The sequence below is a fragment of the Schistocerca piceifrons genome, chromosome 9 (genome assembly GCF_021461385.2).
Source record: "Schistocerca piceifrons isolate TAMUIC-IGC-003096 chromosome 9, iqSchPice1.1, whole genome shotgun sequence".
NCBI classification, from domain to species: domain Eukaryota; kingdom Metazoa; phylum Arthropoda; class Insecta; order Orthoptera; family Acrididae; genus Schistocerca; species Schistocerca piceifrons.
Window position 1 is genome coordinate 82,949,663 of NC_060146.1, and position 72,089 is coordinate 83,021,751.

A 72,089-nucleotide genomic window follows, 5' to 3' on the forward strand; every position below is an offset into this window, starting at 1 on the left:
TTTTACACAATAAAATTGGTGAATCAACAGATCAGGATGTGCATCTTAATAGAGAAATCACCGTTTGAAGTGCTCGTCAGAAACCACTCATCAGATAAGCTGCAGCTTGTTGCCCATCAGTGTGGACAGTAGTTATATGAGCTGCCTGCTGGGGGCACCTGCAGAGATGTGTGGGACACCATGTCAGGTGGACAGTTTGGAGGCTGGCTGGCGGTGCACTGTCCCCTACATCATTCTAGCTGCTCTGCAGCAGAAAGCAGAAGCACCTCCTGATAATGAGCAGGAATAACCTCAGCTCCATCCGTGCTGGAATCCTCCAGAGGCATGAAGGAAGCCCTGATTGTCCAGTGTGTATGGTACTGAGCTGGCGTTGTGGTGCAGATCATCACAGCCCCAGTGTGGCAGGAAGTGGGAGAGGTTCAGGATGGCGTCCATGAAGACCTTGAGTTCCAGTAGTGTGGAGTGGTGTGGTACGCAGTTGGCTCCTATAGAGGTATGCAAAAGACTCCACCTGCGTGGATGGTGTACATTCGGTCCGTGCATAGGCACATACATACAGGAGGCCCTGATCAGCTGGATAGTGTGCTGTCTGATAGAGAGTACATTGTCTACCAGGTCTATTCCAGCAGCTGCACAGCAGGAAGTGGATGCACCTTAGGCCATTGGCCAGGAAGGCCTTGACCACCATCAGTGTTTCTTATTGTGGCCCACTGCAGAAGCATTAAGCATCTCTAAACTAATGAACTGGATGTTGTGTACTCCAGTGGAGAATGCACTGTGTGCCAGGCCTTGCCATAAGACCTGTAGTAGGAAGGGGAAACACTTCAAAATTTTGGCTGGAAAAGATTTCAACTACAGCAGTATGATTATATTAGGCTTTTCGAAGGCACAAACGAGACGTTCATCAGATAGGTGATCTATAGGGTGATGAAGAACGTATTATCCTGCAGGTCCTTCCAGTGAGCATGTAGTAGAAAACAAAACCTCCACTGGGCACTGGTTATGGAGACTGAGGGATTTAGAAATTTGGAGGGTGATTTATGCGATGAGACCCTACTTAGGCACACAAGTGACCCTGATTGAGTACATTAAAGACTGATCAGGCAGAACATTATGATCACCGACTTACTATCGATATAAAACCGGCGAGGCGATACCATCGTCTACTGGCGAGGAATGACTGTTAGGCAGACACTCGTATGGTGCATGTAGCATCAGTGAGTGTGCTGTCTGTGTATAGAATGGGGAAGGCAAGCAATGTATCTGTTTGATTGAGGGCAGATTGTGATGGCCTGGAGGCTCGGCACGAGCGTTTCGGAAACTGCACGACTTGTTTGGTGTTCGAGGAATGCTGCAGTGAGTGTTTCAACAGGTGGCGAAATCAAGGTGAAACCACGTCCAAACTTCGTGGAGATGGGCGACCACCCCTCATCACATATGTCAGATATTGTAGGCTGGGCAGACTGGAGAAATAGGACAGGTGGAACTAAGATCTGGCTTTAATACTGGGCAGAGTACAAGTGCCTCTGAACACACAGTGCACCAAACATTCCTAACGATGGGCCTCCGCAGCCAACGACCCATGCATGTGCCAATGTTAACCCCAAAACATTGGCAACTATTGGTACTTGACGTGTGGCGGACCATTATATGGTCTGATATATCGTGAAACCTGTACTGTGGGAGAGACAAGCTGGCGGCGTCTCCATTTCGCTCTGGGGAACATTCACATGGGCATCCATGGGTTCAAAGGAGCTCGTGCAAGGCACCATGACTGACAAGGAGTATCATACACTGGTTGCATTCCATGTACACGTCTTCATGATGATCATGTTTTCCAATGGCAGTGGCACTTTTAAACATGATAATGCACCATGTCAGAAGGCCAAGAGCGTGAAGGAGTGGTTCGAGGAACACAGTTGTGAGTTTCAATTGATGTGTGGGCTCAACAAATCACCCAAACAGATCTCGGGTCACTGATCGTAGCGTCAGAGCACAGAATTTGTGGGAATTAGGTGACTGGTGTGCACAGATATGGTGTCAACTACTTCCAGTGACCTACCAAGGCCTCATTGCTTCCATGCCACAATGCGTTGCCGTTGTTATCCACACCAATGGTAGACATACCAGCTATCAGGCAGGTGTCCATAAAGTTCTAGCTGATTAGTGTATATAGTCTGAAGGAGAGTGCATTGTCCTCCACTTCCTGTAAGCTGCTGTGTAGCGGGAACTGACAGTGCCTCACACCAGGCAGACTTGTTTTTGAATTTACTGAGCCTCTGCAGAGACACACTGGTGACCCTAATCACGTAGACAGTATATAGGCTGAGAAGAATGGGATGTACTTCAGGCCCTCCCAATAACTGTGTGGCAGGAAACTGAAGTGCTTCAGGATGATAAACAGGAAAGAAGAACTCCAGCAATGTGGAGTGCAGTGCTATATGGTTGGTAGAATGCAGAAGATCCTGCATGGATGGATGGTGTACAGTCTCAAAGACAATGCAGTCCTCCAGGTGGTCCAAATGGTTATGTAGCACCTGAGTTTTCGATAGGAAGGCCTTTAGGTTTAGGAATGTCATGAGAGCGAACCTCTGCAGAAACACACAGGAGTACCTGATCAGATGTAGTGAAGGCTGGGTGGATGGCGCACATTCTCAAGGAGAACGCATTATCCTCCATGGGCTAGCCTTCAGGTTGTCCCTGATCAGAGGCTGTGAAAGTTGTGTTTAGTAGGAAGCAGATGACTTCCTGGATATGTACCAGGATGTGCAGCAGTGTGTTAGGTAGTGATACAGGCTGCGCTCTTCTATGGGCATGCAGGAGGCCATGATTACACTATATGGATGGGTGGAGAGAGAGAGGAATTAGGTCTTCCCAATAGCTGTGCAATAGGAAACTGGTGCCTCATGACGATGGCGTCAAAGAGAATGAGTTCCAGCAGTGTAAAGTATATTATTATGTGGTCGGTGCCATGCAGTAAAATCTGCTCAGATGGACTGTGTACAATATTAAGGAGAATGCGTTGTCTTTCAGACCTTCCCAGTGGATGTGTAACAGGAAGCTGAATCTCCTGTGAGAATTCGCTAGAAAGACAATGTCACAAGAGCAATCTGATGTGATGGGTCCAGCAGGAGCATACAGGTGTCCAAGTCCTACAAGTGGCTGTTTAGCAGGAGACAGAAGTGGCTCTCACTGCTCATCGTGAACATACTGAGACCGAGGAGCACATTGTGCTCCTACACAATGGACACCTGCAGACACACACAGAAAACAGTGATCAGCTGGACAGTGTGCTGGCTGAAAGAGAGTGTGTTGTGCCCCAGGTCCTCTCAGTGACTGTGCATCTCCTGTTAACACTGAATAGGGAACAGTGAGCTTTAATAGTGTCATGAGAGCGATCCTATGTGCTGGATCCTAGCAGGAGCGAACAGGACTCCCTGATTGTAAGGTGTGAAGGATGATGGAAGTATGTAGCGTTTCAATTCCTCCCAGTGGCAGTGACCAGAGAGCAGAAGGATCTTTGGGCGTTAGCCAGGAACACATTGAGTCCGAGGGTGTGCCGGGTGGTGGCGCTACAGGCCAGACTCTTGCAGAGGCACACAGTAGACCTCGATCGGCTTGACGGTGTGTAGGGTGATGGTGAGCGCGGTGTGTTCGAGGTCCTCCCAGCGGCTGTGCGGCAGGAACCGGAAGCGTCTCAGGACGGTCGCCAGGAAGACTTTGATCTCGAGGCGCGCGTACTGGGAGCCCACGCAGCTGCGTGCGCCCAATCCGAACGGCAGGTAGCTGCAGGGGTGGCCCTCGCCGCCTCGACCCTCGAGGAAGCGCGAAGGGTCGAACTTCAGCGGGTCTGGGAAGAACTGCGGCAGGCGGTGCGTGAGGAAGGGCACCATGGCCAGCATCGCGCCCTTCGGTACTAGTACCCGCCCTCTGGATAAGCAGATGTCCTCCGTGACCATCCGGGGGATCAGCGGAACCACCGGAAACAGCCGCAGCGTCTCCTGTAGTATCATCCCAGGCAATGACATACAGATTGAGTATACAGGCTTCTGCTTTCCTTAGGTACCAAAAACCCCCTACTCCAGGTTCTTTAAGGAATCGAAGACCCATGTATAAAACAGCATCAGACGTCTGTTCCTTTACTAATTGGCTGACTTGTTAAATATATGATGTTAAGCAGGTAAAACCTTTATGCTTGAATACACAAAACAGTAATTATGTTGGTTTCATTAGTTTCGGGTTATTCACCCATACATTAGTGAAAAAGACGATACCATTTTTTTAAATTCGGTTGGTAAGTATCGACCACATACTTTCTTTAGTAGTTTACTTATTTAACCTGATCTGATTAGAGCCAACAGGCCCTGTCTTACGTCAGACCGGGATGCTCACATACAGTACCTTTTTTATATCATAATTACCTAAGAAATAAATGACTGTGTGTCAATGTCAGTAAGTAACACTGACTATGAACTGCGATACTTCTACTACTGCTGCTGCTGCGACTGGCAATAATAATAATAATAATGACAATAGTACCAATAATGATAGTGGAACATACAAAAAGAATTTATACAGATGTTTTCTGATACAGTGAGTTCTGAGGAAAGAATATTTGAGAAGACTGTATCAGATAAGTGTACAGAGAAATGAGGAAGATGTGTTTGGAAACAAGGATGTACAGGAATAACGAGTGCGTACAGGGAGAGTGGCTGTCATTATAGTTGTTCCAGGAGATATGCCATTAACTGTATTCTGAAGCTACATATGTTATTCTGTTCTCTAATATAACGCTTGAAGTTATTCGGTAGAGTCATATGAGAATTACCTTCCAACAGACACTTTCTAATTCCGTAACGATACTGACACCTATTTATATTTCTTTGGAAACTTAGTTCTCTCCTAAACTACGCGTCGTACAGTTATAAAATATTGTAGGTATCATCAGTGGTATATGTAGGTACTGCCTGGAAACTGGATACCGCTTTGAGTTAGTAATAAAGAAATAATAAACTGAAATATCATGCTTAATGCATTTTTAAATATTGTATGTAAGTAATTCTATTTAACTGTGCTGTTACAAAGTATATAAATACACAGCGACATAATTAAACAGAATTACTCACATACAATAATAAAAAAGAAAAAGAAGATTGTAGGCCAAAGACAAACTAGCGACAAGGTTGTGTTGGCATCACTACGAAACGCAAACCACTACATATACTTAGAAGTGTAAAAACAAACAGAAAAAAGTGGTGTGCGAAAAAGTGTGGTGTGAAAAACAAAAGAAATGCATAGTGCTGAGAAACAATTAAAAACTAGAGCACAACCATCACTGTCTACTGAAGAATAAGATCAAGCATGTGCTAGCAGACGGCATTTCCCGATGTTTAGCGAGAAATCAAGCGAAAATCACCGTAAGTACAAACCAACATCCTGTTAACAAACTGTTTTTCGATCTGAATGAAAATCAAAATGTAAATAACTTAATTACATATTACTGATGATGCTTTACCTCAATAAAGCGAAACGTGTCTGGTGAAAAAGAAGCGGGTTTTTGTAGTAACGACAGAACACAAATACCCTGGAACTTAATGGAATGGCTTGATAATTAATAACAGAAATTAGGTCTTAATACTTAAGCATTGGTTTAGCACATGGAACTAAACCTCCTGGGCCATTGAAATAACTCTTGGAAGCATCTGTCACATCTTGAGAGGCACTTGTTGATCAAGTGAACAACCTATGACCTATCGAAAAATGGTTTTCCTTACTGCGTTCGTTGAAAGACGTCTGCATTCCTAATGTTGATAAGCTTCCTTCTCGGTCACTGCATATGTGAACAGATGCATTTCACAATCTTGTCAGCTTCTACAGCAATGGTTTCTATGGCTTTTGTCAATGTTTTCCATTTAGATGTCATAACACGAAATGCTGAAACCTCATTGGACTTCGTTTCACGTGGAGCCGAAGCCAATCTGTCTCGAATACAGTAAAGTACGATAACGAGGATGAATTTTATGCTGTGCGTTACACGTACAATGACTCAGCGATAATAGAGGAGAATAGCTTTACCGACGCATTCAACTTGGAAAGCACTGGCCAGCTACTTGGTCCAACTAACCTGCAGTGATGTGAAGTATCTGTGTTAGCAGAATAAAGGCGCAGTGCTGGGATTTCACCCCCTAATTAAATATTGAAGCCACTGAACGTCGCCTGGTAATCTCTGAACTTCTTCCATATCGGACTCAGAGGAAAGCCGTGCATTTCAGTACTGCTACGCTGATAACGAGGCGATCAACAACAGAATCTCAAGCCTCCATAAAGTCCACATTTCCTCCTGTTCTGCATTTCCCCATCGTTCGGCAGTGACCTGTCACAAAGTTTCGTGCATTATTTCCAGGAAGTTTGGCAGCTTAAATGTATTGTTACTTCTCGGGGCAACTACCTTAACTTGGCTCCAGATCAGTTATGTTTGGTTCAGACATCAGTAGTACGGTGAGAACTGTAAAAATGCAGCATTTGTACCGTGTGCTCGACGCCGTGAAAATTACTGTTTTCCATTATTCAGCGACGGTTTTCACTCTGGCTCGTGTGAGACCATATCTACCCTATGAAACAGTGGACACATAGTATTTGATTTTTCATTTTCAAACAAAAAATTTAATTGTGTAATGTTTTCTTAACTTCAAAATCCGTAACAATCTTTTACAATGCATTGATGACTAAAAATGTGTATTTGCAATAAAAACCAGAAGTCTGCGTGTGATATGTAATTAGAAAGAGCATGACATGCGTCTTTCTTTAAAACATGATGGTTAAGTAAATGTTAATTACCAAATATTGATAAATTTCATATTTAAATTAGTTAGCTATTCAAACGGAACAAAAAAAATCGTTGATCATAACCGCCCACCCGCTCTATTTTCAAACAGTGACGCTACCGATTACTGCAATATAATAATTAAAATTGCTGTTCTTATGTTTAGAACATCATGTTTCTCAACGAAAGTTAAAGTTCATTTTTCTCTGTAATGTTGTGAAAAACGTTAACTACAACTTCTTTCGAGCCTTCTGATCGCGTGGTTCAGTACGAAGCAGGAAGCTGTGTCATCCATTTTCGCGGTATGTATGAACTGCCACACAATCAGAGCACAAGTTGCTCTTACAGAGACTGTGACTGTTCGCGATTGTTTAAATAAAAATTACATAGCTAAAGTATGATTAAGGAAAACGTTGATGGCTGCTAATACATCAGAATGTCTTAGTGTTTCGCTTACAGCTGAACCTACTTCCGAGACCGGAACAACACCACTGTACGATAGCTACGGCTGCTGATCAGTCATCGCGTTTGTGTTTGTTTGCATCTTACCACGAACGGACTATACCGTCTTTGAATAAAGGTGCCATTTCCATTCGCCTCATTGCGTATTTCTTCCAGTTGCCTCCTGCATTATACTGTAGCACTTCTTTGCATGTATGGCCCAAGTTCCATAGCACTGTTAGCTGGCAGACACACATCCTGCTGAAGCCACTGCCATCGTTAAGTTTTGCACAGCAGGGTATTATACCCTCGTGCAGTATATGGGCAAATGTAGTACACACATCAAAAGAAATTTTGCATCACCTCGGTTACGAGAATTCCGCAACCTGTACAGAAAATTGGAATGGAGATCAAAATAAACATTATTTCCGCCATTTTTATTTGCTTTATGTTTGGGGAGGGCGTTAAACCTGCGGAAATTATTCGTCGAATGCAAGCGCAGTACGGTAACACCTGTTTATAAAAAATGGTTCAAATGGCTCTGAGCACTATGGGACTTAACATCTGAGGTCATCAGTACCCTAGAACTTAGAACTACTTAAACCTAATTAACCTAAGGACATCACAAACAGCCATGCCCGAGGCTGCATTCGAACCTGCGACCGTAGCGGCCGCGCGGCTCCAGACTGTAGCGCCTAGAACTGCTCGGCGACTCCGGCCGGCGAAGAAAGCGCTCACTGGAAGAAGATGCAGAAGTCATCGACGTGGTGCAAAGCTGGTTACAGGTGCAAACAAAATCCTTTTTCTTTTCCACGAATTAAAAAAAAAACTTGTATAATGTGCGTTGAAGCGCAGGGAGGTTATAAAGCAAAGTAATGTATACTTCAGTTTTCTATCATTAGAATAAATATTCCATTTCTCAAAAGCGCCTTTAATTTTCGACTTATCCTCGTTGTTAGATGATAAATATTTGCGACATTCTTTGTTTTCTAGAGCGGCATCATTTTTAATCAGCATAAAAAGTTTATACTTTACTCATACTTCGTTTGATGTTCACATGCACAATGTGTAAGTAATCTTACGTCGCCCTCCCGGCTAGCTACGCGGTCTAACGCACTGCTTCCCGAGCAGCAATGTGTGCCGGACCCCGGCGCGCATCCGCCTGTCGGGTAGGTGTCGAGGTCCGGTGTGCCGGCCAGCCTGTGGACGGTTTTTAAGGGGGGTAGGACGTCAAACGGGCCGACTTGGAGCAGGAGAGGCACCACTGGACAATTGATATTCTACTGTCTATACTTTTACAAATAAATTCATAAGACTTTGTCAGCATGACCAGGAAGGATTCAGGATTCACACTGATAGCAGAGGAAGTTCAAAAACATAAGAAAACAATTTTTTTTACAGGTGAAATTTCATCATATTTTCGCTTGGTATTGGCTGCATTTGTTGTTGTAGGTACACTTTTCTTCATAAGTAAGAGAGATTCTTTGATGAATTTTGCACAGCATACAAACCACACTTACAGGTGTATGAAACTCTTGAATTTTCCAAATCTATTAGAAACTGTGGTAAAAATTGAGATAATTAACAACAAAAACGTAACAGCTCATTCAGTTTTTCATAAATTAAATAGATTCTAGAGTTTCAGACACATGTAAGTATAGTTTGTATGCTGTGTAAAATTCATCGAACAGTCTCTCTTACTTATGAAGAAATGTGTACCTATAGCAACAAATGAAGCAAATAGTAAGTGAAAAAATGATAAAATTTCACATATAAAATTTTTTTTTATGTTTTTGAACTTTCGCTGCTACGAGTGTGAATCCTGAATCCTTACTGGTCATGCTGACTAAGTTTTATGAATTTATTTGTAAAAGCATAGACAGTAGAAAATAAAATGTCCTGTGGTGCCTCTCCTTCTCCAAGTCGGCCCGTTTGACGTCCTACCACCCCACCCCCCCACCCCCCCTCTTAAGGCGGTTTTCCATCTGATTCGGCGAATGCGGGCTGGTTCCCCTTATTCCGCCTCAGTTACACTATGTCGGCGACTGCTGCACAAACACGGTCTCCACGTACTTGCACACCGTAATTACTCTACCACGCAAACACTCGTTTGGTATAAGACGTTCCTGGGGGCAGACCCGCACAATAACCCTGGGTTTGGTATGGGGCGGTGGTGGTGTGAGTGGACTGCTGTGGCCTGTTGTGGGGTTGTGAAGCACTGAGCGCTACGGAGGTACGAAGTTTCTAGGTCACTGGTTCAATACACAATACACAGAATCTTATGTCTCTACTTTAGTGTACACAAAGTGTAATTACGTTAAACGCGCTGCTGCTACGGTCGCCGGTTCGAATCCTGTCTCGGGCATGGCTGTGTATGATGTCCTTAGGTTAGTTAGGTTTACGCAGGTCTAGCTTAGGGGACTGATGACCCCATACGTCTAGTCCCATAGTGCTTAGAGCCATTTGAACCATTTCCTTAATTAAGTTATCGGCGTAGCTCTGCGTACGTTGTTTGTTTATCCTCTATACCAGATTCCCCTGATGATGGGCTGCATGCCTAAATACCAGTCTGGCTAATAAACGCTTCTGAAGTCAGCAACCACGAAAAGTGGTTGAAGGATAGTGAAACCGTTGGCAGGAGACAAGTTGTTGGATGTCAATGCCTAAAAACAGAACGTAAAGGTAACTGTGTAAAGCAGGCGTGACGACAGAGTAAAAAAATGGTTCAAATGGCTCTGAGCACTATGGGACTCAACTGCTGTGGTCATTAGTCCCCTAGAACTTAGAACTACTTAAACCTAACTAACCTAAGGACATCACACACATCCATGCCCGAGGCACGATTCGAACCTGCGACCGTAGCAGTCGCACGGATCCGGACTGCGTGCCTAGAACCGCGAGACCACCGCGGCCGGCACGACAGAGTACAACGCTCGCGCAAGTGCACGTTTTCCGGTGCACACCGTTCAGCGTGCATTGTAGAACACGTGGCTCAGCGGAAGGCGACGCCTGTGTGTTCCCATGGTGACTCACCGACGTTGTCAACTGCGACTGCTGTGGATGTGGAATAATCGAGACCGATCTGTACCTGATGGATCTCTCTAATGGCACCACCTATGCACACATCAGCTACAGCACCGTAATTCATACATTCTAAAGGTAGACAAACACACATGGTCATAATTTTTGGGCTTATCAGTGTATTTAGGTATTGCAGATTCTTCTAGGGTGCATGGTTTGTTAATTCAGTTGCAACACATGGCAGCTAAAGGGTAATAGTTCAACTTGGTGGAGCTCCCCAATAGCATCACCATAACCAACAATAAATCCAATATAAATTTAAAAAATATTCACAACCTTCGATGCATGCTCTCATTGTATGTTTTGTGACAGCAGTCCCAAAACGTGGAAGCCAGTGGGTACTCTTCATCCCAGGGGTGCTTCCGAAAACTACCACACCCAACAACATAAAAAAAGTATAGAATGAAGTCCAAAAGCAATATGGAAACTTAAGGGCCAGGGGAAGGGGGCGTAGCATTCTCTTTGCAGACCTTGCGCCTTGAGTTTGGAATACCGTAGCTCGTGTCTAACAGCTCAGCTTGCTGGTGTCCTCTGACAGCACCACAGCCGAATATGAGGTCCCAGAATAGTGGTCCACATGTGGAACTTAGCAGCTGACTTTCCTCACAATTGCAAGCATAGGCCGTGTTACATCTACATCTACATCAATACTCCGCAAGCCACGTGACGGTGTGTGGCGGAGGGTACCCTGAGTACCTCTATCGGTTCTCTCTTCTATTCCAGTCTCGTATTGTTCGTGGAAAGAAAGATTGTCGGTATGCCTCTGTGTGGGCTCTAATCTCCCTGATTTTATCCTCATGGTCTCTTCGCGAGATATACGTAGGATGGAGCAATATACTGCTTGACTCCTCGGTGAAAGTATGTTCTCGAAACTTCAACAAAAGCCCGTACCGAGCTATTGAGCGTCTCTCCTGCAAAGTCTTCCACTGGAGTTTATCTATCATCTCCGTAACGCTTTCGCGATCTCTAAATGATCGTGTAACGAAGCGCGCTGATCTCCGTTGGATCGTCTCTATCTCTTCTATCAACCCTATCTGGTACGGATCCTACACTGCTGAGCAGTATTCAAGCAGTGGGCGAACAAGTGTACTGTAACCTACTTCCTTTGTTTTCGGATTGAATTTCCTTAGGTTCAAAATGGTTCAAATGGCTCTGAGCACTATGGGACTCAACTGCTGAGGTCATTAGTCCCCTAGAACTTAGAACTAGTTAAACCTAACTAACCTAAGGACATCACAAACATCCATGCCCGAGGTAGGATTCGAACCTGCGACCGTAGCGGTCTTGCGGTTCCAGACTGCAGCGCCTTTAACCGCACGGCCACTTCGGCCGGCGAATTTCCTTAGGATTCTTCCAATGAATCTCAGTCTGGCATCCGCTTTACCGACGATCAACTTTATAAGATCATTCCATTTTAAATCACTCCTAATGCCTACTCCCAGATAATTTATGGAATTAACTGCTTCCAGTTGCTGACCTGCTAGAAGAGGATGGGACCTATGTCTGTATGGGGAACTAGAGGTGACATAAGCTTGAAATTTGTCGTAGACCACTTTGTATACTATTTCTGTTCTAGTTATTGTCGTAGCGGCCTCTTATCACTTAGAGGGCCTGCACAGCACACAAGCAAGGTGGGCTGCCGGCCTTCCTTCAAGAGCTCATATCAAAACATCGCCAGTGAATGTAAACATCAACAGACTTTCCTCATAAACACGGCACTACTTAGTGAAAAGCCGTTTGACAAAGATCCAAAAATTGGAACTAATGTGGTTAAGTGTAGCACTCCGCAGAATCGGTGTTATAAGCATGCCAGAAGAGTCAGACCGTCAGTGTGTACCTACAGCTAGGATAGCTCTGGCCAATACCTACACAAGCTCTAGCCCAGTAGACAGTCGCCAAAGTCTTTTGTAGAAATTTGTATCTTGATGGGAAACGCCACTTTGGAACAATGTAGCGTAGTATTTTGGTTGTTACACTCCTGGAAATGGAAAAAAGAACACATTGACACCGGTGTGTCAGACCCACCATACTTACTCCGGACACTGCGAGAGGGCTGTACAAGCAATGATCACACGCACGGCACAGCGGACACACCAGGAACCGCGGTGTTGGCCGTCGAATGGCGCTAGCTGCGCAGCATTTGTGCACCGCCGCCGTCAGTGTCAGCCAGTTTGCCGTGGCATACGGAGCTCCATCGCAGTCTTTAACACTGGTAGCATGCCGCGACAGCGTGGACGAGAACCGTATGTGCAGTTGACGGACTTTGAGCGAGGGCGTATAGTGGGCATGCGGGAGGCCGGGTGGACGTACCGCCGAATTGCTCAACACGTGGGGCGTGAGGTCTCCACAGTACATCGATGTTGTCGCCAGTGGTCGGTGGAAGGTGCACGTGCCCATCGACCTGGGACCGGACCGCAGCGACGCACGGATGCACGCCAAGACCGTAGGATCCTACGCAGTGCCGTAGGGGACCGCACCGCCACTTCCCAGCAAATTAGGGACACTGTTGCTCCTGGGGTATCGGCGAGGATCATTCGCAACCGTCTCCATGAAGCTGGGCTACGGTCCCGCACACCGTTAGGCCATCTTCCGCTCACGCCCCAACATCGTGCAGCCCGCCTGCAGTGGTGTCGCGACAGGCGTGAATGGAGGGACGAATGGAGACGTGTCGTCTTCAGCGATGAGAGTCGCTTCTGCCTTGGTACCAATGATGGTCGTATGCGTGTTTGGCGCCGTGCAGGTGAGCGCCACAATCAGGACTGCATACGACCGAGGCACACAGGGCCAACACCCGGCATCATGGTGTGGGGAGCGATCTCCTGCACTGGCCGTACACCACTGGTGATCGTCGAGGGGACACTGAATAGTGCACGGTACATCCAAACCGTCATCGAACCCATCGTTCTGCCATTCCTAGACCGGCAAGGGAACTTGCTGTTCCAACAGGACAATGCACGTCCGCATGTATCCCGTGCCACCCAACGTGCTCTAGAAGGTGTAAGTCAACTACCCTGGCCAGCAAGATCTCCGGATCTGTCCCCCATTGAGCATGTTTGGGACTGGATGAAGCGTCGTCTCACGCGGTCTGCACGTCCAGCACGAACGCTGGTCCAACTGAGGCGCCAGGTGGAAATGGCATGGCAAGCCGTTCCACAGGACTACATCCAGCATCTCTACGATCGTCTCCATGGGAGAATAGCAGCCTGCATTGCTGCGAAAGGTGGATATACACTGTACTAGTGCCGACATTGTGCATGCTCTGTTGCCTGTGTCTATGTGCCTGTGGTTCTGTCAGTGTGATCATGTGATGTATCTGACCCCAGGAATGTGTCAATAAAGTTTCCCCTTCCTGGGACAATGAATTCACGGTGTTCTTATTTCAATTTCCAGGAGTGTATTATTTCTTTTCATTGCCTTGTAACTTTTATCCAGCTTTCGCCACCACAAGAATTATTGTCTTTCCTGTTGTTCTTGAGTTTGGAAATTAGTGCACGCCAACAAGGAGTTTTAGTTAAATAAAGTGTGTTCAAACTTCACTGTTAGTTCTTTCCTGCCGGCCGCGGGACACTAGAGTTATGGATCAGTGCCTTGGTAAAACTACTTTAAGGAGTAATTCCTAATCCGGTATTGCATGCTGTTGACATTTTGCAACAAACCGTAAAATTACGTGTAATATTAAGGATACCACTTGTATCTCCGTAATGTGGTCATATGGCAACATACAGTCCCGCACCATCGAGCTACACTCCGTTGGGTGGCATAATGTTGGCAGAAGCAGTTCAAAATCGATAATCTTTGACAAAGGTCGAGTGTAGTTAAACACACGTGACAGCAGCTGAAAGAGTGAACCATTTCTGCCTCTTAGATTACACCTAGTTAGGTTTTTAAGGTGTGTAAAATTATGCGTAATGGTAGAAAAGGTTTTGTTTCCCTGTCTCTGCAATCGTCAGCAAATCTGAAGTACTGAATAAATCAAAAGTTCAGTATTCAAGCTATCACACAGTATTTTGTCTGTCTGACCCTACCCTCAGTAAAATTGGTTTCCTAAAGAAAAGCCGTGCAGTGGTGGGTTAAATGGTTAACCTAACTGAAATACTTGCTTTTAAAGCTTCTAGATGTCGCTCTCCAGTACAGATATCACTAGCAACAACAAATTCAGTCTGAAGTCTCAAAAACAGTAGTCCACATATCGAATCCTGGGGACATTCTCTGATGGGGCAAGGTCTGACTGCATTTGTGAGACATAGCAATTACTGGCTAACTGTTTACCTCGGTAGTCCTCTCCAGCACTACTACCACCATCAACAGCGAATCAAACCCGAAGTCTCAAAATAGAAGAGGTACACACGTACAAACTTATGCGCATACTCCCATAGCATGATTACAGACTACAGCTGTGAGAAATGGAAATGTGGGTGACTGCCCACCTTGATGGTGCTCTCCAGGGCTATTTCGACCACCAACAAAAAATCCAGTCTGAAGTCCCAGAACGGTGGTCCACACATGAAACTTAGTGGGCTCCTCTAGATGCACGACTTGTGACCTAACGCACCGATTAGTGAGTAGCGGCTCACCTTGATGATGCTCTCCAAAACCCTGAGGCTGGCCAGCTCTGCGATGCTGGCAGCACGCAGGTAGTCGCCGTCCTCGCCGAAGACGTCCTTCAGCTCCCGGTGGGCCGCGTCCTGCCACTCTGGGTGGAGCGCGAGCACCGCCAGCACGTAGCTGATGCACACAGCCGTCGTGTCGGTGGCGGTCAGTGCCATAGTCACCAGCTGCAAAAGTGTCATAGTTACTTTAGCTTCGAGGCACGGTTCACTGCGCACAATGACCACAATTAATCCTGATGGACATTGAAAATACAGACTCCAACACCATCCCAAAGCTACTCACGAATGAGGACAGGCAAATTGTTAAAACTACTGTACAAGGAATGATAGCACATCAAAAAATTTTGCTTATTAGGCGTTTGTAGAATAGTGCATTTGAATACAAGATTAAAGTTGCAAGTGAGTTGTGGACATAACGGTGCGACATGCAGCGCGCAGAACTGCCAACTCTGGCGACAACAGTAGTCCTGAATGATATTTTCACTCTGCAGCGGAATGTGTGCCGATGTGGAACTTCCTGGCACATGAAAACTGTGTGCCGGACGGAGACTCGAACTCGGGACCTTTGCCTTTCGTGGGCAAGTGCTCTACCAACTGAGCTACCAAAGCACGACTCACGACGCGTCCTCAGGACGGTAGGAGACGAGACAGTGGCGGAAGTAAAGCTATGAGGACGGGTCGTGAGTCGTGTTTGGGTAGCTCAGTCGGTAGAGCACTTGCCCGCGAAAGGCAAAGGTCCCGAGTTCGAGTCTGGGTCCAGCACACAGTTTTAATCTGCCAGAAAATTTTCACAACAATGGCCCTAACTGGGCTTGTGATCGAGTCGCGTGGGTCCGCCACTTGCTGTCGCCTGCCTTCCCATTGTCCTCACAGCAAAGGGGATAGTGTGGTGGCGTAAACCCCTGATCACCAGTCTCTGCACTGACATCCTGGCTTAAGTTCCAAACCTCTCCACAGAGTCTTATGAACTGAGAACTTCAGACACTGGTGATGTGAACTGTCAATCGAATGAGGGCATTAAGTTCACGAGGGAACTGTACGAACTTTCCCTTACCGATTTGATTCATACCGACAGGATGTGTAGCGCACAACTATGACGTTACTATATGCAAACAGGAAGACGCAACTCTCAACCGTTTTGATGAGATTCGGATTTGAAAATTTTATGCGTCCATATACAGGGAGTTTCACAATTTATGTTGCTCACTTCCAAACGTTGTAGAGGGCCTTAGTAAATCAAGTTTTCCATAGGAACCAATGTCCAGAAACGGTTCGTTTCTATGTCACATGGAAAGTAATATGTACAGATTTCACTCCTATTTACTGTGATGTTATAACAGCTGTTCGACATGACAACCACCAAGTTCGATGCACACGGTGTGAGTCGTGCTCACTCCGAACTATGCGTTTCCTTGAACTTGGCTGTGTATCTGTGTTTGCTTTCCCGTCGTTGTTGCGCTTATGCTGTGGTTCTTCCTCCTTTACGTGTGGCAGCAGCGATGTGTATCGATATTTGCACCGTGTACCATCTTTCGTCTTGTTCATATAGTTTTCGGTCAGGGGGTGTGCGGGCAGTCGGTCGGTTGGTGAGGACCAGGGAGGATATCTCCGTGTGCTGCAGTCGGCTGGGTCTGCTGGCGGTCCCTGCGCAGTGTCGGAGCGTGTGTGGAGCTGTCCGGTCGCTACGACCTTCGTGGCCCACCGACCCAGAAAGTCAAAGTTGAGTGGTCTGTTAAGTACCCAAGCCTCGTCCGTTCATGTTGTGTCGTTCGTTTCGGTGGCTCGCTGTTGGGGAGTTTTTCCTGTGAGCAACGCCGAGTGTTTGTAGTGGTGAAATCGAACCGCCTTGCGATGGAATTAACTATATTGGTTCACTACAATTCGAATGCACTAGCGAAATTTTCTGCATTGTGGCCATTAGTGTTCTGCTTACCTGCCCTGGCCACTGACGTAAATTCAGGCAGTGTTCCTTTTTGGTGAAGTTAACTATATTACCTTATTTAAAATTCATGTGTACCAGCGGAATTTTCTACCTTGTGGACATTATTTTTTACGTACCGATTCGTGGCTAGCAAGTCGTTTGGTCGGTCGGTCCGTGACTGTCTCTTGGTTGGGTTACCGACGGATCAAGTGTAGTTGGGCCAACTACCTGTCTCACCTAAGCAAACGTTAATGTCTCCAGGGCAGGCCCACCTCCCCCCCCCCCCCCCTCCCCTGGAGGCGTCTGAGTGGCGTTGTCCACACTGTCCTTTTCATGGGTGTTTAATGGTCTGTTGGATAATGTATTAAAGCCAATGCTATAAAAGAAAAAAAAATTATTCAGTTCTATGTAAATCAATTTATGTAAATCAATTGTGGGCCTTCAGCCACTTAAAACCTTATTCTTCAATTTAGTTATTGTCGTTGCGTTGCTTTTCCATTTAGTGTGCGTTCAGCCATTGAAAACTTAAAGTCTAAGGTATTTTTTGAATTTTTGGAAGATCAACTGTGGGCCTTCAGCCGCTTAAAGCCTTATTCTCAGAATTTCCCCTTAAGCGAAAACATTGTTACCTTCTGCCTTAAAAGATTATGGTAATATATTTCAAAATTTTGAAATTTAATTGTGGCTTTCACCCGTTTGTATTGCACCTCGTATATGTTTGTTCTATCCACTTTTGCCTTGAGGCTTTCCGCCTAGCTGTGATATATATATTTTTATTATTTTATTTGCAATTTTAACTGCATGTCTTAAGTCACTTGACATTTACTTTGTTGCTTTTTAAGATTTATTGTTTGGAGGCCTTCAGCCGTGAAAGAATTGGGTTTTGAAACTCGTAGTTTTAAAGGTTCGGCTATGTGCCGTTTTGGTTTAAACGTGTTATTAAATTACAATAAATTACAATTTTAAAAGTGAAACTGACTGACAACTGATTTGGCCCTTTCCACAATCCTAATCACCTGTTCTGCCCAGCGGCTTTAGCGGGCATTTCACAGTGTATTTGCCCAGTAAGTTGGCATAAACTCTGTCCAACATGCGTGGTGTAAGGTTCATCACTTCATCCGCAGCCGCGATCTGTGGAACCAGATCTTCCTTCAACTGGACAGTGATCTCCTAGACAAGACTCTCCCTGTGGCTCCACAAGAAAAACTCCGAAGGGGCTAAATCTGGGGACCGCGGTTGTCGATCACTTGATCCACCTCGACTGATCCATCTGTCCCCGTAAACTGCGTTCACGTGATTTCAGATGCGGACTACAAAATGAATTGCCACGTCATCGGGCTGGAACCACAATTACTGCCGAATGTCCAGCGGCGCATCTTTCAAAAACTCCGCCATCACTTGTTGCAGGCATATCGAGTAACTGACACAGTTAGGTTGGGAGCAAGGATGAACGGCCCAGCCACACGACCATCGCGGATACGATCAGCTGCCCGAACACTGGTGCCGAAGGTATGCGGAAATCTTCGTGTGCAAATGGCTTTGGAGTTGTCTTCAGCCCGCATGTGGTTGTTTTGAGCGTTCAAAACAGTTTCCATGTTTAAATACGCTTCATCGGTGAACAAGATTCGCGTTGGAAACTGAGGAAAATCCGCGCAATGCTGTAGAAACCAAGTACAGAAATTGACAAAAGGCACAAAATCCGCCGCGAGCATAGCTTGTGCCTTCTGAGGCTGTATGGGTGGTGTTGCTTTTCGTGCAGAACACTCCAGACAGACGAGTGAGAGACATCCAAGTCACGTGCAGTGGCTCGAGTCCTCGTCGATGGGTTCTCTTCAACTTCACGAAGCACCTCCTCTTCCAGTACGACATTGTGGTGCCATCTTGGAACACCCCAGTATGCTCTATTGCTTGTGAATTTCCCACTTTCGCGCTGCCGTTGTTCTACTCTGGCAAACATGCGATGTGATGGAATCACACGATTTGGAAAGTAGGCGTGGCACAGACGTTGAGATTCTCTTCCAGTACTACAAGTTTCACCATAAATTAACGACATATCGGTAAGCCAGGGACCTAGAAACGACAGAGAGACTTCGTCCCGCCGTAGCCCTCAGTGGTTCACAACCCCACAAGAGGCTACAGCAGTCCACCTGCCCCACCGAACCCGGGGTTATTGTGCGGTTCGGCCCCCAGTGGACCCCCCAGCCCCAGGAACGTCTCATGCAGGAGTCTAACCCCAAATAGTAGAGTAATTATGGTGTATGCATACGTGGAGACTGTCTACGCAACAATCACCGACATAATGTCACTGAGATGGAATAAGGGGAAAAAGCCCGCATTCGCCAAGGCAGATGGGAAACCGCCTCAAAAACCATCCACAGGCTAGCCGGCACACCGCACCTCAACACTAATCCACCGGGCAGATTCGTGCCAGGGACAGGCACGCCTTCCTGCTTGGAAAGCAGTGCTTTAGGCTCGTGGCTAAACGGGCGGGCACAGATCGTTGTACTCTGCAAACGTGTACTCAGGCATCCTGTCACTACAGTACTACTGTAGTCACTGGGATGTGAACTGACGGATCACCAGGAACATGAACACAAGGCACGTGGAAATAGAGGAGATTATGTGACATCGCATGATCGTACCATTTGTGAATGTGGGTAGTCTAACATAACAGGCGAACTGCCTAATAAGGGAACCTCCCCATCGTACCCCCCTCAGTGGATAGGCCTTGAGCCCGCATCTCGTGGTCGTGCGGTAGCGTTCTCGCTTCCCACGCCCGGGTTCCCGGGTTCGATTCCCGGCGGGGTCAGGGATTTTCTCTGCCTCGTGATGGCTGGGTGTTGTGTGCTGTCCTTAGGTTAGTTAGGTTTAAGTAGTTCTAAGTTCTAGGGGACTTATGACCACAGCAGTTGAGTCCCATAGTGCTCAGAGCCATTTGAACCATTTGATAGGCCTTGAATAACTGAACACAGATCAATCGCGACAACAGGAAGAAGATGTGTGGAACTATGAAAAAATAAGCAAAATATACAAACTGAGTAGTCCATGTGTAACATACACAACATCAAGGGTAATGTAAAAACAGGAGCGTCATGGTCCTGTGGTTAGCGTGAGCAGCTGTGGAACGAGAGTTCTTTGGTTCAAGTCTTCCCTCGAGCGAAAACTTTAATTTTTTATTTTCAGTTTATGTGACAAACTCTTATGTTTTCATCACTTTTTTGGGAGTGATAATCACATCCACAAGAAAACCTAAATCGGGGAAGGTAGAAGAATCTTTTTACCCATTCGCCAAGTGTACAAGTTAGGTGGGTCGATAAGATATTCCTGTCATGTGACGCACATGCCGTCACCAGTGTCGTATACAATATGTCAGACGTGTTTTCCTGTGGAGGAATCGGTTGACCTATGACCTTGCGATCAAATGTTTTCGTTTCCCATTGAAGAGGCACGTCCTTTCGTCTACTAATCGCACGGTTTTGCGGTGCGGTCGCAAAACACACACACTAAACTTATTACAGTGAACAGAGACGTCAATGAACGAACGGACAGATCATAACTTTGCGAAAATAAAGAAAGTAAAATCTTCATTCGCTGTGAGATTTGAACGAGGGACCTCTCCTCCGCAGCTACTTACGTAACCACGGGACCACGGCGCTCCTAATAGCATACTATCCTTGATGTTGCATATCTTGCACATGAACTACTCAGTTTGTATATTTTGCTTATTTTTTCATAGTTCCACATAACTTCTTCCTGTTTTCTCGATTGATCTGTGTTCAGTTTTTCAAGGTCTATCCACTGTGCCAACTTATAACTAGATCTGAGGGGGATGCGATGGGGAGGTTCCCTTGTAAGAAACATCTAGCGCGCGACTGGGTAGCTCTTTTTCTCCTTGTAATATAGAGACGAAACATTTCCGGACATGGGTTCCTGTGTATAACGTGATCTACTAAGTCCCCTCTATAACCTCTACAAGTCGGAAATATTAACTGCGAAACGCCCTGTGTCAATTGTATGGTCCGTAGCCCCCCATCAGTTCGCAGCCGAGCGAGATAAACGTTAGCTCTTTAGTTGCCTTTCACAACTGTTATAAGTTGGCCTTCTGTGTAAATAGAAGGTGGAAGGAGGAGAATGAAAAGGAAAGGGAAGGGGTTACCAGTATCAGCAGCATCGGGACATTACGTGGACTGCTCACTAGGTGGGTGTGTAACCACTGTGTCATTAGGGACGCAGCACTCAACAAATCTGCCTGGAAATGTCGGCACGTCTCACTGCCGACCCATACTCCCACCGAGTGCCACATACCCGCAAAACCTGTCCATATCTTCCATGTTCGCTACTCTAAGGTTCTCGTGAGAGGTCGGACATACTTGTGCATCGACACCGAAGGAGGTGGGCCCATTGCCCATCCGGGTGAACGAGTTACCTGAATACGTGGTGTGTCGGTGTAGTTAACAGGGTGGATTTCTCCAAATTTTTGGGTGTTCACATTGACGACAACTTTAACTGGAAGAAGCATATTACTGAGCTTCTCAAACTATTAAGTTCAGCTTCTTTAGCTTTTCATATAATCAAATGGCTCTGAGCACATCTGTGGTCATCAGTCCCCTAGAACTTAGAACTACTTAAACCTAACTAACCTAAGGACATCACACACATCCATGCCCGAGGCAGGATTCGAACCTGCGACCGCAGCGGTCGCGCGGCTCCAGACTAAAAGGCCTAGAACCGCTCGGCCACACCGGCCGGCTTTTAATATAATCGCTAGCCTTGGTAATAAACAGATCAGCCTCCTAACGTACTTCGCATGTTTCCACTCAATGATGTCTTATGGAATAGTTTACTGGGGTAACTCACCACTTAGACATAAAGTATTGAATGCAAAAAAGAGAGCAGTGAGAATAATTAGTGGTGTTCACCCAAGGACGTCATGTAGGCACCTATTCAAGGAGTTAGGTATTTTAACTGCACCACCAGAGTACATATATTCGCTAGTGAAATTCGTTATAAATAATCCATCTCAATTCGCGAAGAACAATGATGTTCATACGTACGCCACTAGAGGGAAGAATGACCTTTCCTATCCGTTATTGAAGCTGTCAGTTGCTCAAAAAGGAGTACGTTATTCAGCAACAAAAAACTTTGATCATTTGCCCAACAACATAAAGTGTCTGGCTGGTAGCAGATCAAGTTTTAAATGTAACTTAAGATCATTTCTTTTGGACAACTCCTTCTATTCCATGGACTGAGTTTCTGTTTCAGAACTGGGTGTGTGTATATATCTTGTAATCTGACTTGTTCTACATCATATCGATAAAATAATCGTAAAAATGATCTACAGAGCTTGAGATAACTAAACTAAACTAAGCCAGAAGTCTTCAGGTCCCCTATGACCGATCCAGCGCTGAGGAAGGAAGTCATCCAAAACGCCTCAAACACCACAGTGCCAATGGGGCGCAGCTCCTTCCTGCTGGAAAATGAAGTCCTGGGAATCTTCCATAGCTTGGAGAAGAGCCATTGTTTCAACATGTCCAGGTGTGTGATCCCCGATACAGTTCTTTCCACAAGGAAAAATGGTCCATAAACGTTTGTACGGGATACGCCACAGAACACCTTGGTCTTCGTTAAGTCTCTCTGGTGTTGCAATGGTAAATGTGGATTTTTCCAAACCCCATATGCAAACATTGTGTCTGTTGGCTTTTCCACCAAGGTGGAACGTCGCTTCATCGCTAAAAATTACACATTGTAGAAATGCGTCATTCTCGAACTTTGCTAGCACGTAACCACAAAATGCGAGACGCTTCTCTATATTATTGTGGTTGAGAGCCTGCACAAATTGTAAACGGTAGGGCTTGTACAGAAAACGCAGTACCAGAACTTTCCATACAGTTTGTGACGTTCACCTGCTTTATTTCCTCGTTGATTGTCCTCGGTGTCGACATACTGCGTTGCTATGCTGGCTGAAAAATGGGGGGGGGGGGGGGGGGGGAGGTGGAAGTTCAACACTACATTAAAAGATGTAGCCGACAGGTGAAAAACTGCGTTTCACAGTTCTTCAGTTTCACTGTTCGCAACCCTCCCCCCCAAAACACGCAGTTATATGGCCAGTTAACTACTGGCAAATTTTGATAAGGTTCATTAATAGTTTGCAGGCATACGTCAGCATACTGCTACAATATTTACTGTTGAATATCTATGAGCAGTAAAAACTTAATCACACAGTTCACAATTCTTGCAGAATAATATGATACGTATTGAAGAGACAATGTCATTGATTCAACATACAGCCTATTTATCTTACATTTATATCACAGTTAAGTTGATGCATTGTTGTTGACCTAACCAGCACGGGTCACTGGTCTGGAAATCTGTCGTGGACTGACTGTCTCGAGCGGAAAAGTTCTGGCCTTTATATATCATCACAATAGTAGGTACTGAACTATACATTGTTCGATGTTTAAGTTACAGAAATTACAAATGAAACATACTTCACTCAATTAACTGAGTATGTAGAAAAATTCCATCTTTTTAACAGTTTTTTCTACTACAGAATTTATATTTGTTTATGCGTCAACAATAGCATCTAAGTTAGGAAATAATTACTGTTTTCATCATATAACAAAAGATACTAACTAGGAATGGTCAAAATAAATAAGAAAATCAATTACATACATAAAAGTAAGCACAAAATGAGATCTGGTGTTATATTATTTAAGAGAGTCAACCTTTCTGTTTTATGAAAATGCCGATTTTACTCGCGTATATTAATGGTAATTAGTAAAAAATGATTTTTATGGAGGTAGATGGCAAAACAAGAGAGGAAGTAAAAAGGTCCCAGCTTGCTTCGCCAAAAGCTGGTTGGGGTATTTCAAGTTCTCAAGTGGTTCTGTTGATAGACTTATTGGGACTGCACACAACACTTCCTTGAATCCGTCGGACATCATTCTCTGACACACGCGGTCGGCTGTGCTTTTTCCTTTACATACACTCCCAGTCTGTGTAAATTTCTTAAACCAATTTTGCTAGTTGGTGGTTGAATACCGAACTTGGTGCGAAATACCTTCTGTACAGCAATTTGCAACACACTTTTCGCGAACTGAAGAACGCAGAAAACCTTGTGCTCCACAGTCGCCGTATCACTCACAACTGACAGTGAAATGGAATGACGGCCCTATTGCCGCGCGAGCTCTTCCAGCCGATTCTGGATCCATCACCATCAGACCGCCAAGAACTTTGGAACTTCCTCTTTCGATTGGTATAAAGGTTGTTCATTTCGGATTTGTACTTAAATGCATACAAATTTTTGAAAATGGATCCATTATTTAGAATAACCCTGCAATAATAAGAATAAAGAAGTGGGGAAGAAAAGCAGAGAAAAACAATCAGGATGGAGAAGAAGAGGAGGAAGAAGTAGACGTTCACAAAATAGAAGAAGAGAAATGGGAGAATAAAGCAGAATTAAATGGGAAGGAAGAGGACAAGAGAGAGGTTGAAATGAAGAAGGAGGAGGATAAGCATTGTGAGGTGTGATTAGAGAGTAATTAGAAGAGCAGCGCGGCACCAGCCCAGCCGCCTACGCCTTACCTCGTCCCGGACCTCGGAGACTGGGAGGGCGGTCTGCCCACCGGGCTTCACCAAAGTCTCGAGCAGACGCCGCCGCGTCTTGGCTGGTCCCTCCTCTTTGGCCGCCGACCTCATGGCGATGACTTCCTCTACCCTCTCCCGCAGCTGCGCATAGTACTTGAAGATGGCGCGGCCCTGTGAAGTCAGACGGAGCAGCAACTTGCTCCGCAACCACGGCCGCACCATCATCTTCTGTAAACACCACCGCCATTAGTCAAACAGTCTCCATTTGGGATGGGGAATGAGGTACTCTTTGGGATCCCTTGCAAGACTGGACCCCACTAATCAGACAAGTCACAATAGTATTTCATGATGAATCGAACCATTCCAACTGTTTTCGACAAATCCTTTCATCTTCAAGCGCCACAAAAAAGTCAAACTGAAAGGTATGTTATTTAGAATTCATTAACAGTAAAATGGTCCATAAAAATGAGAATATTATGTAATGCCTTGATTGCGTACGAGAAAATCGTACAAGTCACGTAAAAAATTCATCAAAATTTATCAAGTAACGTGCGAGATCCCGTGCGGATGAAGCATGAAAATGTTCTTTGATAGAAGCAGTACTGCATTAGCTGAACGGGACCTAAGTGGAAAAACGATGAACATAACAGCAAATAAACACTCATTGCCAGCCTAATGTAACGTACGAACTGACTGTAAACGACAGGACATGTGGCACGGCCTAAGAAAGTAAGATCAAGGCATGAATGTCGTTGAACGCCATTTTCTGCACCTCAGAAGTACCTTACCGTACAAGTGCCGGTCTCGCACCACGTTATGGACGCCCAGCAACACCCGTCAACACACAGCCGTGCTAACAGCTATCACGTGGCTCAGGTCGCATATACGTGACAGAGTGGCAGCCGCCAGAACGAGCATTGAGGACGCGAGGGGCAACCGAAGAAATCGTAGCTCAAAACACGGCCGCATCCTCACGTTTTCTCCCAAATGCCATCCGTTACTAACTGCGCTAACACCACATTACTTTATGACTGATGTTAACTGAGGTAAAGCTGATACAGAACAAATACTAAAAGGAAAGCATGCAATGTGTATTGAAGGTGTCAAGAAGTAAAAATAATAAAAATGTTTAAGAAAATTCTCGAGCAACAAAATAATAAACATTTGTAATGGCATTGCCAAGAAGTAAAAATAATAAGACCATAGTATGACATAAGAAGGAAGACAAACCGACACACCGCAAATGAAACGTAATAGTGGAACATAAATCAATATACAGAGTTTGAAAGATTGAAAATACAAGGCTATGGATGTGGACAATGCAACACAGCGTAAAAGGTAACCTACAGAATTATGGTGCATGGAATCTTCAGTAACGGAGAAGTGAATGTGAGTGATGAACACCTAGAAATGCTGAATATATACACTCCTGGAAATGGAAAAAAGAACACATTGACACCGGTGTGTCAGACCCACCATACTTGCTCCGGACACTGCGAGAGGGCTGTACAAGCAATGATCACACGCACGCCACAGCGGACACACCAGGAACCGCGGTGTTGGCCGTCGAATGGCGCTAGCTGCGCAGCATTTGTGCACCGCCGCCGTCAGTGTCAGCCAGTTTGCCGTGGCATACGGAGCTCCATCGCAGTCTTTAACACTTGTAGCTTGCCGCGACAGCGTGGACGTGAACCGTATGTGCAGTTGACGGACTTTGACCGAGGGCGTATAGTGGGCATGCGGGAGGCCGGGTGGACATACCGCCGAATTGCTCAACACGTGGGGCGTGAGGTCTTCACAGTACATCGATGTTGTCGCCAGTGGTCGGCGGAAGGTGCACGTGCCCGTCGACCTGGGACCGGACCGCAGCGACGCACGGATGCACGCCAAGACCGTAGGATCCTACGCAGTGCCGTAGGGGACCGCACCGCCACTTCCCAGCAAATTAGGGACACTGTTGCTCCTGGGGTATCGGCGAGGACCATTCGCAACCGTCTCCATGAAGCTGGGCTACGGTCCCGCACACCGTTAGGCCGTCTTCCGCTCACGCCCCAACATCGTGCAGCCCGCCTCCAGTGGTGTCGCGACAGGCGTGAATGGAGGAACGAAGGGAGACGTGTCGTCGTCAGCGATGAGAGTCGCTTCTGCCTTGGTGCCAATGATGGTCGTATGCGTGTTTGGCGCCGTGCAGGTGAGCGCCACAATCAGGACTGCATACGACCGAGGCACACGGGGCCAACACCCGGCACCATGGTGTGGGGAGCGATCTCCTACACTGGCCGTACACCACTGGTGATCGTCGAGGGGACACTGAATAGTGCACGGTACATCCAAACCGTCATCGAACCCATCGTTCTACCATTCCTAGACCGGCAAGGGAACTTGCTGTTCCAACAGGACAATGCACGTCCGCATGTATCCCGTGCCACCCAACGTGCTCTAGAAGGTGTAAGTCAACTACCCTGGCCAGCAAGATCTCCGGATCTGTCCCCCATTGAGCATGTTTGGGACTGGATGAAGCGTCGTCTCACGCGGTCTGCACGTCCAACACGAACGCTGGTCCAACTGAGGCGCCAGGTGGAAATGGCATGGCAAGCCGTTCCACAGGACTACATCCAGCATCTCTACGATCGTCTCCATGGGAGAATAGCAGCCTGCATTGCTGCGAAAGGTGGATATACACTGTACTAGTGCCGACATTGTGCATGCTCTGTTGCCTGTGTCTATGTGCCTGTGGTTCTGTCAGTGTGATCATTTGATGTATCTGACCCCAGGAATGTGTCAATAAAGTTTCCCCTTCCTGGGACAATGAATTCACGGTGTTCTTATTTCAATTTCCAGGAGTGTACATAGCAGCAGAGTTGCTCATTAAGTACTAAGCTGAGGAACGATGTACACTGGTGTCCGAAATTGAAGCAGCAAACCATAGTTTGCCCTTCCTGTGTCTAACTCAAGATATAATCGTACAAACTGTCAACCAGATCTCCGTACGACCGTGTCCTGCGCGGAAGGTGGCATTCTGGTCAACGGACAACGATGCGAACGATGACGTCAGGGCACCCATCAAACGGGACGGTGGTTTTCAGATAGTCGCGCATCCACAGTCGCTGTGTACACGGTCACAGACGGCGCAGTACGGCTCGGAGAAGCCGCCTACCAGGCTCTCTGCTGTGGCCTCAGCAGAGTTGTCTTTACTGTCCGGGACCTGCTGTATGTGTGCCTCTGACGCGTCTTCACAGTAGGGAACGTCTAGTATGGAGTCGTCAACATGCACCGTGGACGGTGGAAGAGTGGAACAATGTTCTTTTCACAGGAGAGTCGCGATTTGGTCCGGACAGTGATTCTTGGCGGATTCGCATCTGGAGGGAACGTGGAACACGATTTCGAGACCCAAAAATCGTGGAAAGGCACAGATATGGAGGAGAATCCCCAACGGCGTGGGCAGGAATTATGTTTACCACTCGAAGCCCGCTTCATGAAATTGTGCTGGTGAATCTGCAAGGCTTAACTGCTGTCAGCTATCGCGATGGGATCTTGGAACATCATCTGCATTGTTGCGAGGTGCTGTGGGCCTAGACGTCGTATTGGTGGACGATAATGCTCGACCTGATAGAGCACGTGTAGCTGATGTTTTCTTGGAAGCAGAAGATATTGCACGCATGTCAAGGTCTCCTCGCTCTCTTGATATGAATCCCACAAAGCACGTCTGCGGTGCACTAGGGGCAGTATCCAGGAACCACTCTCCAAGACTTGTGAGCAGCGCTGCAGGAAGATTGGGAGTTATTGCCTCGACATGAGACGGATGACGTATTCACAGCAAGCCCCGTCGTGTGTCACGCCTGTATTGCTGCCAGAGGTGGCTACACCCACACTGAGCACATTAACCAGTTGTCTCGATGTGTGTCCAAATGCGTTAAGTTGGGAAAAACGAAGGTCAATTTTCGTCTACCGTTATGTATAGTGCAGTTGTTTACATTCTGTATTCTTTGTATTGTTTCTATTTTACTATCACCTGATTATCCTGTTTAGTGGCACAATAAACGCAACCTTGCAAGATTTCCTGTTGTTGGACACCAGTGTATTATGTACAACCCCAGAAAAGAAAAACTGAATCTAGTTCTGAAAACGTTGTGTGACACCTCTCAGTTGACATGACACGCAGCCTCCAACATTAGGGTACGACATGTTAAAGACACAAGTTAGGTGAAGATGCCATTGACGGCCTAGAACCTCAACTTGCCATAATTCTTAAGATGGCACTTAATTAGCATTATTTTTTTTTCACGGTCATATACGTTAAAAATAGAGGGGAGGTTATTACATGCTTAAAAGCGGTTCAGATACCTGCGGAGGCCAATACATCATCCTCAGATGCGAGAAAAAACATGTACTCCATCACCCTTCTACAATAACATTCCTTCATTTTGCTTCCGTAGCGTCGATACATGCCCTGTTGTTTGCCGTTGGTTCGTAGATTACATTAGGCTTGAAATGTGTGCTAATTTGCTGTTACGTTCACGGTTTTTCGGTTAAGCCCCCTTTAACCAGTGTGGTACTGGTTCACTCAAGGAAACTTTTCATGCCTCACCAGTACGGAATCACGCGCGCTACTTGGTAAATTTGCTGGATTTCTTTGCATGACTCACACGAGTTTCTCATGCGAAATAAAGGTACGACACGGTATTTACCTTTGTATGGACCCTTTTAATGTTAAATTTTATATAGCATCCCTCTTAGATTCCCTTGTCCATTGTAGTGCCTGAAGATGGGATTTACATCCTGAAAGATTTACGTTGTGAACGTCGGGTTGTGTGTACGATTTTATCCAAATAAAGGAATTAATATAGCACAAATGGAGCAGATGTATCCATTATGAAAAATTGTAGCAATAGTTATAGATGTCCCCGAGAGAGTATACTATATTGACAAAAAAGACGGATGTTGAGAGTGTTGACTCTGGAAAATCAGGCATAGAAGTATAAGAGCTAACGCACCGTTCGTGGTCAAAAACCTGCTTTGACCAAGCTGGTTGATGTTTTGAGGGAGAATGTGAGAAAGGAGAAGGAAGAGGAGGCATTATTTTATTATTATTATTATTATTAAAGAGTTTTGGTCCTAAGACAACGTCTGAACTTGAATGTTACGTGATTAGTCATTTTCTTCATGTTCCCTTCTTTTCCTCTTCGGAAAATCAGTTCATCCTTTAATTGTTTTCCTGTTTCCGTTGTCCTCGATTCTTGTTTTCTTTTACTTGTTTCTGAAAATTTACTTCTGAATTGATTCCTGGTTACTTTAGGTCTTCTATTTCTCGAAGCCAATTGATGTTTTTTTTTTGACTAACCTGCTTACTAAATCGAAACTCTTTGTGACTCTTGTTCAGTCTACGCATGCCGCCACATAATGTAAGTCAGTCTGCGAGTCAGAGACATGGCAGTTATTGCTCATTACTCTGCACATGCTCACTGCAGTATCTTCATAAATTAAAATATTGAATGAGAAACACAATCAGGTGGAATCGTATGTAGAAGTACGTAGAATTTCGTTAGAGTAAGTTTGGCGAAAGCTGCATCACGGTCACGGTCACCAGATACTTCAGTTTTATTGAGCATAACTATCTGAATGACCGCCATTGTTGTGGAGTAGGGCCACGGTGTCTACGCAAAGGCAAGTCAGCGTATCTGGCACTCAGGTTACGGCGTCCAGAAGTTTCGAAGCTTGGATGAGGCTTACCAACCGGGATCTGACTAAAATGACAGCTTAGCTCTTGCGGGCAGACGAGCCATTGATGGGACCTGGTGGAAGAGACCAAGGTAGGGGAGAAGTGAAGTCGGAAAACAGTGCGTGATGAAGTTACGCTTGTCACGGTTAATAGGTAGGAGAAGTACTGTCAGTCGTGAGAGCGTCTTCAGTGGAGAAGATGTTCTAGACTACCATAATACGGGGGGCTCTAGGCTAGAGGTGTACCCAGACAAATGCTTATAATGAAAGAACTACGTATTTTAGGTTGTTGGGTAAATTCGTACTCGATAGCGACATTCTCCAACATGTGGCAGTCACGATTTCGTGAGCCGGCCGAAGTGGCCGTGCGGTTAAAGGCGCTGCAGTCTGGAACCGCAAGACCGCTACGGTCGCAGGTTCGAATCCTACCTCGGGTATGGATGTTTGTGATGTCCTTAGGTTAGTTAGGTTTAACTAGTTCTAAGTTCTAGGAGACTAATGACCTCAGCAGTTGAGTCCCATAGTGCTCAGAGCCATTTGAACCATTTGAACGATTTCGTGAACACTACTGAGTTGTACGGCGTAGGCACATGCGCACAAATGTTTACTGTGCGGCAGGCAAACGTAGTCCTGACAGTTAACAGCACAACGGATGGTGCAGTGTGTGATATGGTTATCGGAGTTACAGTCTGTAAAACGTGTTCAGTGGCGTGCAAGAAGAGAATGGAACTTGGATCCTATCACGCATAAATCCATTTGTCAGTCTGACAGAACTCTTTGAGAAACGGTAAGTTTGGTTTCAAAAACTGGAAAACAACATAAAACACAAGCGAATGAAGAGAACGTATGCGCGAAGTATGAGCTAGAAGCCCTCATAAAAATCCACTAGACAAGCTAGTAGGGTACTATCCCGTTCGATATTTTGTACAAACGTCTCCGGTTACATGCTTACAAACTCCACATTTTGCATCACGTTAAAAGTAAGGATCATGGCAGACTACGTGATACTGCTGCTGAAACTTTGCATCGTGTAGAGTGTAGAAGAAAACAACGACTACTGCGGTACAGTGCTGTTCAGTGGTGAATATGCCTCCCACGTCTACAGCGAAGTTACCGGACATAACTGTCGAAAATGCGAAAGTGAGACTACGGGAGAAGTGATTCAGTAAGAAAGGGGCACACCAAAAGTTAATATGTTGGTGGAATCAGTACATAAACGTGGTGCGATAGGTCCATTTCTTTTAATGGAGTCTTCAGTGACAGGGCACACCTATCCCGACATGTCGGCGAACTGTGCAGCTCCACAGGTGCCTACCGACGTCGTTTTCCAATGGGACAGTGCCCCACCGCACTATCGAGGGTTTGTTACCACATTTCTCCGTGAGACGTCCCCTGAGCGCTGAATTGGTATGAAGGTCCCATTGCCCCCTCGGTCTCCCGATCTGGCTCCACTGGATTTCAGTGTGACGGCGTTTATCAGGACATTGTTTACAGAAAAAAAGCTTCGAGATCTGCTAGATCTGAGACAATGGATCTACACTGCAGTCAGGGGCCATAATTAGCGACAGCTAAAAATAGTCTTCTTCTATGAAATAATTTGTTGTTATCTTTGAAAAATTTGGTTTTTTGTGAAATTCGGTGTTTTTACCAAATTTGGTGTTTTTTTCAAAATTAGGTGTGTTATTTACCAAATTCTGTCTTGGTTTTTTGCGAAATTCGTTGTTGTGTTTTGCCAAACTCGATGTTCTTTTAAACCAAGTTCATGTGTTTTACCGAATTCCATATTTTTTCCCAAATTCTTTGGTGTTTTTCGCAAAATATGGTAGTGTTCGTTTGCTAGATTTGATGGTACTTACGTAGTAAAATCAGAGTTCGTTATACAGGAAATGAACTGCAATTTTAAGATCATACACGAACCTCAGTCTTGAGGAGATTGGAAGCCAAAACGCAGTTTTAACTTTCAGTAACAATCAGTTCTAATATTCGTACTTTGCCGTCCTTGTTTTTATAACAGTTTTACACGTTGCAAAATTGCAAATTTCGCAATATGTCGCAAAAAGCGCTAATTTCGTGTTATTTTTCGCGTTATTGTTTTCGGGAAATTTTCCTGCACCTCGCTATGACACATATCATGCTTACGAACATGTGACGAGAAGTAGAGTACCATTTCACTATTTGTCGAGCTATAAACGGTGCCCATATTGTATTGCATCAAGACGCATAAAAATTAGTTCCTAGGTTCAATGTTGAACAAAAAAAGTTGTAAACCGATATAGGTACTGAAATATGAACACATGTTTTTGCATACCTCTAGCTGGGACCCACTGTACTAAAATCATTAATGATTCTTCAGTGTGACCTCACTTACACCCAGGTCGGACCGGACTGGGGGTGACGCGGAGATCTCAGGGGAGAACGCGATCCGTTTCACGAGCGCTCGGCCGTGGGGTGAAAATTAGATCCACAGCTCTGCAAAAACTTAATTTGTTTTGCTCCCATTATGTCAACAACGTCTAATCTTGTAAAATCGCGTAGGCACCGAATTTTTTTGATGTTTTCAAAGTATATTTCGATTCGTGACAACACACGCATGCTTAGACGGTGGCAGACAATGCACAAAGCTTATGCCAGTCGAGATGCCAGACAAGCTTTGATTCCATAAGTAGACGCAATCACTTCCGTTCGTGTTGGCAAGTGGGACGCCTTCACTATTCCAGTGTGCACTGTCTCAGAGAGGTGGTTTTATAATCGCTGATGACCACATGGCTCTGACAGTGGGCTTAATTTATTTACCTTTCTGTGTCTTGGAGAATATTTAGGTGATTGATTGCCAGCAATTCCTGGACGATACTGACGTTGTGGTTTGACGTCCCGCGTAGCAGGTGGCAATGCACGAGTTCAGTAATGTCAGACTCAGAGGAAGGAGTTACGGTCGCGCTAGCTCAGTGAATTCGGATAAAGCATCATTTATGAGTGTGCGACATATGCAACTAATGAAAATCTACAAAATTAAAACATGTGTGGGTAAAAATCTTACTCCAAGCCAAATTTTCTTTACTGAATTACCGGTTTCTGCTGAGTTCCGAGCCATCAGTCTAAAATGTTTTTCAGTGTATGACACGCCTTGTATAACGTTGTATTTTTAGAGCTAAGTCGCCTAGTTAAATAAAATACTAAATATAAAATCTTAACAGGTTGCGTAAATTGACAACATCAATCAATAATAAATAAGCAACTAACATATTCACTTTAGGATTTTATTTAACTATGGCCACTTAGCTAATATATATATATATATATATATATATATATATATATATATATATATATATATATATATATATACTGCGATGTGCAAGGAGTCTCCCACACTGAACAACATTTCAGATTGATCTTTAGATGCCAGAATTGATCTTTAGATGGCTCGGCAATGAGCCGAAACCATCAGTAGAGAGAATTTGCGATCCTGAAGAAGATTATTATCCACACATGTTTTAAATCAACACATCGCATGTCCCCAGTTGATAATGTGAAAGAATAACGTCTACGACATTCGAGGACACTTTACCAGATATGTCTGTTATTCATTTACGGGTGTACCAACCTCCTACAAAGTGCTGTTATTTTACAAGGGCGACCAAGCCTACACATCATCACCGGTTGCGTCCAAATTTGTGGTTTATGCAGGGCTCAGCCTGAAACAGACTTTTGTTATGCTACAGTTAATTATGTACAGACGCTAGGGTGATATAGTAAAAACAGGGGAAGCAGTAATTTTCTCGGCTGTTTACTCACGCAAAAAGCGCCTATTTATATAATTGTTTTGAAGTTTATATACAAAAACAAACTTGGTTTACATTCATAAAATGTTCTCACACATGAAGTACTTTGGTAACAAACGACACGTAACGCATCATTTCGCCAAATACTGACAAGGATAGCTCATATACAATTGAATGTGTTTCGATGCAGACTTCTCGGGATGTGATTTAGTTTTCTCTCTCTACGAGATAAGGGAGTTTTGAAGCTTCTTGATATTCAGCTGATGATAAAATTGGACGTCCCAGGTTTGCCATGGCGGAGTACATTTGGGGAGGAGTGGCCAATTTAGGACTTTTAATACTGCCCGATAGCAATTATTACTCATCTTCGAAAATCGCGTTTTACGATTTTGGACTTGTTTATTCTCGCCACGTGTGAGTTAATAGAAGAATGTTTTTTCTTCTGGACATTGGGTTTCATCACGTCAGATACAATACGTTGAGCGTAATCTCGGCTTATTTGCACTGTAAAAACGTAAAAATTGGAAATAACAATATGTTTCTTAATTTTCACTCCGTCTCAAAACCTTCGAATTACCGTTGAAAGCCCCCATACGCTGCTCCAAACATTACTAGAACTTCACGGTAACATACAAGGTGAAAATTGTTGAAATATATGAAAAAGAAAGTTAGTCGCAACCTACGGCGTGCACACACTTTATTAAACATGTAAACGTCACTACAGAATGCGGATTTTTTTTTTTGGTTATGACATGTTAGATATACCTGTCATCTTTGCTACGATGTGGCATACGAACAGCGACATTGTGCATGACTCGCTGAAGTGTCAGAACATCGATGGTGTCGATGATCTCCCTAATGGCTGTTTTTAGCTCAGGCGCTATTGCTGTACGCCTTGCCTTTGATACAGCCCCTCAGAAAGGAGGCCCATGTGTTCAGATCCGGAGAATATGGTGAGCAATCGAGACCCATGCCAGTGGCCTCTGGGTACCCCAGCGCCAGAATGTGGCCCCCAAAGTGCTCCTCCAGGACATGAAATACTCTTCTGCTTCGATGGGGTCGAGTCCCGTCTTGAATGAAACACATCTTGTCGAAATCAGGTCACTTTGGATAATGGGGAAGAAAATCATCTTCCAAAACCTTCACGTACGGTTCGACAGGCACCTTGCCATCGAGGAATATCCCACCGATTATTGCCGGCCGGGGTGGCCGAGCGGTTCTAGGCGCTAGTCTGGAACCGCACGACCGCTACGGTCGCAGGTTCGTATCCTGCCTCAGGCATGGATGTGTGTGATGTCCTTAGGTTAGTTAGGTTTAAGTAGTTCTAAGTTCTAGGGGACCGATGGACTGATGACCTCAGAAGTTAAGCCCCATAGTGCTCAGAGCCATTTGAACCATTTGAACCATTTGAACCACCGATTATTCCGTGACTGGACATTGCATGCCACACAGTCACCTGTTGAGGGTGAAGAGACTTCTCGATTGCGAAATGCGGATTCTCAGTCCCCCAAATGCGCCAATTTTCCTTATAGACGAACTATACAGCGCATACTAATTCCCATCGCGCCCCGCACCCAACTGTGCAACTGTGCAGTTTCATAGTCCTAACACAAACCGTTCAGAATTTATGACGGTGTTGTTTCATATAGTTCAACAATTGTCACCGTGTGCTTGGTTCATTCCTCAACCGCTCCGCGCAAAAATGCTTTTTTTTTAATTTTTTTACCAAGCTCTGCATTAATATAAATTTGGACGGCGCGCTCATCTTATTAGAATAGGCCTCTTATCGTATGCCGCATACGGTGAAGCTCAACCTCGTGCCAACAGCTGCAGTACGGGCGTAGAGGTGGGATGAGGTGAGGCGCACGGGTGAGGTGGTGCAGGCGGGCTAGCAGGCACGGCTGCCGGTCAACAGGGCCGAACACGCCGGTTTCGCTTCCACTTCTTTGTACAGTCAGTTTGTTTACGGTATGTTGTCGGTTACGGTTTGGACACACATTATTTTCTCTCACTTTCAACCCATGTGTTTTGTTTCGATTGGTACTAAACAGCCACAAAACAAATTAACGTACAGTACAAGAGGAAGTAGCGGCGAATGTTTCAAGCGTTTCTGTGTGTGCCTGTGATTGAATGGTTGGTCCCTTCATCTTCGGAGATTATAATTTAACTTTCCCTATTTATCACGTTATAACACAGAAAGTAGTTACCGCACGAGTACCAAACTTGGTAGCATTAATGTCCAGAGTATGGATGCATGATTTCCATGTGTCGCAGCGCCACCGTCCAGTTCCAACTATGGCCAGCAGGTGCCGGGATCAGTCATCGTCATTCATAGTCTGACACACCTGACCAGTCGCAGTGCACTTGATGTGTTGGACAAAAGGAGCAGAGCGCTATTGGTGAAGCTCTACTATCGAAACAACAGCAATGCTGCAGCTGCACTTGGAGAACATCGCTGGCTGAAAGTATTACGGAAGGGTTCTCCTTCTCCACCTGCTGTGTGCAGCACCATGAAGAAGTTCGAATCGACTGGAGAACTGGGCGTCATTCCAGGAAGAGCCCGACGGCCGGTTGCACCACAGGTCGTTGATTAAATCGCTGTTGCTATGGCAGACATCGCTGGGCGCAATTCCCGATCGTCAGGCAGTGCGTCTGCTGTGTCACGACAGTTGAACATCGCGTGGCCCACCATACGGAAGGTGCTTCTAATAATTCTCAAATGGCTTCCGTGCAAGATCCATATTGTACAGCAGCTTCCACCACAGGACGCACAATGACGTGTTGACTTCGCTCTCCACTTTCTCGCAAGGACTGAAGTTGATGCCGGCCGCAGTGGACGAGCGGTTCTAGGCGCTATAGTCTGGAACCGCGAGACCGCTACGGTCGCAGGTTCGAATCCTGCCTCGGGCATGGTGAAAGTCCCACGCGTCAAGCGAGCGCATCGAATGAACCAATTCACGACAAATATTACAACGTGGGGACTGATCGCTGTGTGACCCGAATCAGACGGTGCACATAAAACAAACGAGGTGAGGTTAAGAAGACGACACTCTATCCCCTTACAAGAATCAAGTATTTGAATATCGGCAATGCGAATACTCTCACGAAAGAAAAGGGCGGTACCCATCAAAAATCTCGTGCTTGTACTCTTGTTAACTTTACTATTACAGAGATCGCCAAAACTTTATTTTTTTATTGGTCCTGTGCGCAACAAATAACTTACTTGGTCTTTCTGCAGCCACTGCTTGATCTGCTGCATTCCGTTATTTAACAAAAACATAAAAAAACTATTATTCATGCCGAGTGCAATGCATGTTCTGTATGGCGGCTCCAGCTGTTGCTGCGGCTGCTGCTGCTTACTACAACTACATATAATTCAAGAGAAAGGGTTTGGTCAAATCTAAACTCGATAAATGATGACCCAAACAAAAAACTATGCTCTGAAAGCGATTCTTTCCCATTCAATTAACAAAACGCTAGAAGCTACTTGAACAATCACATCGTTTGTAAATCTGCCTCCAGTGGCATTACAGCAATATTACAAATTAATCAAACTCTTGAGACAGACTGAAATACTTCTCAGTTGAATACATAGTGAAACAATTCCTCTGACAATTAAGAAAGAAATGGATGACAAAAATCAATATTTAATCTAACAATGGTTTCCCCTTAAGAATTCAACTCCTATCATTATCAAAATTACCGTCTGCTGCTATGCACATACACAAACCCTTTTCTTTAAATTAATAAGCGCGATGCAAATTATAAAAAATATCAACTCAATACCAAATCCTGTGTCGCTGCTGTCGGACACAGCAGTACGGCAGCTCGGCGACGACCCCTCGCCCAACACACGTGCACACCACAGCAGGCGGGCTCCTACACTGCCTTCAAAACTGCCACTAGTTAATCCGTGCGCTGCGAGGCGCGACAACAATATCTTAGATTCCAGAGCTTGTGTATGCGCGCTGTAGCCAACCTTTACATCCTAAGAGAGTATTGCCAACTCTCAATGGATGTGTGTGATGTCCTTAGGTTGGTTAGGTTTAAGTAGTTCAAAGTTCTAGGGGACTGATGAACTCAGAAGTTAAGTCGCATAGTGCTCAGAGCCATTTGAACCATTTTTTTGAACTGAAGTTGATGGGGGCTGGCCCTGGACTGTCCTATGGACAGACAACATTTCCTCTGATGGGTGAGGTGAAGACACAGAATTGCCAAATGTGAGGATCTCCACCTCCAGTCACTGTGCACGAAGTTCCTCTGTATGGTGAAAAATTTTTGAAAATTTGTGGTGAGGTATTATGGGACTAAACTGCTGAGGTCATCGGTCCCTAAGCCTACTCACTACTTAATCTAACTTAAACTAACTTATGCTAAGGACAACACACACAACCATGCCCGAGGCAGGACTCTAATCTCCGACTGGGGATTTGTGAACGTGTCACTGTATGGTCTGGCTTTACTGCTACATCCGTCATTGACCCATTTTTTCTGAAGTGTTGGCGCTCAAGGACCAAAGACGTGCAGAGAGACTGGCCAGCGTTACTGCGATATGCTTCGGCAGCATGCCGTACCCGCCCTACAGAAGAGAGACGTGTTGAACTCAACAGTTTTCGCGGAAGATGGGGTACCACTACACATCGCTCGCGAAGTTCACCTACTTCTCCGAAACACATTTGTAAACGATCGAATTATCAGCTGATGGTCGTGGGTCTACCTGAACAACACATTTCACCAGGGTAACATTTACACGTGTACTGACCTCAAGCGCAGCATATCAAGAGAGGTAGCCAGCTTACCTACAGACTTGCTCCGTTCTGCTGTGTAGAATGCAATCCTGCACTTTCAGACCCTTCTGGACACCGATGGGCGCCATATTGACCCCTTTTGTAGCAGTAATGGTACCGGCTTGTAATGGTATGATGCACGATGGCAGCACATTAAAAGTGTTTCAATTGAACTGATTCTGCTTTATTCCTCTTGCACATGTATTTGACGTTAATGCTACCAAGTCTGGTACACATACGGTTATTAGTTTCCATGTTATAACGTGTTAAATAGAGAAAGTTTAACTACAACCACCCGGTGTATACCATTCCCCGTGTTGCTCCGAAACTTTTTCTAAGGCTTTTAGGTTCTATTTTTTTTCTGCCTCTGTGGTTCCTTTGCGGTATCGGCCGCTATCCAGGTGGCCACACTTTCAAACACGCGTGCCACCAGCAATGCCGCTGTGTTTCCCACAGCCGCCACCACGGCACGAGGGCGCTGCCTGCCACGAACGATTACGCCGCTGCCAATGAGATGAGAGCATCCCCTCTCCGGAGCTCCAGCGGCGGCTTTACTTAAGTTCAAACATTCATGCACTGAGCCCATTTTGTGTGTTTGCCAGTTGATTAACATTTACAGGCTTTCATAGTGGCCAGGGATCGACATCTTCTGAACAGAAGGGTGACTGATTTGTAAATTTGCGGTACCGTAAACTGAGGTTACTTGAGCCCTGGGGTGTAACTTGAACCCAAAACAAAAAAATGTTTTAAATCAGTCCTGGGTGTGCTGTAATGCACGTACACAACTGATTGACCATTTAGTCGACAGCCCGCATCTCGTGGTCGTGCGGTAGCGTTCTCGCTTCCCACGCCCGGGTTCCCGGGTTCGATTCCCGGCGAGGTCAGGGATTTTCTCTGCCTCGTGATGGCTGGGTGTTGTGTGCTGTCCTTAGGTTAGTTAGGTTTAAGTAGTTCTAAGTTCTAGGGGACTTATGACCACAGCAGTTGAGTCCCATAGTGCTCAGAGCCATTTAGTCGACAGGTAGCAGCAGTAGCTAGCGCCCAGTGCCCTCTGCATTGCCTCAGCTTTTCGCGCCTTCTCACAGCTAACGTTACATAGTTGTGTAGTGAAACCAAGGATTGTCGCTGCCGGAAAACTTCCACTTTCACCGCGCTTTCCACATGAGTTGCATGCAAGGTAAAGTAAAATTCACGTTTTTTACACTTTCCATGACAAAATAGCTATTGTTCTAATTATGTAGATAAAGACCGCCCAGTAAAATTGATATATTTGTGGAACAGTGTGCTTATAACCTAATAATGGGGCTACTTGGACCCCAGCCCAGCAGTGGGTTCAAGTAGCTCCAAGCGTTATATTGAAATTACACACTTCTAAATTTCACTACAAAATAATGTATATCATTCAGTTTTGTCAATTTATTTGGTTAAATAATTGGCTCTGAGCACTATGGGACTTAACTTCTGAGATCATCAGTCCCCTAGAACTTAGAACTACTTAAACCTAACTAACCTAAGGACATCACACACATCCATGCCCGAGGCAGGATTCGAACCTGCGACCATAGCGTATAACGAAACTGGTTTTCTGTATGTTGGAGTGTGGAATGTTAGCTACGTTAATCCGATGGGGAGATCAGAGGATCCAAAATGAAAATAAGTTGTGTTGGAGGTGGTGGCTGAGTGTCACTAGCGTCATTCATCTGCATGCGAGATTTCCACACTCCATAACATCCCTTGGTCCACTGTTTCCGATGTGATAATGAAATGGATACGTGCAGAGACACGTAAAGGACAAAAGCGTACAGGCCGACCACGTCTGTTGACTGTCAGAGACCGTCGACATTTGAAGAGAGTAGCAATGTGTAATAGGCAGACATCTATCCAGACCATCACACAGGAATTCCAAATTGCTTCTCGATCCACTGCAAGTACTATGGCAGTTAGGCGGGAGGTGAGAAAACTTGGATTTCACGGTCGAGCGGCTGCTCATAAACCACACATCACACTGGGAAATGACAAACGACCCGTCGCTTGGTGTAAGGAGCGTAAACATTGGACGATTGAACAGTGGAAAAACGTTGTGTGGAGTGACGAAACAGATCCCATTGCCGGAAACTATATGCACCAAACCAAAGATAGTACAAGGCGCAAATATCGATACACATCACTGCTGCCACACGTAGAAGGAACCACGACGTAACCGCAACAATGGCGGGAAACCAAACGCAGATACACAGCGAAGTTCAGAAAACGCATTTTTGGGAGAGAGTACAACTTAACCTCCCCCCCCCCCTTTCTCCCCCCAAACTTAACCCAGGAAGTGGTTAATTCAAGCCCGATCTACTTGAACTTAACTTGACTAAGGTGAACCCGATATTACTTGCCCGAGCTGTTCTTCTCGATCAAGAGATTTACCGGGCGTAATATACGCATAATAGGGCAAGGCCCCAGAAAACGCAGAGTAAATTTACTAAGGTTACAGCCGCACACCTGCCTCCCTTCGAATTTGTGGATGTAAACCTGGTCCCCTGGCCTACCCTTAAAGGTTTCCGATTACGATTCTAATGCTCAGCCTGCTTATTATGAGCTTTGAATATACTACGCCTGGCTCGATTCCAAATTTCCTTGATGACCCGCGGATTGACGTCAGGTAGAACAAGATCCTGAATCCCTCACAAGTTTGGAAAGAGGGGAATTAACTGGGTAGGAAAATATCAAGGATGCAGGCGTGCTTCGCGAGGCTTCATGAATGACGGTATTAAAGTCGAAACTGAGCCAGCGAAGCCTGGAATCCCATTTTCTGGGTGTTTTCTGATGATAAATAATCAAAGCGGACTTAAGATTCCTATTAACACTTTCAGCAAAGGACCCCTGGGGATAATACGGGGTGGTGGTGACATGCTTAACTCCATTCTGAAAGCAGAAAGCCTTAAAGGGACTCGAAAGAATGGCTGGAGCGTTATCACTAACGAACTGCTTGGGTGGCCCGAAAACACTAAGGACACAAGTCAACTGATTAATCGTGGTGGTAGCGGTAACGTTGCTGCTCGGAAGGAGCCAAGTAAACCGAGAAAATGCATCAATCATAACGAGTACATATCTATGACCCCTTCTGGTCCTAGGCAAAGGTTCCAAACAATCAATATAGAGTTTGTGCATGGGAGAACTCAACCAGCCTTGTTGAAGGGCATTGTTGGGTTTGGCTGTGCTACACAAGCGACGTTAAGCTACCATTTGTCTAACCTGAGTCCCTAAATGGCCACCCACCAAAGAATCATGAAAATAACGAATGACCTGACGCACCAAGGTAGCAGGCAAACAGATCTTCAACTACTTAGCATTGCCCACATTCCTGCAAAGAATCCCCCTATTAATCTCATACTCTTCCGAGAGCTCTCCGGCCAACAGACGCTGCGTAATACCAGCCCACACAGGGTCCTGATCCTGATGGTGCGCAATGTCTTGAAACAGAAGGGGAATTTTACCCAACACCATACAATTAAGATTGTGGTGTCACCGCCAGACACCACACTTGCTAGGTGGTAGCTTAAATCGGCCGCGGTCCATTTAGTACATGTCGGACCCGCGTGTCGCCACCGTGTGATCGTAGACCGAGCGCCACCACAAGGCAGGTCTCGAGATACGGAATAGCACTCGCCCCAGTTGTACGACGACTTTGCTAGCGACTACACTGACGAAGCCTTTCTCTCATTTGCCGAGAGACAGTTAGAATAGCCTTCAGCTAAGTCCATGGCTACGACCTAACAAGGCGCCATTAGCCTTACATAGTTTGATAGTTATCGTATGAAATGTCTCATCAAGAATGCTGTATTCACACAAGAAATAAAAGTTAAGTATTCGAGGAGCTGCATACTTTTCTTATTAGAATTCACTACTTATCCTGTTCCAGAATTCACGCCCGTCTGCGTTAGATAGCGTGCATTTCGGCCTCCTCTATCTACAAGGTGTTGGCACATTTGCCAACACATCAAAGGTTATCGCCGTCTACCTTCTTGCTTCCCTGACTAGACACGTCTTCGGTAAACATCCGGCTGAGAAAATGCGCCAAGACTTTTTCAGAACCTTTCACATGTTTAACTTCAAACTGAAATGCCGAGATACGTATAGCCCACCTGGCAATACGGCCAGTCTTACGTGGCCTCACCTCACCAGTACCCAGCCCAACGTTTGATTGTCGGTTTCCAATTGGAAAACTGATGCTAAAGGTAAAACCGATACTTATCTAGTGCGAACAAAACGGTCAAGGCCTCGCACTCATACTTAAGCTCGGCATCTGTTAACCGCCGAGACGCGTAAGCTAATGGTTGTCTCTGCCCCTCAACTTCTTGGAGGAGAACATCTGAAATATCGGCATTAGAAGCATCTGTCTGCACAATAAACCTCTTGCTAAAATCGGGTTCCGCAAGAACCGGCGGGTTGGCTATCGCAGTCTTAATATGCTCAAAGGCGGCCTCCTGGGCAGGTCCTCACTCAAAACGCACGCCCTGACGGCGTAACTGATTTAATGATGCCGCCAACTGAGCAAAACTGGGCACAAAACGTCTAAAGTAATTCGCCATGCCTATAAATTTAGCTATTCCCCGCTTATCAATAGGAGGAGGCAATGCCGGCAGGGCTTTCGTCCGCTCTTGGTCAATGCGAATACTCTGACCCGAGACAATATGGCCCAAGAAGTGTACCTCCCGCCTAGCTAGCGTAATTTTACTAGGTTTAACAGTTAGACCAGCTCGCTGTAACCTCAAAAGAACTTGCCAGATGTGCTCCAAATGATCCTCAAACGAACGGCTATAGACAACCAAGTTGTCCAAATAATTATAGACACAAACTAATTTCAAATCCCCAAGAATATTATCCAACAAACGAGTAAGCACCGCCGCTCCGGTAGCTAACCCAAAGGGGACTCTGTTAAACTCGAACACGTTCTAATCAGTACAAAAGGCAGTGACATGTTTACATTCCTCAGCCAGAGGAATTTGGTAATAGACCTGATTCAAATCAAGAACAGTAAACCAATTAGCGCCGGCAAACCAGGTAAAAGAATTATGCAAATCCGGCAAGGGCACTGATTCGAGTACAACCTTGGCATTCAAACGCCGGTAGTCAACGACAGGTATAAAATCGCGCCCCTGATCCTTAGGTACAAGAAAAATTGGAGAAGCATAAGCAGAAGTAGAGGGTCTCATGACTCCTTGTTCCAACATGTGAGATGTCTTAGTCTTGAGTATCTTAACCTTCTGGGGTGACAGGCGGTATAGAGATTGCCCCCCTACTCGAGAACAAACATAAGGCAAAGGGGATGATGCAGGTGCGACTACGCGAGTACACCAAGGCCTAAAGATTGGAACCCGGGTTCGCGTACCAAGCCAGCGTCATCTACTAGCTCTAAGAGCACGAGGCTGATGACAAGAGCGTACCAAATGAGCTGAACTACCGCATCTGAAAGAATGCCTGGGCTCCCTTCTGCTAACTCCCACGGATGTAGGTAATCCGGAATCGGCCTGTATGTCGCGCCCTACAACCTCCCGAAGCCCGTGGCTCTCAGGGGTAATGCGGATGATGCTACAACCACATCATGGAGTTCTCCCCCGGTCTCAGGCTGCTTACGGAAAACAAAATGCGACTGATCCGCGGCACGCATTCCCTTGAGAATGTTAGAAACTAATTCGCGTTCAGAAAATTCAACAAGCAGGGCCAAGGAGGCTGTGTCTGTTGACGCTTGTTTCATCTTATCACGTAAGTGCGCGGCCGAAGTTCGGAAGACCATCGATGACAAGAATGGACATACAAAAACGTTTCACATACTTTCCTCTCAGTAACTTCCATTATCTACGATAATGATGAAAACCGAAGAAATGAATTAAAATTTATGCCAGAGGCAGGATTCGAGCCAAGGTCATCTTGCTTTTTAGGCAGAAAATTCTGACCATTACACCACCACAACACTATAGTCCAGATTGCTGCACGAACTACGTAAGTCTAGTACCTCCCCAACACAATATTGGGGTGTTATTCCAATGCTGGAGAGCCCTAGTAATAGTGAGAATGCAGGGGGAAAATAGACTGAGGATGCGAATTGAAGTTTGTGTTGGGGAGGTAATCGAATCGGGTAGTTCGTGCAGGACTGTCACACGTAGTACTTCGGTGGTGTAATGGTCTGCATTGCTGTGTGACAAGTAGCAAGACTCGGATTCGAGTCCCCAGCTGTAGCACAAATTTTAATTCATTTCTTAAGCTTCCATCATCATCGTAGATAAAGATGAGAAATATCCTGGGGAAAATTTAATCATAAGATCTTCGAGCCGTGCTGTCTCCGAACTATGCGTTTTCGTTAACTTCGCTGTCTACCTGTGTTTGGTTTCCCGCCCTTGTTGCGGTTATGTCGTGATTGTTCTTCCATCTACGTGTGTATCGATATTTGCGCCGTGTTCCATTCCATCTTTGGTTCGGCGCCTGGAGGGGGGTCGGCCGGTTGTTGCGGACGAGGGAAGTTATCTCCGCGTGGTGCAGTCGGCTGGGGCCGCTGGCAGCCCCTGCGCAGTGTCCGAGCGTGTGTTGAGCTGCCCGATCGCTACGAGCTTCGTGGTTCACCGACACAGGACGTCAAAATTGAGTAGTGGTTTCAAGTACCCAAGACACATCTATTCATGTAGTGGTGGTTCGCTTTGCTGGTTTGCTGTTGGGGACGTTTTCCGGTTAGCAACACCGAGTGGTTCTACTGCTGAGATTTAGCCGCCATGCGGTGCAATTAACTATTTTGGTCGACTACGATTTGACTGCACCAGTGGAGTTTTCTATCTTGTGGCCGTTAGTGTTCTGGTTACCTGCCCTGGGCACTAACGTAAATTCAGGCAGTGTTCTTTGAGCGAAGTAAATTATTACCGTGTTTCAAATTCAAGTGCACCCGTCGAATTTTCTGCGTAGTGGCCGTTAGTGTTCCGGCTACCTTCCCTGACCAGTAACGTAATTTCAGGCAGCGTTCTTTCCTCATCTGTTGGTGCTGTCCAACATGGTGTGTAATTTTGACAGCTAATACATACTCCATTGTGGATTATCACGTTCGTAACATTGTTGGTTTGAGTTCTCATGTGCTGATTGATAGGAAGCAAGTCGTTGTGTCGGTCGGTCCGTGGTTGTCCCCTGGTTGGGACAGATTTAACACTGCGGCCTCCTGCCTTTAAAAATTATGGTAATATATTTTAAAATTTTGAAGTTTAATTGTGGCCCTCAGCCATTGGTATTGCACCTTGCATCTGTTGCTTCTTTAAATTATTTTATGTCTATCTTAATTGGATTTTTATCTTGTTGATTTTTAAGATTTCTTGTTGTTAAACACTCTGGCCTCCTGCCTTTAAAACTCTGTGGTAATATATTCTGAAGTCTTAAAATTTAGTTGTGGCCCTCAGCCATTTGTGTTGCACCTTGCTTATGTTGCTTTTTTGGGTTTTGAATTATTTTATTGCCATCTTAATTTTGATTTTTTTAAGATTTCTTGTTGGCCTTCTGCCTTTAAAGGCCTATGGTAATATATTCCAAAATTTTGGAATTTAATAGTGGCCCTCAGCCATCTGTATTGCAATTTGCGTAAGTTGTATTTGATTTATTTTATTGTTATCTTAACTGGATTTTTATCTTGTTAAGATTTATTGTTGGAGGCCTTCAACCGTGAAAGAGTTGCATTCGGTACAGATACGACTATGTATCTGTTGTGTACATAGTTCCGCGTAGTCAGCGCGTACACAACTTTCCCACTAGACCACGCCCCGCTAAGCACAACAGCGCAGGCGCAGCGCTCGTCCGTCTCCGCACTACGAGATGGTGCTGCCTTAGAGACGCACCAAAGTCTGCTTCCGCCGATCCGGGTATTAATATGTAACGCAGCCAATGAGATCGCTGCTAACGTAGAACCATTTCTCCTCGCGGATCACACTCGCGCAGTGATACATGAACGCACGAGGTATTATAATGAGTGCACAGACCTCCAATTTGTCAGTCTGCATTTGTCTGCACCCGTCGGTACCAGTCTGAATTAGTCTGTACCAGTCTACAGTCAAGTTTCAGTCTGCACCTAATAAGATTACCATATTCCTGTACATAGCCTTGAAGATAAATGTATAGGCACTTTGTCAAGTATCAGAGATATGTGAGAATAAGATTAACGTACCAAGACCAAAGGAACTTAAGATTGTCAATGGTAAATAGCATCCAGAATCAAGTTACGTAAGGTTTATGCTTGTTACTATTTTAATAAATGTGTGTGAAAATTAATTCTGTTTAAAGTTGGTCACCGTCAATCTGCTACTCTAAGCGTGCAAGTGGCATTTCTATTGTCTGACCTAATGGCAGAAGATAAACACGCCACGATAAGACCACGAGACATATTGCTGACACTCGCCTACTTCGTTAGAGCGACCAGTCAAATAATCTGATGGTGTGTCTACCGAAGGTCTTACAGTACGCACACCACAGTATCGTTTTGATTGTAAGGGTTATTAGATTACAAGAAATGTCAACTAGAAGCAGAAACTGACCTCAGCCCTAGGTCCTTTCCACAATCCTGTTACCTGCTCTGCCCAGTGGGTTTAGAGGGCGTATCAATCATTAGCTTCCATTATGTTTCCTTCCTCTTAGGATTTCGGCATAACGATACAAGTTGTAATGTGGCCTGGACGCTGAAGAAGCAGACGCAGTAGTAGACGGTGCCACTGTCGGAAAGCTAGTAGGTAAATTCACTACTGTTGTAAGTAGGCTGTTTAGGTTTTTATGTTGGTAACGTCACGTAGCGCTCTGTATGAAAATCACTGACTGTGCTGTATGCAATCTATGGCTGGTTTGCATTGTTGGAATATTCTAATATATATATATATATATATATATATATATATACACTCCTGGAAATTGAAATTAGAACACCGTGAATTCATTGTCCCAGGAAGAGGAAACTTTATTGACACATTCCTGGGGTCAGATACATCACATGATCACACTGACAGAACCACAGGCACATAGACACAGGCAACAGAGCATGCACAATGTCGGCACTAGTACAGTGTATATCCACCTTTCGCAGCAATGCAGGCTGCTATTCTCCCATGGAGACGATCGTAGAGATGCTGGATGTAGTCCTGTGGAACGGCTTGCCATGCCATTTCACCTGGCGCCTCAGTTGGACCAGCGTTCGTGCTGGACGTGCAGACCGCGTGAGACGACGCTTCATCCAGTCCCAAACATGCTCAATGGGGGACAGATCCGAAGATCTTGCTGGCCAGGGTAGTTGACTTACACCTTCTAGAGCACGTTGGGTGGCACGGGATACATGCGGACGTGCATTGTCCTGTTGGAACAGCAAGTTCCCTTGCCGGTCTAGGAATGGTAGAACGATGGGTTCGATGACGGTTTGGATGTACCGTCCACTATTCAGTGTCCCCTCGACGATCACCAGTGGTGTACGGCCAGTGTAGGAGATTGCTCCCCACACCATGATGCCGGGTGTTGGCCCTGTGTGCCTCGGTCGTATGCAGTCCTGATTGTGGCGCTCACCTGCACGGCGCCAAACACGCATACGACCATCATTGGCACCAAGGCAGAAGCGACTCTCATCGCTGAAGACGACACGTCTCCATTCGTCCCTCCATTCACGCCTGTCGCGACACCACTGGAGGCGGGCTGCACGATGTTGGGGCGTGAGCGGAAGACGGCCTAACGGTGTGCGGGACCGTAGCCCAGCTTCATGGAGACGGTTGCGAATGGTCCTCGCCGATACCCCAGGAGCAACAGTGTCCCTAATTTGCTGGGAAGTGGCGGTGCGGTCCCCTACGGTACTGCGTAGGATCCTACGGTCTTGGCGTGCATCCGTGCGTCGCTGCGGTCCGGTCTCAGGTCGACGGGCACGTGCACCTTCCGCCGACCACTGGCGACAACATCGATGTACTGTGGAGACCTCACGCCCCACGTGTTGAGCAATTCGGCGGTACGTCCACCCGGCCTCCCGCATGCCCACTATACGCCCTCGCTCAAAGTCCGTCAACTGCACATACGGTTCACGTCCATGCTGTCGCGGCATGCTACCAGTGTTAAAGACTGCGATGGAGCTCCGTATGCCACGGCAAACTGGCTGACACTGACGGCGGCGGTGCACAAATGCTGCGCAGCTAGCGCCATTCGACGGCCAACACCGCGGTTCCTGGTGTGTCCGCTGTGCCGTGCGTGTGATCATTGCTTGTACAGCCCTCTCGCAGTGTCCGGAGCAAGTATGGTGGGAAATGGAAAAAAGAACACATTGACACCGGTGTGTCAGACCCACCATACTTGCTCCGGACACTGCTAGAGGGCTGTACAAGCAATGATCACACGCACTGCACAGCGGACACACCAGGAACCGCGGTGTTGGCCGTCGAATGGCGCTAGCTGCGCAGCATTTGTGCACCGCCGCCGTCAGTGTCAGCCAGTTTGCCGTGGCATACGGAGCTCCATCGCAGTCTTTAACACTGGTAGCATGCCGCGACAGCGTGGACGTGAACCGTATGTGCAGTTGACGGACTCTGAGCGAGGGCGTATAGTGGGCATGCGGGAGGCCGGGTGGACGTACCGCCGAATTGCTCAACACATGGGGCGTGAGGTCTCCACAGTACATCGATGTCGTCGCCAGTGGTCGGCGGAAGGTGCACGTGCCCGTCGACCTGAGACCGGACCGCAGCGACGCACGGATGCACGCCAAGACCGTAGGATCCTACGCAGTGCCGTAGGGGACCGCACCGCCACTTCCCAGCAAATTAGGGACACTGTTGCTCCTGGGGTATCGGCGAGGACCATTCGCAACCGTCTCCATGAAGCTGGGCTACGGTCCCGCACACCGTTAGGCCGTCTTCCGCTCACGCCCCAACATCGTGCAGCCCGCCTCCAGTGGTGTCGCGACAGGCGTGAATGGAGGGACGAATGGAGACGTGTCGTCTTCAGCGATGAGAGTCGCTTCTGCCTTGGTGCCAATGATGGTCGTATGCGTGTTTGGCGCCGTGCAGGTGAGCGCCACAATCAGGACTGCATACGACCGAGGCACACAGGGCCAACACCCGGCATCATGGTGTGGGGAGCAATCTCCTACACTGGCCGTACACCACTGGTGATCGTCGAGGGGACACTGAATAGTGCACGGTACATCCAAACCGTCATCGAACCCATCGTTCTACCATTCCTAGACCGGCAAGGGAACTTGCTGTTCCAACAGGACAATGCACGTCCGCATGTATCCCGTGCCACCCAACGTGCTCTAGAAGGTGTAAGTCAACTACCCTGGCCAGCAAGATCTCCGGATCTGTCCCCCATTGAGCATGTTTGGGACTGGATGAAGCGTCGTCTCACGCGGTCTGCACGTCCAGCACGAACGCTGGTCCAACTGAGGCGCCAGGTGGAAATGGCATGGCAAGCCGTTCCACAGGACTACATCCAGCATCTCTACGATCGTCTCCATGGGAGAATAGCAGCCTGCATTGCTGCGAAAGGTGGATATACACTGTACTAGTGCCGACATTGTGCATGCTCTGTTGCCTGTGTCTATGTGCCTGTGGTTCTGTCAGTGTGATCATGTGATGTATCTGACCCCAGGAATGTGTCAATAAAGTTTCCCCTTCCTGGGACAATGAATTCACGGTGTTCTTATTTCAATTTCCAGGAGTGTATAACGGCTACTTCTGATGGGGAAATTAATCTAAATCCCTCAAATATCTCCTCTCATATGATTCTCCCTATTCATTACATTTTCAGCTACCTTAATTCTATTTAATCAAATAACAATAAAACAAACAGATGTTAAAGGTATAAAATTAACAATTGAGCCTATAAAACGAATATCCTGAGAATCCTGTTATAATCGCTGGTTGGTGTTCTAATTCAAATTATTCTTTATTAGGTTCTCTTCGTTCTGTTGCTCAAACAATTTCGGAACTAAATTCAAGATTAATCCACCATTATTATGAGCTCTAGGATTCATTATATATATATATATATATATACATATATATATATATATATATATATATATATATATAATGACTTTTGAACACTATTAAGGTAAATACATTGTTTGTTCTATCAAAATCTTTCATTTGCTAACTATGCCTATGAGTAGTTAGTGACTTCAGTAGTTAGAATCTCTTATTAAGCTGGCAGTATTGGCATTCGCCGTATCGCAGTAGTTCGAGTAACGAAGATTTTTGTGAGGTAAGTGATTCATGAAAGGTATAGGTTATTGTTAGTCAGGGCCATTCTTTTGTAGGGAGTTTTGAAAGTCAGACTGCGTTGCGCTAAAAAATATTGTGTGTCAGTTTACTGTTGCTCACAAGGGAACCTCCTCATTGCACCCCCCTCAGATTTAGTTATAAGTTGGCACAGTGGATAGGCCTTGAAAAACTGAACACGACTTCTTCCTGTTTTCTCCATTGATCTGTGTTCAGTTTTTCAAGCCCTATCCAATGTGCCAACTTATAACTAAATCTGAAGGGGATGCGATGGGGAGGTTCCCTTGTCAGAATAAGTAAAGAGAGAAATGTCTGAGTACGTTCAGTTCTGCTCAGCTTTTTGAAAATCAAATAAGAGGTTTACCAGCACAGTAATTCATTAATTGTTCCAAGGGGACGTTTCACTGTGATAGGGCTTACCTGCATGAGGGTCATGCCATCTGCCACCATCGCAGAGACCTCGTGCTCCGCAACATCGTCCGGTATGAGCAGGTCGGGGTCGACACCGGTGGCGGCGCTGCAGATGCTCCGCAGCGCGGCGAAGAAGGCCGCGGCGTGCACGTCTGCGGGGGCGGCGCCGCCCGCGCTGTCTCTGGCCAGCCGCTCGCTCAGGAAGAGGCCGCCCTCGTGGAACGCCTCCAGGAAGTTCCCCAGCAGCTGCAACAAGGCGCCCGTACAGAGCCGCTCCAGGGCCGGGCCGCCGCTCTCACAGGGTCTCCAGCCAGCGGGCTACCAGCACCCCCCCCCCTCCCCCACCACCCGAACAGCTCACAGGTGTAAAGCTGGTGCAGCGCCGGCCCGGCAGTTTGCAATACTCCGCTCTTCTTTAACAACTTCTCTTATGTACTGACGACATTTTCATTGCACCGTGTGATCAGAAGTATCTGTACACCCGCAGAAACATACGTTTTTCATACTAGGTGTATTGTGGTACCACCTGCTGCCAGGTACTCCATATCAGCGACCTCAGTAGTCACTAGATATCGTGAGAGAGCAGAATGGAGCCCTCAGCGGAACTCACGGACTTCGAACGTGGTCACATATTCGGTGTCACTTGTGTCGTACGTCTGATTCAATAAACTCATCATGGCAGTACAAGACCCATACCCAAAACAGATGGAATGAAGATGGTCTTGGAGAGACCACATGAACGGTACGGTAGTGCCATCTTCGACAGGCCAGGAATTAGTCACTTCTGCATCACTGACTGACAGGCAAGACGTTAAGATATTAACCGTTCGAACTCAGCAATATAACGTTACCTCTGTGTACAAACTCCCAGAATCAGATTTTGGCTTCACTGAGCCTGGCAATTTCAGTTACCAACACTTTAATTTTGTATTGGGCGATTTCAACTGTCAGAGCACTACATGGGGCTAGAAAGAAACTAACAGCAGCGGAGTGGGACTAGAGACCTGGGCTGAGGTACACGATCTACTGCTCATACATTACCCGAAACTGCCAAGCTCCTTTAATAGTGACAGATGGAAGTAAGGGTACACAATAACATCTTTGTTAGCAAGAAACTCGCTGGCCAGTATGGAAAACTGATTGAGGAGCCAATTCCCCATACGCACCATCGGCCCATAATTTGCACGGTCAATGCAGTTGTTAAGCTTCAACAACTTCCTTTCAAAAGAAGGTTCAATTTTAAAAAGGCCAATTGGAAGAAATTTAGAGAGCTCATTGATGTATAAAATAAAAAAAATCCCCCCACAACCTGAGATGTACGACTCTTTTGGCAAACTCTTTCAGAAGGTGTCTAGGAAAACAATACCGCGAGGATACAGAACACAGTATATTATGGGACTGTCTGCGGACGCAAAGCCACTACTGGAAAGATACCAGAAGCTCTTTGATAACGACCTATTTGATGATGAGACACTTCTAGCAGGTGATGAACTCATGTCAGTCATAGCTGAGAACCACAAAGCCCAATGGTGTGACCTCGTAGAGGACCTGGAGATGAAAGTTAACAGTAGGCGGGCTTGGAAACTGTTAAAGAACCTTAACGGTGACGCCACAAAGTCAAATGATAAATTTACTAACGTCACGGCAGACCAAGTCGCCACTACACTCCTTATGAATGACAAAACCCACGACAGAAAGTGCCAGGAACCATTACCACGTGATCCGGCAGAGGAAAATCATCACCTCAAGGCACCATTTACAATGTCAGAACTTACTGCAGCCATTTCCAGCTTGAAGATTAACAGAGCTCCTGGTATCGATGAACTTAGAGTCGAACAAATTAAAAACTTTGTCAGTAATACCCTACAGTGGCTGCTAGATTTGATAAACGCATGTGTAGAAAGGCTCCATATCCAAAGATGTGGAGGAAACCCCGAGTAGTTGCACTTCTTAAACCAGGAAAGGACTCTGATGATACAAAAAACTTCCGATCTGTGTCTCTTTTATGTCACTGTATTAAGATCTTGTAACGCCTCACGCTAAGTCGCATAGAAAGCGTCTTGGAACAACAGATCATCCCACAGCAGGCAGGTTTCCGACCAGGCAAATCGCGCTGCGGTCAAGTCCTGAACCTGACCCAACATATCGAGGATGGGTTTGAGAGGAAAGAGATCACGGGAGTGGAATTCATAGACCTTTCAGCTGCATATGATACTGTAAACCATCGGAGGCTCCTTAGGGAAGTATACAATGTGATAAGAGATTATCATTTAACATCACCGATAGGTACTTTCCTGCATAATAGGAGAATTTTCGTCTGTCTCCAGGGCAAGAAGATCAGGTGGAGAAATCAGAGGAATGGCCTGCCTCAGGGAAGCGTCCTCACCCCAGCTCTGTGTAATATATATACAAATGTCCAACCAGTGCCAAACATCACGCGCCAATTTATGTATGCCGATGACACTGCAGTTGCAGCCCAAGGTAACGATTTTATGGATGTAGAGGAGAAACTAACCAGTACATTGGAAGCTCTCTCCCAGTATTATGAGGCAAACCATCTAAGGCCGAACCCTTCCAAGACGCAAATCTGTGCATTCTATTTAAAGAACAGGGAGGCAAATCGTGAATTAAATGTAATATGGAGAGGTGAACGTCTCGAGCATTGTAAAACGCCCAAATATCTTGGTGTCACGTTGGATCGCACACTGACCTATAAACATCATTGTAATGCTACAAGGGAAAAAGTGTCAACTAGAAACAACATCATCAGGAAACTAACCAGCGGAACCTGGGTTGCAAACCCCAAAGTCCTGAGAACTTCAGCCCTTGCGCTCAGTGTGTCAGCCGCGGAATACGCAGCTCCAATATGGTCTGCATCAAGACACGCGAGAAAAGTTGATGTCGTGGTGAATGAAATGGCACGGATTGTTGCCGGATGCTTGAGGCCAACCCCAGTGCACGAGATGTACTTAATCATGGGGATCGCACCGCCCAACATACGACGTGACATCGCTGCCGAAGCCGGAAAAACCAAGCAAGAAAAGGACATGCGTCACCCTTTATACGGGCATCAGCCTGCTGACCAACGGCTTTGTTCGAGGAAGAGTTTCCTGTCACGTACCCGAGCCCTGGAAGGGTCGGCTGCAAAGAATCGTTTGAAAAGGTGGGAAATCGACCTGAGAAACCCCCATAAAGACGTAAAAGAAGAACTGGCGCCTGGTGGAGACCTACCATACACAGTCTGGAGAACCCTAAACCGTATGAGGGTAGAAGTGCCAAAGTGCAAGACAAACCTGCAGCAATGGGGTTTCCTAAAAGAGAATGAGAACACTCTCTGTCTGTATGGTTCTGTCCAGGATCCTCAACACCTGCTTATCTGTCCATATTCAGACCAGCCCTGCACATTGAATGACTTATCGGAGGCAAATGACAAGGCCATATTGTCTGCTGATTTTTGGCAGTCTGAAGTCTAGTTCCGGACACGGACAGTAAGTAAGTAAGTAAGCATCCAGACCATCACACAGGAATTCCAAACTGCATCAGGATACACTACAAGTACTATGACCTCCCGCCTAGGGAGGTGGGAAAACTTGGATTTCATGGTGGAGCGGTTGCTCATAAGCGACTCATCTCACCGGTAAATGACAAACGACGGCTCGCTTGGTGTAAGGAGCGTAAACATTGGACGACTGAACAGTGGAAAAACGTGGTGTGGAGTGACGAATCACGGTCCACAATGTGGCGATCCTGTGACGGGGTCTGGGTATGGCAAATTCTCGGTGTACGTCATCTGCCAGCGTGTGTAGTGCCAACAGTAAAATTCGGAAACGGTGGTGTTATTGATGTGGTCGTGTTTTTAATGGAGGGGTCTTGCACCCCTTGTTGTTTTGCGTTGCACTATCGCAGCACAGGCCTGCACTGATGTTTTAAGCATCTTCTTGCTTCCCTGTCGGCCGGGGTGGCCGAGCGATTCTAGGCGCTACAATCTGGAACCGCGCGACCGCTACTGTCGCAGGCTCGAATCCTGCCTCGGGCATGAATGTGTGTCATGATGACCTTAGAAGTTAAGTCCCATAGTGCTCAGAGCCATTTCTCTTGCTTTCCAGTGCACGGCCTGTTGCGGCGTGGTTACCGACAATAACATCCTTGTAATGGACTGACCTGCACAGAGTGCTGCCCTGAATACTACAGACATTTCGGAACGCCGACATCGTGCCAGGCATCACTGATCGACATCGATTCCTCTCCTCAGTGCAGCACTCCATGAAGAATGGGCTGCCATTCCTCAAGAAACCTTGCAGCACCTGATTGAACGTATGCCTGCGAGAGTGGAAGCTGTCATCAAGAGCAACGTTGGGCTACTCTATACTGAATTCCAGCATTACCGATGGAGGGCGTCGCGAACTTTTAAGTCATTTTCAGCCAGGTGTCCGGAAACTTTTGATCACATACTGTAGTACAACGACTAGAATATAGCTTTCTAGTTAGCAGTCTTATGTGAATCACGTACTGTTCGTTAGATACATTGTATCACGTCAGCACTGTCGATCACGAGAAAAGTGCCAACTGCTGCCGGGGGAAAATTTTGAAAACCAAGTGGGCTAAACCGCTTAGCTTCGCTGGATACGTGGTACACGCTGCATTTTGTTTTGTTGAAAACTGCAATTTTCATCGTTACATCGTTCAAAACGATTTGATCAGTAAACACGAAAATCATTTTACAATGTTTTACAAAAAGGTATTTCTTTAGAAAACAATGAGTCGAAATTAATACACTGGAAGGAAGCGCTGATTGGCGCTGGGGACAACTGTCTATTGACAAATATTTTTTTTGACAACTACAGCATATAAATTCCTAGCATCAGTAAAAGTCATAAATATAGAATTACATAAATATAGAATTACAACAAATATAGAATTTACAACCTCTAGAAATATCGGCTGAGGCATGTTGCGTTCATCTGTTAGGCACCTGTGGCGCCCAAGAGTCGCTGTAACCGCTAATGGGAGTAAATGCACGTCTGTACAGTAAATTCAACCAATTCTAGAGGCGCAATCTTGGAACCTCTATACATCAATTCCATCAATAATATTCGGCAACCATCCCAGGTTTCCTACGTAACTGAAACACATTAACCCTCAGCATATAATTTTTAATTTTTTAGTTTTACAATTGCCTTACGTACAATCACAGCTTATAGTTGTGATATAATTATACCTATTCCTGTAAGAGTTTTCTTTGACTAGTGGAAAAAAAAGAAAATGGCGACATGCAACATAAGTAAGAAGGGAACAAGTTATGTGAGGTAGCACAATTACCATTGTACCATTAAATATTGCACTGGTTTTCATGTGATTGCTTTTTAGATGGCGTGTGCCGCTACTTTCAGTTACTATCAAGTTTTTCATCGGCAAATAGTGTTATTTACTTTTTTGTTACTTCAGGTGCATCTTGATCGTATTCACAACGCGCGTATTAGGTTGAAATATCCAAGATAACGTTTCTTCAGAGACAGCTAAAGAGGGGTAAAAACCCCTCAGGCCTCGCTGTCAGTCGAAAATTGGATCACATTTGTAACTGTTTCTGTATGCTTTATATTACTCTGTTTTAGTTCCTCACAAATGTGTTTCTGCTACTGATTTTTATTTCAGTGCCAATTTGCATTTAGAATACGCGTGTAAACATTCATACACACAACATGGGCACCTTAGAATTTTACAAAATGTTACAGTTTCTGCTAACTAAAATTGTAATACGCCAACTGCAAGTTGTTAATCACTTTATTATTGGTTCCAAAATATTTTGTCTATAATATATCGTTAGCTGCAAGGTATCTGGGATTCTTACTTTTTAAACACATGGGCTGCAGCACAACCAAATAAATGTGATGTCGAGCAGTATGTTGTTCCTAGCTAAGCACTCGTGGGACTGTTTACATTGTTTATTTTTGCTGTCAGTGGTTTCGATGTTCAAAGATACATGCGAGTAAGTTGCGCCTAATTCGTGACGTATGAAAATGGCGAGTTACGTTGCAATCTCTGGAACTGTAATCAATGTGGTGTCTTTTTCTCTTGAATGTAACGTTACTCGCTCCCTACTGGATCGATATGATTTATAGGCAGCTGTAATATAGTAATTTCTTGAAATTCAATGTATGTAGAACAGTGAATGTTAACATGTTCGAATGGGGCAGAGATTAAATGCTCATATGCACTGAGTTCATTCATATAAGATAGCACCCTCATTTTATATTTAAGCAAATGAGAAATAGTTTATTAACAACATTTATACTGAAGGCTTACCAAGGCGTATCCTTCTTTTCTCTAAGTAAGTGTAGCATAACATAAAACTCGCTGTGCAACAGTTACTTTTAAACATTACAACTCGACCTCTGACAGTTTCCTCTTATTGCACATCGCTTTTGACTCCAATAATTAATTCTTAGTGTCTTGTAATAACTTTTGCGTTTCTCTCCCGTCATACCGCCAACTAGTTTAACGAACGCCATTACTTGCCTCTTTCCATTCAACAGTCTTTCGACTGTCTTCCTCTGATTTCACATTTTTTGCTTTTTTTCTGGGTATTGGCCTCATATTAGAAACTATACAGGTACAGTGTTTTATATATAAGGTTACGCATATTACGTAACACAGATAGTATAAATAAAAAAAAGAAAAAAATAACCAAAGAAAATACCGTCACACATTGGCAACAATTTTGCAGTTTTCGCTAGTATTGACACCACGAACCGCCTCTGTCCCCGAGATACTGATCACAAAAAGCCTACAGATTGTCCAGGATGAAATTAAAGTGCCCTTATCTGCGACCATAGCATGATGATGATGATGATGCCTCATTTTCCACCAGTGTATTTTAGCGAAGCTTTGTAAGTCTTGAGAGGTTGGTTTTGACTCACCTCAGAGTGGAACGTGGGGTTAATGAGTTTGCGGTGCGTCTTCCAGCGGCTGCCGTTGAGGGTGAGTAATCCGTCGCCGACGATGGTCCGCATGACGTTCGTGGTGAGGGGATCTCGTTCTACCATCTTGGACGTCACCAGGACGTGTTGCACGTCGTCTGGGTGAGCGACCATTATCACCAGTTTCGGGCCCACGTAGAACCTGTCACCACGACCACAGCACCCAGACTTTTTATTTGCTGGCATGGCGGGAAAATAGCTGTGTATGTACACTCGAGTTTGCAGAAACTGCGACACTCACTAGAACAAAACGTTACAGAAAAGATTAAGCATACAAGAAGAAACTTAGCTGTAGTACTCTAGACACATTCAATACTCTGTCCACACAGTTCTTGAAAGGCCCGGCTGTACCGACCGACCATCCTGCTTACCAAGAGGGCTGAGCAGAGCCGTACCATCACCTACCCGAGTGCCGGCCAGGCACGATGGAGCTTAACTTCGCTGATCTGACGGGAACCGGTGTTAGCGCAATGGCAAGGGCGTTGGCAGACACATCCAATACACCTAGATAAACATTTGAACATTTTTTTTCTTTTTTGAACTCGCCCAGCGCTTTGGGCAAAAACTTGTCAGTGCGTGTTGGCCACCGTATTTGATGGTATAGCTAACCAGTGACTAACATATTTAATGAAAAGCGAACACAAACTTGTACTTAGTAATTAAACTCATGTACGTAGGGGAGATCCTTGTGATCCACAAGGCTCAATGTAGGCTCCACTATTGTTTCGATCCACCAACTAATATACAACAATCATAATCAGTTCTTTTCATAACTGACACTCGTACTGTAATCAACCCAAACATACAGCAACAGCAAAAATGCTAAATAACGTACTTAAAGGTACTATTGCTCTTCTGCAAACGCTCTCATTATCAATTTCAAAATGACACAAGATATTCAGTTCTGCACATTTTGAGGTACTACACTAACGATAAATGTAGCACATGATCACGGAATAAAAAGTACGATGGAAGCTTAAAAATTTTTAGGTGTCTGTAGGTGAGAATTTTAACTGGGAAAAACACATTTCTGAACTCCTAAAACAATTCAGTTAAGCGATATTCGCGCTTCGAATAATTGCAAAACTTTAGGAGAGACAAATGAGTAGCTTACAGTAAGTTTATAGTAAGTGGTTGGTTCAAATGGCTCTGAGCACTATGGGACTTAACTTCTGAGGTCATCAGTCGCCTAGAACTTAGAACTACTTAAACCTAACTAACCTGAGGACATCACACACACCCATGCCCGAGGCAGGGTTCGAACCTGCGACCGTAGTGATCGCGCGGTTCCAGACTGTAGCGCCTAGAACCGCTCGGCCAGTCCGGCCGGCAAAGAGATGATCGGGGTATCGCACAAAGCACATTGACTATGGACGAATCCCGTACCTGTTCAATGACTGCATGTGGGTTCTGTAGGTCCCAAATTCGATATTGTGTTTGTTTACCTGACCACTAACACGGAAAGTCGCTTCATCACTGAACACTATGCGTTGTGCGAAAGTGTTATCATTGTCAATAGTATCAAGAATCTCATTGCAAAATGCCACACGTTTGCGTTTGTCATCAGGACGCAGAGCTTGTAAGAGCTGTAACTCGTACTGCTTCATAACCAACCGACGTCTCAAAACACGCCGAATTGTTGCTGTAGGCAGTTGTAACTCCCGACTGGGATGACGATTTGATTTTGAAGGACTACGTTGGAAAGCAGTTTGAATTCGTGCAATTATTTTCTTCAGGAACACTATGGCAGCCAGGACTCTTTCCTTTACATACACATCCTGTGTCTAGAAACTGTCAATACCATCTGGCAATGTTCCACTCATTCGGAGGATCAATTTGGTGCCTCAGCCTGAAACGTCGTTGCACTGTAATCACGGAACTGTAATTCGCAAACTCGACAACACAAAATGGTTTCTGCTGCGGAGTAGCCATTTTAAACATATGACGGTTATCAAGCAAAACAGAAGACAACTGAAATCTAGTGGATATTAATATAAACTAGACTGTGTATTCTTTTCTCCAATAGCCGAGCCGAGACGTAGCGATCGACAGTTTGGAAAAAATAATACTTAGTAATACGTATGTTCTTTTTGAAACACCCTGTATTATGTACTAAGAAATATAGTTTTCAGCTCTCAAAAACGTCCAGTATATGTGGTGCTGATCCATGAGCATATTGAGACTTCTTCTTGAGTAACGTTTCACTGTAAATTTAATCCGTCATGAAACTTGTTGTAAACAAACCACTATTGTCTAAAAGGAACAATTATGTCCATAATTAAAGCTCCGTCAATTCGTCGGGTGGATTCGATACAAGACCGGCATTCCCGACCAAATTCCGGAAGCGGCGAGCTAATGCAGGCAGCTGTACACACCAATAGAGTCTGGGAATTATACGGTGTCCAACGCGCAGTGACAGGTTTTTGCCCAAAGCGATGGGCGAGTTAAAAAAAAAAAAGAAAAGAAAAAGGTTCAAATGTGTGTGAAATATTATGGGACTTAACTGCTAAGGTCATCAGCCCCTAAGTTTACATACTACTTAACCTAAATTATCCTAAGGACAAACACACACACCCATGCCCGAGGGAGGACTCGAACCTCCGCAGGGACCATCCGCACAGTCCATGACTGCAGCGCCTGAGACCGCTCGGCTAATCCCGCGCGGCTGGGTGAGTTCATTCGTTTGTTTGGAAGGGGGCTATGTGCTGTTGATGTGTATGAAATTTGGCTAACATATTGATTTTTTTTAGGTTTGGATGGAGGTCTCTGTCACCTATCCCAATGAAATTGATCTGATGTGGCACAATCATTCGCGATTGCGCGCGCGCTGACAATGAAGCCAAAATGAAATATGGTGTTTTGCCATACAGTTATTATGCAAAACTTCATTATCTACCATGTTATTCGACTAACTACGGACTTTTTGGATGAAAGAATGTAATTTTTATGGGCCGTCGATAGCTTGTTAAATAATAAATGGTGTAAGTTTTGGAACAGCGTAAGTGAAGATATTATACGTTTATTTTTGTGCCGAGGATGTTTTTTTTCAAAAGCTACTGACCTTACTTTTCCTCAGGTCCTCACTTAATAAAATTAATAAACCGCTGTTTCAGATTTCTCTCACAATTGCATTTGCATGACGTGTTTGTGAGATGACATTGTGTAAAATCCTCCGTGTTTTGGCAAAAGAAGCAAATTGTAACATAACGAGAGGAAAGTAGGTTTTATTCCAAATTCGCCATTCGTGACGCTTCTCTGAAAGCTGGAAATAGTTAACAAGGCAGGCGAAAGTAAATAGCTGCTTTTGTTGCATTTTCAGCGGATTCATTTCTACGGAACAACCAAGGCAGAGGTGACTGTAGATCTTTTGGAGTGGTCTCACGCAAGTATGAGGTTGGAGGTGCTCCACTTCATATGTATTTACTGTGTTGTTGGACCGTGGGATGGACAATCCTCGCGACACTGTAGGAGGACTGGTACTACCTAGGGCACATGCCTCTTGATCAGCAACAGCAACATCGTCAGTAACTTCAACCGAGTTAGGCCACCTTTCTCTTCCAAGTGCCACTCCAAACTCTCCTGTAGTTTCGAATTCCATTCTCATCTTCATTAAACCATTTAATCACTTCGGGTCTATGCTCGGACATTTCAGTCGGCGATTGTCCCTCAATGCAGCTCTATAGTTGCTGCCATGCACATAAAACAATTTCACTAACAGTTCATTCACGTTATGGCTTGTTAAATGACAGTGTGGATGTCATACCGTCATATAAACAGAAATACAGCTCCTGATTTGCATCTGGTGGCCTAAACTGGAACTAATTTTCTTGTATCATTAACCGGTTCTGCATTAATTTGTCAAGTGATTACGACAAAATTACACTGCTTCAGAATATGTTGTCAATGATACGTAGACGGCAGGTACCACATTTACCAATCCAATTCCTTTACCACCAACAACCAACATGACACTTATAAAATACACACTTCTCAGGCAAGTTTATAGGAACGTATTTTACATAAAATCTCATCAACAACTGCAAATAGGTACTGACTTAATGAAGTGAGATTAACTCCTATGTATAAACATGAACTCAGTGAAGTTATTTTGTCTACTCACACAAGACAACTGGACCGGAAATGCTGTGAAGGTATAGTCTATCTGAAAATGAAAACCGAGCGGCTCTGATGATGGGGGCAAGTTGCTTTTCATTGGCTGGGAGGCCCCTTACGGGGCAGGTCCGGCCGCCCTGGTGCAGGTCTTATTACATTCGACGCCACATTGGGCGACCTGCGCGCCGGATGGGGATGAAATGGTGATGAAGACAACACCCAGTCCCTCAGCGAACAAAATCCCTGACCCTGCTGGCAATCAAACCAGGGTCCGTAGGACGGCAATCCGTCACGCTGACCACTCAGCTATCGGGGCAGACGAGGGGTAACTGATTCTTAGGCATATGGTACGACAGCCGTAATGCTCTTCCGTGAAAAGCAACTTGCCCCCATCATCAGAGCCGCTCGGTTTTCATTTTCAGACAGACTATACCTTCACAGCATTTCCTGTCCAGTTGTGTGAGTAGACAAAATAACTTCACTGAGTTCATGTTTTGTGGTGTGCGTACTGTAAGACCTTCGGTACACACACCATCAGATTATTTGACTTGTCGCTGTAACGAAGTAGACGAGTGTCAGCAATATGTCTCGTGGTCTTATCGTGGCGTGTTTATTTTCTGCCGTTAGGTCAGACGATAGAAATGCCATTTGCACGCTTAGAGTGGCAGATTGACGGTGACCAACTTTAAACAGAACTTTATTAATTTTCACACACATTTATTAATATAATAAAAAGCATAGACATTACGTAACTTGATTCTGGATGCTGTTTACAATTGCCAATCTGAAGTTCCATTGGTCTTGGTACGTTAATCTTATTCTCACATATCTCTGATGCTTGACAAAGTGTCTATACATTTATCTTCATGGCTATGAACAGGAATATGATAATCTTCTTAGGTGCAGACTGAAACTTGACTATAGACTGGTACAGACTAATGCAGACTGGTACAGACTGGTGCAGACAAATACAGACTGACTAATCGGAGGTCTGTACACTCGTTATAATACCTCGCGCGTTCAGGTATCACTGGGCGAGTGTGATCCGCCAGGAGAAAGGTTCTACGTTAGCAGCAATCTCATTGGCTGCGTTACATATTAATACACGAATCGGCGGAAGCAGAATTTGGTCCGTCTCCAAGGCAGCGCCATCTTGTAGTGCGGAGATGGACGAGCGCTGTGCCTGCGCTGTTGTGCTTAGCGGGGCGCGCTCTAGTGGGAAAGTTGTGTACGGGCTGACTACGTGGAACTATGTACACAACATGTTTATACAGAGGAGTTAATTTCGCTTCATTAAGTCGTACCTATTTGCAGTTGTTGATGAGGTTTTATGCAAAATACCTTCCTATAAACATACCTGAGAAATGTGTATTTTTTAAGTGTCATGTTGGTTGTTGGTGGGAAAGGAATTGGATTGGTAAATGTGGTACCTGGCATCTATGTATCATTGACAACATATCCTGAAGCAGTCTAATTTTGTCATAATCACTTGACAAATTAATGATTGACCCAAAGATACTACACTTCTCTCACCATTAATTGTGTTACTGGTAGACTGCAGAAAACTCTCCCTCGACATGTGGTATCACATATCGATACCATAGTGCAACGGAACTGCAAATTCCTGTTAGATGTGGATAGCAGTCGTGTGGGATCCGGTAGATCCAACAGTGTGCGCCCGCTGAGCCACTCATCCAGTGACTCCATACCACGATCGCCATCTGCCACCGCAATATGGGACGGCAGCCACTCGACCCATTACCATTTGGAGCTTCTTTGCTACAGCGATTCTCCGCTTTCTTGACAATGATATTATTGGACTCTTCATAGGCTTGGAAAAATACAAGTGCAGTTCATCTTCTCTTTACTGTGTTGTCTTGCTCTCTAATCATTTCTGCTCCTCTCCATCTTTCCTACGACGAAAGTTGATACACTCTTCTGCATCCCACCTCTCCTTACCATTGCGTATGAAGCTGTATGCAATACACATGGCATGCGGTCAAACTCTGTTGCTGCTCTTGCCTTCCTGTCGCTCCCAGCCTTGCGGCGGACCGTCGCTGGTGTAGTTGTTACACGGTTGGCACCACTGCACCTCGTTTCAGTTCCTGCACCTGCCACAGCAGGAATCATACACTCTGTCCAGACAGGCAAAGTATCAAAATAACGATTCGGTCTTTCACAGGTTGTATGGTGGACGAAGGTGTTAGGAGGAGGAGGAGGAGGAGATTATTGTTTAACGTCCCGTCGACAACGAGGTCATTAGAGACGGAGCGCAAGCTCGGGTGAGGGAAGGATGGGGAAGGAAATCTGCCGTGCCCTTTCAAAGGAACCATCCCGGCATTTGTCTGAAGCGATTTAGGGAAATCACGGAAAACCTAAATCAGGATGGCCGGAGACGGGATTGAACCGTCGTCTAAGGTGCTAGGAGCAGGGCACCATTGTACATTTGCTTCGACATTTTATCTCTCTACTGCAGAGACCAAGAGAACTGCTGATTTGCCACATGAGTCAATTTCATCTATGTGAATGGCCATGCGCTTTGTGTTTTAAGCTTCTGTGTCTGCCCAAATGGAGCAACCCTCACTGCATTCGGATTCCACACACTCTGTGCCATTGACATGGGTTACGGAGCCAGTGGAAGCTGAAGCCCTCTCACGGTCGTCGCCATCTTGGTGTCTTGACAGCTACCGTCCTCTGGGAATGGACCCCTTTTCCCCTCTTCCCACCAGTTGTTCCACGTCGCTCTTCAGGTCCCTCTGCAGTCATCGAGATGGCTCTGTCTTCGTTTGCTGCTCCATCTGTGGACACGTTTGTGCCCTCTGACCACCTTTTCAGCCGGTTTTCCCATGCGGTGTAAGGGTGAACACCCAGGTGCAGGCGGAAGCTCAGCACTGGTCTCTGTTTCGGCTCCCATCTCCTCATTTCCACCTGCATCCTCCCTTCCCCCTATCGTCATTCAGTCATCTACACTACACAGTGACGAAGATGAGGTTTTGGGGAGAAGGATGTGGTATCAGATATCGATACCACCCTACAGGCATCACAAAGTTGGCAACAGCACTGCAAGTTTCCAATAGACACTGATAGCGGGTGCACGGGATAAGGGGATAAAACGTTTGGAACGCGGATTTACTGTAAAATTCGTACACTCGTAGTACTCCATGAGGACAACAAAATTTGTAAGCAGCAGCGCGTACTTCTCAAGCGTTACTGAGAAGATCGCAAGATAATTTCGGTCGTCAAATATATATATATATATATATATATATATATATATATATATATATATATATATATATATATATCTGTGCGTGGCCATTTTTACCATGAAGCGGCGTTAGCCGAGTGGTGCCGGTACGGTAGCTCAGCGTGTTCGGTCAGAGCGTCAGCAACCGTTCCTAATAACAAAACTGAGCGAACTGATCAACGAACAAACTGAACGGGTGTCATCGGACGTCCGCCCTGAACAAATTCAACGAACAAAAGAGAACAAAATGTTTTCTAAAAAACTGTTATTAAATTTACAATGTTATTTAGCAGTCTACTAATTTTTATTATCACAAATAATATAATATTCATAAGTATCGACTAGTAAACGACCAAACACATAAAGTGATACTAAAAATGTAAGCTTGTCCGTGTCTTCAAAACTGTTCGTATTTAATCGAAAGAGAACGAGAAATTGCTTCTCAGAAGACGCTATTACAATACACTCGATACTGCATAACCAATTATCAGCTCCGATTTTTAAGGAAATACTGCGTTATGCATGGTTTGCTTCCAAATTATCGTCTGAAAGAGAGGTTTTTGAAAATGTTAACAAGGTTTGTTTTTCCACGGAAAACGTCAAAAGACCTTGCGTATGAGGAAACATAGCAGTTATTCAATGCAGCTGGTGCCGTTCAACTTTATGTTTTCCATGTTTTTCCGAAAAATAGCATCCTGCAACTTGTACCCGTAATGTCGAAAGCGAAGATTAATAATTGTACATCTTTCGAAAGCCGCCTGTGCCGGTCAAAACTTGGAGGTAACAAGTCGTTTCGAGCTCCTTCCAGGTATAAGGGATTTCTCAAATCACGGACAAGCATACATTTTCAGTATCACTTTATGCGTTTGGTCGTTTACTAGTCGATAGTTACGAATAATAAAAATTAGTAGACTGCCAAATAACATTGTAAATTTAATAAAAGTTCATCCGATTACACGTATTTTCCCCATTATATCAATTGTACGAGGGCAGTTCAATAAGTAATGCAAAACATTTTTTTTCTGAAACAGGGGTTGTTTTATTCAGCATTGAAATACACCAGGTTATTCCCCAATCTTTTAGCTACACAACACTATTTTTCAACGTAATCTCCATTCAATGCTACGGCCTTACGCCACCTTGAAATGAGGGCCTGTATGCCTGCACGGTACCATTCCACTGGTCGATGTCGGAGCCAACGTCGTACTGCATCAAGAACTTCTTCATCATCCGCGTAGTGCCTCCCACGGATTGCGTCCTTCATTGGGCCAAACATATGGAAATCCGACGGTGCGACATCGGGGCTGTAGGGTGCATGAGGAAGAACAGTCCACTGAAGCTTTGTGAGCTCCTCTCGGGTGCGAAGACTTGTGTGAGGTCTTGCGTTGTCATGAAGAAGGAGAAGTTCGTTCAGATTTTTGTGCCTACGAACACGCTGAAGTCGTTTCTTCAATTTCTGAAGAGTAGCACAATACACTTCAGAGTTGATCGTTTGACCATGGGGAAGGACATCGAACAGAATAACCCCTTCAGCGTCCCAGAAGACTGTAACCATGACTTTACCGGCTGAGGGTATGGCTTTAAACTTTTTCTTGATAGGGGAGTGGGTGTAGCGCCACTCCATTGATTGCCATTTTGTTTCAGGTTCGAAGTGATGAACCCATGTTTCATCGCCTGTAACAATCTTTGACAAGAAATTGTCACCCTCAGCCACATGACGAGCAAGCAATTCCGCACAGATGGTTCTCCTTTGCTCTTTATGGTGTTCGGTTAGACAACGAGGGACCCAGCGGGAACAAACCTTTGAATATCCCAACTGGTGAACAATTGTGACAGCACTACCAATAGAGATGTCAAGTTGAGCACTGAGTTGTTTGATGGTGATCCGTCGATCATCTCGAACGAGTGTGTTCGCACGCTCCGCCATTGCAGGAGTCACAGCTGTGCACGGCCAGCCCGCACGCGGGAGATCAGACAGTCTTGCTGGACCTTGCGGCGATGACGACACACGCTTTGCCCAACGACTCACCGTGCTTTTGTCCACTGCCAGATCACCGTAGACATTCTGCAAGCGCCTATGAATATCTGAGATGCCCTGGTTTTCCGCCAAAAGAAACTCGATCACTGCCCATTGTTTGCAACGCACATCCGTTACAGACGGCATTTTAACAGCTCCGTACAGCGCTGCCACCTGTCGGAAGTCAATGAAACTATACGAGACGAAGCGGGAATGTTTGAAAATATTCCACAAGAAATTTCCGGTTTTTACAACCAAAATTGGCTGAGAAAAAACATGTGTTGCATTACTTATTGAACTGCCCTCGTAATATAAATAGTAAAAAAAACGACTCTGTTGAAATTAAAAAAAAGTGACGAACGGAACTCAATCCAGCAGCTTGGACGCCAACCACTTTTTTTTTTAAGAAAAAGAAAAAAACATTTTGTTCTATATAGTTCGTTGAATTTGTTCAGGGCGGACGTCGGATAACACCCGTTCAGTTCGTTCGTTGATCCGTTTGCTCGATTTTTTAATTACGAAGTGTAGATAACGCTCTGATCGAACCGTGCCGGCATCATTTGGCTGCAGCCGTTTCATGGTAAAAGTGGCCACGCACTGATATATACAAGGTGTTACAAAAAGGTACGGCCAAAATTTCAGGAAACATTCCTCACACACAAAGAAAGAAAATATGTTATGTGGACATGCGTCCGGAAACGCTTACTTTCCATGTTAGAGCTCATTTTATTACTTCTCTTCAAATCAATCATGGAATGGAAACACACAGTAACAGAACACACCAGCGTCACTTCAAACACTTTGTTACAGGAAATGTTCAAAATGTCATCCGTTAGCGAGGATACAAGCATCCACCCTCCGTCGCATGGAATCCCTGATGCGCTGATGCAGCCCTGGAGAATGGCGTATTGTATCACAGCCGTCCACAATACGAGCACAAAGAGTCTCTACATTTGGTACCCGGGGTTGCGTAGACAAGAGCTTTCAAATGCCCCCATAAATGAAAGTCAAGAGGGTTGAGGTCAGGAAAGCGTGGAGGCCATGGAATTGGTCCACCTCTACCAATCCATCGGTCACCGAATCTGTTCTTGAGAAGTGTACGAACACCCTTCGACTGAAATGTGCAGGAGCTCCATCGTGCATGAACCACATGTTGTGTCGTACTTATAAAGGCACATGCTCTAGCAGCACAGGTAGAGTATCCCGTATGAAATCATGATAACGTGCTCCATTGAGCGTAGGTGGAAGAACATGGGGCCCAATCAAGACATCACCAACAATGCCTGCCCAAAAGTTCACAGAAAATCTGTGGTGATGACGTGATTGCACAATTGCGTGCGGATTCTCGTCAGCCCACACATGTTGATTGTGAAAATTTACAATTTGATCACGTTGGAATGAAGCCTCATCCGTAAAGAGAACATTTGCACTGAAATGAGGATTGACACATTGTTGGATGAACCATTCGCAGAAGTGTACCCGTGGAGGCCAATCAGCTGCTGATAGTGCCTGCACACGCTGTACATGGTACGGAAACAACTGGTTCTCCCGTAGCACTCTCCATACAGTGACGTGGTCAACGTTACCTTGTACAGCAGCAACTTCTCTGACGCTGATATTAGGGTTATCGTCAACTGCAAGAAGAATTGCCTCGTCCTTTGCAGGTGTCCTCGTCGTTCTATGTCTTCTCCAGTCGCGAGTCATAGGCTGGAATGTTCCGTGCTCCCTAAGACGCCGATCAATTGGTTCGAACGTCTTCCTGTCTGGACACCTTCGTTCTGGAAATCTGTCTCGATACAAACATACCGCGCCACGGCTATTGCCCCGTGCTAATCCATACATCAAACGGGCATCTGCCAACTCCGCATTTGTAAACATTGCACTGAGTGCAAAACCACGTTCGTGATGAACACTAACCTGTTGATGCTACATACTGATGTGCTTGATGGTAGTACTGTAGAGCAATGAGTCGCATGTCAACACAAGCACCGAAGTCAACATTACCTTCCTTCAATTGGGCCAACTGGCGGTGAATCGAGGAAGTACAGTACATACTGACGAAACTAAAATGAGCTCTAACAAGGAAATTAAGCGTTTCCGGACACATGTCCACATAACATCTTTTCTTTGTTTGTGTGTGAGGAGTGTTTCCTGAAAGTTTGGCCGTACCTTTTCGTAACACCCTGTATATTTGACGACAGAAATTATCTTGCGATTTTCTCAATAACGCTTGAAAAGTACGCGCTACTGCTTACACACTTTGTTGTCCTCATAGAGTAGTACGAGTGTACGAAGTTTGCACTAAATGCGCGTTCCAAACGTCGTGGCCTCCCCTTGTGAGCCACGCCCCCAGCGGCTCTGTACCACAAGAGGCATCCGCTGGGACGGCTGGCAGCAGCTCCTCAGCCCACTCGCTCTCAGAGCCACTTCTCTGGGACACCGTCGTTCGTGCTCGCTGCAGGGAGCCTAATTCTTGTTGACACTGTTATTCCTGTTGCTGCTTATTTGTAATGAGTCTTTGTGCACTGAGAGAAATGGTGTACCTCAATCGCTAATCGTTTCTGCTCCCATCCGGCTTTCTTACGACAGCATTTGCTGCACCACTCTGCAGCCCAACTCTCCTCACCGTTGACACAGGAACTGCTGGCACTTGTGGAGTGGGCTGCGCTGTGTGGAGCCGCTTGCCCCATATTCCGACGTGGGTGCGAGTACGTCTGATAGAATGGGACTGATTGTGTTGAAGCCTAGGAAAGTAATCCGTTGCAATGCATTGCTCGATTTATGGTGAGATGTCGGAAGTTCAGTAGCATCTGACTGACCTGCTTCTGCTGCAGAGGGACACAGTTTAAGCCTCAGCGCCTCTTCAGATGTTGGGAGAGTTGGGCTGAGGTGACGCGTTTTATAGCCGTCATTCTGTGAAAAGTATTCCGGGCGGTGGTAGTGCGGACAGTGAAATCGACATTGTCGAATACTGACTGACTGCGTGTCATACTTGAGAGGCTCTTCGCTGTGGCAGACACTTGACAGCTCCAGCTGGTGAACGTTTTTACGTAAAAGCTCACTGTGCGTGTGTCACGAGCACTCAGCGCAACCCAATAAACAAGTGCCAGCAATTCCTGCAAGGAAGAGATGTATGCAGTCTACCAGTAACACAATTAATGGTGAGAGAACGGTAATATCTTGAAACTTTCTGGCAGATTAAAACTGTGTGCCAGACCGAGACTCGAACTCGGGACCTTTGCCTTTCGCGGGCAAGTGCTCTACCGACTGAGCTACCCAAGCACGACTCACGCCCCGTCCTCACAGCTTTAATTCCGACAGTACCTCGTCTCCTACCTTCCAAACTTCACAGAAGCTCCCCTGCGGACCTTGCTGAACTAGCACTCCTGGAAGAGAGCATATTGCGGAGACATGGCTTAACCACGGCCTGGGGGATGTTTCTAGAGTCTCGGTCCGGCACACAGTTTTAATCTGGCAGGAAGTTTCATATCAGCGCACACTCCGCTGTAGAGTGAAAATTTCATTCTAGGGTAATATCTTCCTGGTTAGTCATACTAAATAAGCACTCATTTAATAATACATGTTTTGTAAATAAAACCTCCTTTTCTTGCTGCAACTTCATTTCTTTTTCCCAGATGCGTTTCACCATTTTGGTACTCTACGATATGTTCAGTGGGAGCTAGAACGATTTAGGTTTGTTACTTTTAAATTATCAAACAGTTCACGTCGTGTTTTTTATCTAAACAATTAGTTACTTACAGTTCGTCCGCACTGCGTTCCTCTCATCTCGTCTACCACTTCATTTCCGAAATATAAAACACAATTTTCTATTCTGAACTTTTCCTTTCACACTATTCTCCATATTTCTGCTTCTTCTTTGTGCTGCACTGTTACTCTTTTGCCACTAGGTATAGCTATTTGTTCGAACACTGAGATTTTAAAGACGTAAATATTGTGACTTCTTCATGTGTTTTCTCCTGTTTCGTTTCTTTACCTACATATTACCAATCTAACGAAGTATAAGTTAAAAACTATATTCATTATGTTTATATCTGTGTGTGGATGAGCGGTATGTGGAGGGTGGGGAGGGGGGGGGGGGGGAAATTGGTGGTCTGGGTTGTAGGGAGTGGTTGAAAGCTTTGGAGATCAGCTAACTTGAGTTTTGGTTTAAATGTTCTGTAGAGGGTTCATGGACAAGTGAGTGAAGAAGTGTTGGGTGGTATTATTATTATTATTATTATTATTATTATCCTCTTTTGGAGTATTATTCTATGATTTTATCTATTTCTGTAAACAATGAATTGTTTGACATGTGTACTTGAT

The 72,089-nt window shown here is 45.4% G+C and overlaps 1 protein-coding gene across 1 annotated transcript; it reads right to left on the minus strand.

Moving 5' to 3' along the window:
* Positions 1–3,572: 3,572 nt before the first annotated feature.
* On the minus strand, positions 3,573–58,575 carry LOC124716718 (cytochrome P450 4C1-like). Its single transcript, XM_047243261.1, has 5 exons — positions 58,330–58,575; positions 51,422–51,658; positions 24,461–24,691; positions 14,920–15,120; positions 3,573–4,001 (listed from the first exon to the last, which is right to left on the minus strand). The coding sequence occupies exons 1-5, from the start codon at positions 58,573–58,575 to the stop codon at positions 3,573–3,575; spliced, it is 1,344 nt and encodes a 447-aa protein (XP_047099217.1).
* Between the last annotated feature and the right edge of the window lie 13,514 nt (positions 58,576–72,089).

Excerpts from the sequence above, each read along its gene's own strand:
- LOC124716718 (XM_047243261.1), bottom strand. The coding sequence starts at position 58,575 with ATGCCAGCAAATAAAAAGTCTGGGTGCTGTGGTCGTGGTGACAGGTTC. Across the intron at positions 51,659-58,329 it reads ACCCCACGTTCCACTCTGAG|CTGCTGGGGAACTTCCTGGA; the intron begins GTGAGTCAAAAC and ends GCCTTGTTGCAG. Across the intron at positions 24,692-51,421 it reads ATGGCATGACCCTCATGCAG|AAGATGATGGTGCGGCCGTG; the intron begins GTAAGCCCTATC and ends TGGTGTTTACAG.